The sequence below is a fragment of the Carettochelys insculpta genome, chromosome 17 (genome assembly GCF_033958435.1).
Source record: "Carettochelys insculpta isolate YL-2023 chromosome 17, ASM3395843v1, whole genome shotgun sequence".
Classification (NCBI taxonomy): Eukaryota; Metazoa; Chordata; order Testudines; family Carettochelyidae; genus Carettochelys; species Carettochelys insculpta.
This window is the reverse complement of record NC_134153.1, coordinates 4209457-4270404: the sequence shown is the minus strand read 5'-3', so window position 1 is coordinate 4270404 and position 60948 is coordinate 4209457. Positions and strand designations below refer to the sequence as shown.

Sequence of the window (60948 nt, the reverse complement as noted above, 5' to 3'; positions counted from 1 at the left end):
GCTGTTAGTTTAGGGCAAGTGTGTTATTGGTTCAGTGGCCTCAGTTGACTGTTTTCCTGTAGAAGCTACGTTCCAATCGCTGCTGCGCAGGGGAGGTGGGTGTGATACTCCCAGCCAAGTGCTGAGTTTGTCATGTCGAGAGCTGTGAGTGCCCCTGGCTGTGTGAGGCTACCTCGGGGTACCCATTGCCTGGGACTTGGACAGAGAAAGATCATTGGTCTCTTGTGCTTTCTCTCTCTCCCCTCACCCCAGGAAGCGCCCCCTGCACAGAATGGAGTGGCAGGTTCTGGTGTTGGCTCTTTGCGTAGGGTTGGCTCATTCAGCCTCTGCAGACTGTGCAGCCCAGTGCTCCATGTGTGCCGCGCAGACCCAGGGTTTGAAGAAACACATCAGTCCTCTGGTAAGTGCTGGGTCCAGGTGCAATCTGGAGCCAGCTCAGCTCTGGCACTCAGGTAAAAAGAGGTCTGGATCCAAACTGGCCCCTGTTTTAGCCAAGTTCCAGGTCTGACTAACACTTGGGGCTAGTCTACACCAGCCCCCTCCTTCAAAGGGGGCATGTAAACAAGCCCGAGCGGAGAATAGGCCGCGCAGCACCCCGTTGCTATGCGGAACCTCATTAGGCTAATTCTCGCCATGGGAACTTAGAATTTCCCACACGAGAATTAGCCTAATGAGGTGCTGCATATGCAGCATAGCACCTCATTGCTATTCTCTGCTCGGGCGCCTGTACATGCCCCCTTCGAAGCAGGTGGCTGGTGTAGACAAGCCCTCGCTATACTAGATTTTCCAGACTTGCACATCTGTGTTTGCATGCGTTAATCTTGGAATACAGTTGCCAGGGCCGGTGTGTGTGCACCCACAGTAACTGTGCACACAAATGCACTTTTGTGCATACAGTAAACCCTTGTTTTACACGGCTTCACAATGCACAAAACTCGCATTAATGAGAAGCTGCTGGGCTGTCAGCCTGCCTACCTTCCCACAGCTGCAGGCAGCTAAGCAAGCTAAGAGCCCCTTCCCCTGCCTTCCCAGAGCCGTGCTGGACACCACCCTGGGAAGGTAGGGGGAAGGCTTTTAACTCACCTGCAAACCCCCTTCCCCCTGCCCGGAGTCCTGGGGAAGCAGCAGCCGTGGGTGCCGCCTGCCCCCTTCCCAGCAACCCAACCCCTCCCCCAAGACCTCCCCGACTTATGCAGAATTCAAGGCATGTAAGGGTTGCACGGACCTGGAGGAGCTACTGTACAGTTCTAGGTGCACATGAGCATTTCTTCTTGCCTTGCAAGGGGCAGCCGCAGTACTGCTAATGCGGCTGCCCCTGCTCGATGAGGAGAGGTTGGATTGAGAGAAACTGCTTTCAGGACTGAATGCTCTAGCAGAGGCCAGAGAACACCACCATGAGATGGAGACAAGTTCTCTACTGCCCTGCACTTTGGGCAGTTATTTAGGCTAATGCAAAGAGGGTGTCAAAGCGACCAGCGTCATCTGACAGTGTATTGCGCCCACTTGGCTCTGGTGTCTGCGATGACCCAAAGTTCTGTGCAATGCAGAATGAGGGCCGTGCAGTCTGGGGCTCCTGTGAATCCACTTTCTGGATCCAGCCCTGACCCTGGATGTTAGAGGTTTGGAACCTTCTGCTTCCCACTGTGGGACCAGCTGCAGTGGGGTGGGATGCAGGCCCTTGCAAGGTAGGAAGGAATGGGAGCCAAGGAACAGAGAGAAAGTCCCTGCCAAAACAGGAAAGAGGAATCTTGGGATTTCATTCCTCTCTCTCTAGGGCTACTGGAAAGTGCCCGGAGGTTGGGAAGCGCCAGCATGTGTCATGGGTTTGCTCTCATTGGTGTGTTGCAGATTTGTTCCCTGGAATGTCAGGGCTCCTTGCTGTCCAGCGCAGAGTGGGAGAGATGCCAGAATGCTCTGGCTCTCCTCGGCCCCCTGATGGTGGCAGTGGAGAGCCAGGGCCTGTCCTCACTGGAAGCTGAGGAGAAGGTAGAGCAAGAGGGGAGCCCTATCCCCAGCAAGATCGCCGGCGGCCTGGTCAAACGCTATGGCGGCTTCCTGAGGAAACTGGACACGAACAAGGTTTTCTCCCTCCTGCGTGAGAACGCCCACAGCAAGGGCAGCGTGAGTAAGAAATACAGCAGCTCTTCCCACAAGCTAGGGGAGCGGGCGGCCTCCGAGGCGGCTGCAGAGGGCGACCCAGAGCTGGAAGCCGCGGAGACCGGCTACAACGGGGAGGAGCTCGAGGAAGGAAACTTCAAGGACGAGATGAAGCGCTATGGGGGCTTCCTCCGCAAGTACCCCAAGAGGAGCTCGGAGCTGGGCCCCGAGGGGGAGGGGCAGGAGCTGGAGGACCTGCACAAGCGCTATGGGGGCTTCATGCGCAGGATCCGCCCTAAGCTCAAATGGGACAATCAGAAGCGCTACGGAGGCTTCCTGCGGCGCCAGTTCAAGGTGACAACGCGGTCGGAGGAGGACCCCAGTGCCTACTCAGGGGAAGTCTTGGACCTATAGAACCCCACCCCCCGTCCCAGGATGGAGGGACCTCCACCGGAAATCCTTCCAGCACGGACTGCACAGCTCATCCTGACCCAGATCACCAGCCTGTGTTCAGCCAAGCGTCCCAGGCATTGTGCAGCGAACCATCCTTTGAGCTGCTAGCCAGGTGCTCATCCTGCTGCCGTTTCCCTGAAGAGCCAGGTGCTTAGGGCTAGGCAGGGTTTGCAGCCTCCAACGTTCCTCCTTCCTTTCTGTCCCGGTTCTATGACGTGGCTCTGCTGCTGTTCCCAGTAGTAAATAGACCGTCCCAGCTGTGCCAAAAGCAGGTCACTTTCATTGAGTTCAGCCGCCTGACTCTTGATCCTCCCGTGGTCCTTAGACATGAGCCCAAATCGACTCCCACCCTCGGGTTGGCATCTCCCACATTCTAGGGAAGTTCAGCTCTGGGTCCAGACGTTGTGGCTGGCACCTCTGGTCCATCATGGAGCTCCAGGTCCAAAGGCCTCCTGGCTGTGGGGGAGTTTGGCTCTCACTCCACATCGGAACCAGATAGCTGTAGTTCTTTGCTGCGGAAGCCCATCTCCGAAGGTCCCCAGCGCTGGCCGCAGGTGCTGCCAGGCGTTTCAAATTGAAATATTCTAATGGAAACAGAGGCGTCTGCCACTTGCCTTCAAGTTCGTCCATTCAGACGCCTTTGCTCAGAGCATCCCAGTTGTTTGTTAATTGCACACTGTCTCCCGGAGGGACCTGTGGTTGTCTGGGAGGGCATCTTGCCTGGAGAACAAGGTGGGCTTGCCTTGCAGAACGCTAACTTGTTTCATTAGATGCCAGCTCACGCGCAGCTGCGCCCTGCTACATTATGCATGAGAAAGGCACACGCTTAGCATGAAGCAGTGAAATAACAATTGTGTCGCACTTCTGAAGGCACCAGAGTCCAGCTCTCTCCTGTCACCTGGGGATTTATACGCACAGTCATTAAGGGAGCGGAGTCAATGGAGGTATTGTAGTGCCCGATTTGCTGGCACCGTCTGATTCTTTGTGCCTTGGAGCGATTGTGTGCACAGAGCAGCAGGTGCGAATAATCAGGAGCACAAACTGGCCTTAGCCATTCCCATTTGCTTTCTGCTCACTAGGGGTCTGTCTCCCATAGAATGATACAAATCACGGGGGAGCCATTTCTGAAGGTCTGGCTCATCATGGAGTTCTCCTTGCAACCATCAAGTGTCTCCCCCACCTCTCCCACCTGATGCTGAATCGCAACAGGCCAAGAAAACCCCCGTGAGACATCTTGGGCTTGATTCTGCGCTGATTGGTGGACTGGAGTAACTGCATTAAAGTCCATGGAAGAAGTGAGATCAGAACCGGGCCCACCTCTTCCAGGGGAGACAGGCACAATCAGATGCTCAAGCAGTCTATTTGCAGTACATCCCTAATGACTGACACTGGAAGGTCCAATGGGAGACTGGCTTTCACTCAGGCTGCTGGTAAAAAGATGGGGAAGGGGCGGGACTTGGCAGCATGGCTCCTTGTCCAACATCGACCCTGGGCACAGCTGCGAAATTGAGAGAGATGAAACCTATGAAAGGAGGTGTAGCTGAGGTTTGGCACTGCCTGAGTTGCAGTGTTTGGCTGAGCACAAGCCTTCATCAGCCATCACCTGCTCCCTTGTGCTGTTCTACATGTACTCATTGTTTTGGAGTCTGGTTACTTTCCATTATTACATTTACAAGAAGAAATAAAAGTTTGGCCTGTCTTGAGATGGGCCATGTTCATCCCCCTCCTTTTCTGTACAGTGAATAAAAAGATGTTAGTGAGTCTGTGTCTGGTGATGCATCTGTCAAAGGCATAGGGCAGTGTTCCCGCTATTCTCTCTCATCCATGTGTGGAATAAATTTTTGAGTGCCAAGCTATATGCAAATGTACACCATTAGTAGAAACAACACCTAAGCTTTGGGTGCTTGGCTAATCAGCTCAGCAGCGTTTGACTCTCTCTTGAAGGGCTACACAAGCACCCGGCTTCCAGGGAATGCTGATGTGGGGGCTGGCCAGGGTGTGAACGCCTTACAAAGCTAATGTCCACCTTTGGGGAAGGAGCAATGCAAATTGGGGATGGTCTGGGCCCTGCGTTGGGACAGGATTCTTTGACCGTACTGGGAGAGCAGCCAGCAGCTCACAAGAGGGAGCCCTACTACTGCTACATAAAACCTTGTACTCCAAGTGGAGCATAGGTCATCTACACGTACCCTCCGCTTCACTCTGTCTCCAGCCAAAACTTGTAGCTGGCTCCACGAGTACCCCAGGTGTTGTCCATCAGTCTCACTAGATCTTCTCCATATTGTGGTGGTGGATTCTCCATCCCTGGGGGTTTTTAAGTCCCAGCTTGACAAGGTCCTGGCTGTGATGACTTAGGTGGGGTTGATCCTGCTGGAAGCAGGGGGCTGGACTCGATGACCTCCTGAGGTCCCTTCCAGCCCTGTGATTCTATGATTGTCTGAGTCTTTCTCTTCTGTGTTTTCCTTGTGGGTTCCATGTGAGAGCTTGAAGGACTATGCTGGATGATGGTTTTCTGAGCTCTGCGCCCGCTTTATGACCACCAAACAAATGGGGGTGCTTTTAGCGTCACTGCTGAGGGCTTGGATTATCCAAGATGGGAGAAGGGAGCAGTAGGAGCCAGGACAAGGACCAGAAAATAAAACAAAGACTATCCTGTACCCCCTACCCAGGACTGGGCCTCAAGCATCGTCCTACAGGGATGCAAAGAAGGCATAGAGAGCCTGGGGGGTTATGAATCTCAGGATAACGGGGAAGAAGCCCCTGTCCAGAGCACTCTGCTACACCCATCTTAAAATGTGTCAGCAACGCAGTAAACAGCCTCTCACCACATGTAGGGGCATGAGAAATGTCAGTGGGTCCTTGCCCCCTTCATGGTCGGAGTAGCTATTTGTCTGGGGGATGGTGATTGTTCCTGACAGTTTAGCAAAGTCCCACCTCTGCCCAGTTGTGCCCACCAGCTATTCCACTCCTGTCAGCAGGGGGTGAGGACGTACCTCTTCCTGGTGCTTTACGTGCTTTGAAACAAGCCAGCCCCTAAACGCCAGCTGCAGCTCCCAGACTGCAGGTGAGCAGAGCTCTGCCCAGCAGGGACAGCCCCCAGCTTCCTGCCATTCTCCAAAGGACAAACTGAAGCCATTGTTGGAACAAAGCCAGCAAGGTAGTGGAGCTGTCATGTAGCCCCAGAGGCAATGAGACCATGTACTGGGGGAGTGAAGTCTCTGCTCTACAGATTTGGCTGAGAGCCAGCTGGCCTTTAGCTCAGGTGGTAAAGCACAGGGGTGTTAGCCCCTGTGGTCACAGGTTCAATGTCTTCTCCCAATAACTGGGGTCTGTTGGCATTACACATAGACAGATGGCCCATGTACTGCAGGGCAGGTGGGGTGGTGTACAGGCTAGAGCAAAGGTCTGGGAGGCAGGAGTCCTGGCTTTGATTGCTGGCTCTGCCGGTGATACTCTGAGTCTAAATTTCACCTTATGTGGTCTTCAGCCTTACGCCCCCTGATGTATGCCTCTTGGGCCTCAAGTACAGCACTGGGCTAAGGAGACTTTTCCAGATGCATTGTGCTATGGATGAAACATGCAGCATACGTGAAAAATATTCATTATGATGAGCAGGGGACTGTGAGCTGCAAAAAAATTCTGTCATTCACACTCTAGGGGCACCCACCTTTACCCATTCCTGGGGCTCAGGCATAACAGGCTCAATATAAGCACCCATCCTCACCCTCCAGTGGGCTCAGGCGTAACCTTACGCTCTGTGGGTTTGCAGGATCTGTTATCAGCGAAAAAAACCTCACACTGTAATATCCTACTTCATTCTATTAACAATGATAAAAACCAGAACACACATGCGAAGCCTGCAGCACTCACTACTCCCAGTAAGACAGATGAACTTGTCTTGAGGGCCGGTGAGGATCACGTCCACCTGGGGGACCCCAATTCCTGCATGGTGTCTTTAGCACGGGGTTGAGGTCTGGCCGCTCTGCATTTTGAGCTGTGTCCTGGATTTGGTTCCCAGGGGACTTCCTTTTGGGCCTCAGTTTCTGTAGTGAAACTTGAGTCCTGCTTAGCTCTACTGTAACCAATGATTTTACTCACCTTCCACTAAGCAGCCCTAAGCTACTGGAACACAATAACCTAACAATCAGACCCCCCCCCCAACCTTAACTGAGTCACACTAGCGATATTAATTACACAGCAGACAGAGACAATTACAACAAGACAGAGATCGTACCAACAAACAACAGGACCGTGAGGCCCATAATCAGAGCATGAGAACTGCACAACCCCAGCTCCTGCGGTGGAGTTTCCTGCCAGGCCGAATGCTGTCAGACCAAGTTTTCTTCAGCTAGCTCGAGCGCTGTTTCTTTATCTGGTGGCAGTGGAGGCCAGAGGGTCGGGGCTGGGTATGATTTTAACACAACATAGGTGGCAAGTGAGGATTTGAGTCCCTGCTTTACAGCTTAACGGCAGCAGGTGAAGGCTTTAGGCCTTAGGCCTTCCACTGTGGCTACAGGACAAGCCGTATCCTTATACCGCAAGTAAGGGTGGGCTCTTCCGACGCTGGTCAGGTGATAGGTGTCTGGTCCAGCTTTTCTCAGGGGCTTGCAGGAGGGCAGCTTGACATGACCCTGATATTTTTCACCCCAGCGTGGCCCCTGCGTGCCTCATTTACGCCAGTGAGATCAGAATCAGGTCCTTCCCTAAGAAACCACCTTCTGCTTCACCTTAAAAATGATGTATTAAAGCTAACCAACAGCTCCCATGGCAACAGCTGCCCATCAACCATCAGCAGCTGTGACTCAGCGCTGCCAAGGGCCACCATGACCTTCAGTGGAGCTGGAGCCATTGAACAGCAACTGCAGAGCAAGACAAGTTTTGGAGTGGGGCGTGGAGAGAGCGGCCAAGGACACACCGCTGAGAGGCAGCAGGTAAGAGAATGTGTGTGTGAAAATGCCCCCCACCGGGTTAGCCCAGGCAGGAGTTCAGAGCTTGCCTCAGACTGGACTAGCTACACCCTGACGCACCCACCTGGCCTGTCAGTTAGGGCAAGACCCAGAGGCGAGGAAGAGGAGGTGGGTGGAGCTGCCAGGAAATTGGAGCCTGCTAGGTAAGAAGCCATCAGCTGGTCTCATTAGTGCCTGAGATGAGCCAGACTGGCCTGGCCTGGCTAGAGAAGACCTCACTCCCCTGACCAGAGCTCAGCAGTAGGGCTGGGCATAGGCAGGGCCACCCTTAGGGCAAGGCAGATGCCGTGCCCCCCGCACCCCGCCGCCACTCCCACTGGCTGGGCCCTGCAAACTGGTTGGCTGGACTGGGTCACAGGTATTTTGGGCTGGAGCTGAGGGACCTGGGCTGGGGACTGGGGAGGTTTTGTTTGTGCCTGAGGAGGCCAGGGCAGGCTGTGCACACTCAGGGTGGCAGTGACCGGTTGTGAGGCTTGAGGAGGTACCTGGCCGGGCTGTGTATGACACTGTTATCAAGTGCCTGTAGGGCGCCCCCCCCTCCCAGCTGAACACAGAAGCAGGCTGTGGCGGGGCTGGATGCTGTGTGCTGGGCCTGAGTGGTGTGGGGGTTCCTTCCTCTCCCCTGCCCCCATAACACCTTGTACGGGGCAGCCCAGCGCCTCCCCATGCTGGTCCTGCCCATCTCTGGAGGCGTTGTGGGGCAGCTGGTGGGTTTGCGGCTCTGCTTTACAAGCGCTGGGCTCCGGCCTCCTGGGGCTATGCCGGAGTGCTAGTAACCACTGCCCTGTGGGGCGGAGGAGCGCTGCTGCCCGCCACCACAGGCTGTGGGGAGTGGTAGGGAACCCCCACTGTACGGGTTAGCCGTGAAAATGAGACCAGTGGCTGCCGGCTGGGGTGTATGTTGCACAGGGCAGAGAACGCTGCCCTCCTGGGAGAGAGCTGCTGTGAGCAGCTCAGGCTCCTGAGAAGGGCACCCGCCACAGGCCCCTCTTCTCAAGGGGGAAGCTGGATGGGGTGCCCCCGAGGTGGGGAAGGTGCCCTGCTTCTCTCCTTCCTAGGTGTGCTCTAGGCTGGAGCCGCGGTGCAAGCAGCTGCCAGGTAACTTAGCCTGTAGCCTCCCCTGGTGGCCTGGACATGAGCCTCGGTAGCTGCTTTGTGCTGGGCCAGGTAGGCTGATGTGTGTTTGGAAACCTATTACTGTGTAACAGGTGGACAACAGTGAGTGGGGCTAACTGAGCCCTCCCCACTGCCGAGCCATGGACTGTGCTCTCCAAGGGGGTGCTGCTCCTGCTGCTCCTGGCCTCTGCCTGTACAGCTGTTGCGACTGCAGCCTGATTCCCCACTGGGTGGAAGCACATGACAGGCTCCCCGCGTATGCGTCGGTGGGGGACAGCCCTGCGAGTAAAAACAGCAGCGTCTGCTGGCACCCTGTGCCCGGGGATGATGCGCTCTCCGCTAGCTGGTACGCGAGCTCCCCTTAATGGCCAGTGTGGGACGGAGAGAAATCATCCGCGGCTGCCCCACTGTCAAGAGCTGACCTGCTGGAGGGGCCTGAAGGGCGAGAGGGAAAGCCTGGCAGGAGCAGTTCAAGTCTAACAAACCTGGAATAAAGGGTGGCCTGTCAGCTCAGCGAATGGTGCTTCTTGGCAAAGCAAACAGGCAGCCTATGGTCTGGCCAGGCCCAATGGGAATGGGGGGGCATGCACAGGCGTGTGAACACCCCCCACTTCCCTGGGGGGTACCCCGCCTTCAGCAAAACCTGCCCTGCCCGTGGGACACCTCCAAACACTTCTGTTAGTCTATAAGGTGCCACAGGACCCTTCGTTGCTGCTCCAAACACTGTAACTTTACGTTGTTTTGCACGTTTTTCCTCTGCCAGCGACAATGCAGCGTGCTGGCCGGCATGGCCCTGCTGCGGCACTGCAGGGCGAGCGGCCGGGGTGGGCGTCTGTGGTCCTAAAACGAGGTTTTTAATGGGCACTAACTTCAGCCGCAGCTGGGGAAGGTGCGCTGTGCCCGTCGCTGCAGCAGTCCTACTTACTTTGTCAGGTGCCCTCGTCTCCTGCCTCTTCGTGGCCTCCTCGTGGCTCTGATGTGCGCCAGCGAGGGGCCAGCCGACTAGCACGCAGGCAGCCTGTTGAATAGCAGCGGGCCCCCTCTTCCACCCAAGCCTGTGGTGCCCCTCCGCAGCTGGCTGGCGTGGGCTCCGTGCTGCGAGGTGCTTCAGGCTCTCCTCGCCAGTTGCCGCTCGACCGGCTTAGTCTCTTTGCAAAGGCCAGGGGCTGGGGCCAGCTTGGCACACCCTGTGCTCAGCCGTGGGGAACGGGATGGGGTGGAGTGCTGTGATGGGCACCAGAAGGTGGCTTGGCTGGATTGCAGGGGGCAGGGAGCCACTTCTGCTCCAGGGACGAAATGGGAGGGGGGGTGTTGGTTGCAGGGGGGCTCAGCAGCTGCTTCACAGCTGTGGGATTGTGAACGCTGAACTGTGGGGCTCCTAGTGCCTCGCTGTCCACGGGGGCAGGGACTCGCCCTGGTCCTGTTTGGTCTGTGGGCTGAATGGTGCACCCCCAGCTGCTGGGTAAGCCCTGGCGAGGCCGTGCGTGTGCTGCCAGGAGGGAGCAGGGCTGTGGCACTGCTCAGACATGGGTTGTGATGTTAGGGACACGTGATTGCTGCCAGTAGAATGCATAGGGGCTGCCTTGCTTCCAGGCTCAGCCGGGTTTTCTGCCTGAAAGAGGCTTTGCAGGGGGTCCTGTTGGTACAGCACTGGGGATGGGTGGGGCGGAGGTCATCGGAGCAGGATCTGTCTCGTGAGCTTCTTGCTATTGACTTGTACCTCTCTCTGTATCCGACCAGGTCTGGCGGACCTCCAGCAACAAAGCTGGCATTTGATAATTCACATCTCCTGTGGCCAGACCACCCCCCCACCCAGGCCTCCCCTGCCCCACGCCCGCAGTGGGGTCCCCACAGAAAGGTGGAACAGCTGGTGGGAGGGTGAAGATGTAGCTGAAGTAAACCTGCAGCACATGGGTGAGCTGTAAGTAGGCAAGTGACGCTTTGGCAGGGTATAAATAATCTGTGACGCTTGGCAATCATCATGGATGGTCTGAAAACATCTGATGAAGTGAGTCTGTGCCCACGAAAGCTCATGCTCAAAACTCTTCTGTTTGTCTATAAGGTGCCACAGGACCCTTCGTTGCTGAAACCATCTTGGGCTTCATGGCAAGAATTATGGCTGCCTCCCTCCCACCCCCCCACCCCATCCTCACTCCCACCCCCAACACACAGCAGACACGAGTGGTTTCTTGGATCATTCTTGTGGCAGGCCTTTGTTTTTCCATTATTCCCACCAGGCTTTTTTCACTAGGACCATGGTCCCAACTCACCCAACCAGCCAACAATTACCACCTTCGACCTGTGCTCCTGAATCCCTGTGTTGGCTGCATGCAACAGCTTTCAGGAGGGGGTCTATGCAATACTCTCACCCTTGGGTTACCATATAAAAAAAAAGGCCACCCCTCAGAGGGAGTGGATCTGTATCAGTTGCTACCCATCCACAGTGTATCTGGGACACATCCTCTTTTTTGAAAGTTCAACTATGGTAATTCTAAGCACCCCTGCCCAGGCGATATGAGCCAGGATGGTCACCTACCCACTCATGGAAAGCTTCTGTCCAGTGCCTGCTTCTGGTTGTTTCTCTCCCATCTGTGGGGCAATGGGACCTGGGGCCATAGGTCACCTGCTTTTGCTGAATTGGCTTTAGCTGACTCTGGTTGAATTGCTGCACGAAGGCTGATGGGCCTAGCAGACACAGGGAAACATGCCACATCCAACTGGCCTATGTCACCAGGTTCCACCATTTCCTTCTTCTCCAGGTCAGTGCAACTTCCTGCCTAAATGCCCCCCAGAGAGGCTGTGTAGCTCCCGCACCCTCCCCACTTCATCTGCTCAGAGGCCTTGCCCAGCTTTTGATCTTCTGCTGCAAGGGATGGACCTGCTTCATCTCAAACTGGAGTGAGCTCCAGCTAAAAGTCATCCTGAGCACCTGTCATGGGGTTCAGCAATGTGTTACCCCTAGGGAGTCTTATCTTTTACAAGCAGCCTGAAAGTCCAAGCCACAGGCCGAGAGCAGTGGTTGCTGGAACTTACCTGAGATCCAGACGTGATGTAAGTTACAGAAAGCCAAACCCAGAAAGGAGGAACAAAGAGGTGGTTCACCAGGCTTGTTTTCAGCGTGGGTTTTAACAGCCTCCATTAGCATTATGGGATGCCCTGCTGTGGACTGAGCAGTCAGCAAAACCAAATGACCAGCAGGAAGCTTTTATGGGGGGCGGGGGTGGGAAGGGAATATGGACCTGGGTTTAGAGAAGTACAAGACTGACCCTGCCTTGCCAGGGCTGCTTGGTGGAGGTGTTGCTCATCAAAATCCCCCCAGCAGTTGTGCACACAAATGGGCTCATTTGTTTGAGTTGCACGGGCAGTTATGGTAACTGAGCACAACTGCTCTTGCACCTTTGAACGAAGGACTAGTTTAAAAAGTTAGTCCTCCCCTCAGAGCAGCTGGACAGGTTGCCCCTTACCTGCCTGCACAGGGGTGGAGAAGTGACCCTGACTAGCCCTTGGAGCAAAGAGGCTTCAGCTGTTCAAAGCAGCTGTGCTCAGCCCTGCAAACTCTTCTCCCAGACACCACCACATGGGCCCCCCCAGATGGGTGCTGGAAAAGGGCTGAGCACCAGACTCACTCGGCTTTGCCTCCCCCCATGTATCTAACCTGTGGCCATACCCTGCAGGGCACCTGGCCTTCCCCATGGCATGAGGCCCCTGAGCACTGGGGCCAGCACTGACACGCAGGCAAGACCTTTGAACCTTTTATTATAAAAAATAGCCTGCAAGCAAAACAGAAGGTGTTGCGCTCTGTACAAGTGGTCATCTTGCTGGTTTGGAAACATCCTGTTGAGATCTCCTGGCTTCTCCTCTGCAAGGCAGGATCAAACAGCTAGAAAACGAGCTGGTTTCCACTGTATCTTAGTGCTAGATTTTTATCTTCTGCCGCCCTTCTTCCAAGACATTGTACCAGGACTTCCCTGTAATGCTGCTGAGGAGGGCACCGAAAAGGCATTTGGCCAGCACAATAACTGGAAAAGGGGGGCATATCCAGGCCTGGTGTAATCCATGGAATGGAGTGCCAGCTGCCTGGCCCAGCTCTGTCTTTGGCCCGGGGAATCTTGAAAACCAAATCGCAGGGATAAGGTGGAACCAGAAGTTCTGCATTAGCTGCAACCTGATGCTCTGGACGGGCAGAAGACGGCCGCTTCGGAAGCGCCGCTGGTGGCTGCATTTCTGCTGTTCGTCTGGTCATCTCACTGCCTGGCAGTGGGGAAAGTGGAGCAATCAGTTTGCATCCCCCCCCCACCCCCCTGCACTGGTGGTGGTGGTGACCTGCTTACCAGAGCACCACCTGAGGGGCTGGGGATTACCCTGCAGACTCTGCCACTTGGTTCTCATCCTCGTGACAAACACAGAACTCTACCCACGAACGGCACAAGCACTGGCTTTTTACCTCTAAAGATGAACGGTGACATGGCGAACAGTCAACATGTGGTGGTGGTGGTGGTGTTCTCCTGGGGATGCCCCCCGCCCCTGCCCCATGCATCAAGGCTTCCCTCTCCCTTTGAGGGATGGAAATAGGGCACTGCCAGCCCCAGTGCTGTGGGATGCACTGGCTGCCAGGAAGTGCTGTTAGGCAGCCTTGCCCTGGGGCTAGCCTGGGCCAGCCTCTCCTCCGCCTGGCTGGCCGAAGCCACAGTTGGAAGCCCCTTTCACCCGGTCTTGGGAGGATCAGCTCTGCGGCTGGCAACAAGCAGCTGCTCTGCGTCAGGGTGAACCTGGGCACGGTGGGGCCGAGGAGCTCACGACTGGGGCAGCGTGTTGCACAAGCTGCGTTCCCCAGCCCAAGGAACACTCCCTTCGCTGAGCCGAGCACCACGTGAGGCTCCGTGTGCTTGCTCCCAGCCCTCAAGGGCACAAGTGGGCGACTGGCCTTAAGAGAGGGCCCCATGGAGGGGGTGATTGGGGTCGGGGATAGGGCATCTCAAGTGGAAAGTTATGAAATTATTTACACCACACTTAGTTTGGAAGGAAATCTGGGTTAAAATGAGCTGCCTCCTTCAGGCCAGGGTTGTGGGCGGGTGGAAGAGGGAAACACGAGAAGAAGAGGGTTGTCAGACTGCATCAGTGTCTTCTCTTTGCAGGGGGACTCCGACAGGCCAGCAAGCTATGTTGTCTTGAGATCAGGTGCCCACAGCTGGGTCCCTGTAAGCTGGGGCCAATTCAGGAGAGTGCAGTGCTTGTCCAGCTATTTAGCATGGTGCCTGCAGCTAGGTCTGGTTTCCTCTTGGTGGTGCACAGCTGCACATGCCTCAGTGCCCTTAAAAGTATTCCACACGTGGAGGGGAAAAACTGCACACGACTGGAAAAGGTAAGAGGAAACCTCGGTCCGGAACCTCCTGCCAGACAGCTGCGTTGCCTCCCGAAACAGCCTCTTCTCTGGCTGGGGGCTGATCTGAGGCAGCTCGGCTGGTTCTTCCGCACACAAATCCTAGTTAGTGGGCTGCAGAGAAACTCAGTGACTCACCACACTCTGGCAGCCCTCGGCTGGTTCGACTGAGGCGGGGATAGGCCACTGCGCCAGCAAAGTGCAGAAAAGTCCGTCCAGTTAGGACACAGGAAAGCAAACGTGGTGCATCGAGCCAGGGACCTGTCCAGGCTTGTGACAAATCACTGGGGAAGGAAGGACATAGCAGAGTAATGAGTCCAGAGATAAAGCCGTGCTGCGTGAGGGTCTCAGTTCAGCAGGGGCCTCTCGGGGCCGGCCGCGGAAGTTGGGTGTTAACGCCAGTGAAGACACAGTGCCCTGGGGCAGCCTTCGCACGCAGCGTGACGCGTACCAGATGCCAGAATGCAGCTGCCACAGTTCCAGTTGCACTTCCACTGTGGTCCTGTTGCCTCCAGTGAGGCCCAGCGGCGTGGGGGCTCGGACTGTATGTCCAGCCAGGGGCCTGTCAGACCCCCCCAACCCAGCTAGCCCCGGACGGCGTTTAGCCCCGCTCATTTCCTTTGGATTTGGACGCTGGCATACTCTGAGGTGACTTCCTCGGGCCGGGGCGCAGGTCTCTTGGGCGCCTTGCTGAGGTGGACCATGTCCAGGTCGGCATAGGTGAGATTGTCATTGGAGGCTGCCGGCTTGGCAGGCTGGATGGAGGCGTACTCGGAGGGGGGGCTCATCTCCACCAGCCGGCGCACGCTCTGCCGCTGCTGCTTGTCGAAGTTCAGGTCTGCGTAGGTCAAGTTATTGGGATCCGAATCCTGCGGGGGCAGAAGAAAACATGGAGTCAGGAGGGAGCTGGTTCACCCACAGCCGGCATCACAGGGAGATTGGGTATGGAGCCATTCACCCTGACCTGCTGACGGCGGGTGGGGGATGGGGGTCACTGCCTTGGGGCCTGGTGATTCAACAGGGCCTTTAAATTGCAGCTATAGCCCTGGGGGCGTGCTCTAGGCAGTGCTGAAGGGCTCCTAGCTTCCAGCCCCACCTCGTCCCACCCTGCCCAGGGGCCCACCAATTCTATTGCCCCCTGCAGTCATGTTTATCCATAGTTAAGAGCCTGGTCTAGTGGGTATAGAAGCAGATTGCATAAAACATGTAGATTTTTCCTCCAGCTCTGCTGCTGCCTGACCCTGGGCAAGTCACTTAATAGCCCTGTGCCTCAGTTTTCCCATCTATAAACTGGGAACACTACCACTTCATTAATGACAGCGGTGCTCTGAGGTCCTTGGATGGACTGGGCTAGTATGATGTGGTAGAATCAAACGTCCCAGCACCTGAGACCCAAGTCTGCTGATGAATGGGTTATGCTGGATCCTAAGATAGGGTCTCCATTCCAAAACTGTCCTGAAACTATTAGTGTCAAACCGCCAAGTTGGTTCGGTAGAGAGCAGAGACGGACGTGGCCCTGGACCCTGCATTCCCCACCTGGGCCAGACTAAGGGGTGCTGGTGGGACGGGTGGGGTCAATCTGGCCTGAAGCAGCGCGCGCTGTATCTGTCACTGGATAATGTGCCTCAAGAACTGTCAGTCAGGCTCCCGGGTGTACTTGCTAGCATTTCAAAGAGGCATGGAGGAGCAGGCTAGTCCACAGGGCCTGAAACTAACCAAGTTCCACGGCTGCTGCCTTCAGGCCTCTCTAGGCATCTGAAATGCACCATCGCCATCTGCTGCAAGAATCCTCCCTTAAGTCTGCTGGCAAATGAGGCTCAGAAGGAAGAACCAGCTGGCAGGACTGAGCCAGAGCCTGCAATCTATTGCACCCTGTAAATCAGGAGACTCTGCACTGGAGTCCATGGAATTACTCCAGACTTGCCGCATGGAAGCGAGATTATGGTCTGGGCTGTTATGTCCTGAATGGATGAAGTCTATGCAGTGTCAGGCCAGCTGTGCGTGTGTGTACGTGAGCCTGTGCAGGGGAACGAGTTGGGTGGGGTGCGGGGGGCAGCTCAGTTTTGATGGGTAAATTACTCATAGTTGCATCACAGAATACAAAACAACTCTAGAAATAGCTTCCCTGGCTCATTGTGCAGCTGGCGTTGGTCACAATAGAGCCAAATGCCTTCTGTGGGGCGGGAGGCAGGGGACCAGGAGAAAAGAAATTCAGTGTGATGGATGCAGCTTCCCTGGGCAGCTTAGAGAGTGTGCTTGGCCTGAACTGTCTTTCTCCCCAGCCACAGAGGCAGGCTAGCACAGCTGAGACGCTGACCACTTAAGCTGCCCTGGTTTTAGCCAGGCACTCGGTGCTTCCAAGGTATGAGCAGTTGCTCTCACTTCCCTGGTTTCCCGAAAGAAGCTAGTTAATTACACACCTGGGCTGCTGCGCTGGGACTCTTCTCGGGCTCGTGTAGCCTACGGAAAAATCAAAAGAACCAAGTCAAAGGCTGGCTACGTTTTCATGCGCTGGCACGGCCGGGTGGTGGCGTTTGGCAGAGGAGAGTCTCAGGGGAGCCAGATGAGGACTGACTCCTGCTTGATTAACAACGAGAAGTCCAGTGGCACTTCATAGACGAACATATTTTGGAGCATAAGCTTTCATGGGCAAAGACCCACTTCATCAGATGCAACAGATGCATCTCTTTTGAGAAGTAATATCGATATTGGGCCATTTCCACCTTGCTGAATAGACATTGTCAGCTCTGGCCCTCCCTCTTACTGGGACCCCACTCTTTAAATACCCCTCTGAAACAACCCTCCCACTCATGCAGGGTCTTTGCCCACGAAAGCTTATGCTCCAAAATATCTGTTAGTCTATATGGTGCCACAGGACTTCTTGTTTTTGAAGACACAGACTAACTCAGCTCCCCCCGATGATGGTTGATTGCGGGACAGAAGGGTGTATCACTGGACACCCATGTCTGATAATGGTGAATTAACCACACTATGCAGAGTTTATCCTTTCTCAAAGCCCAGACTTAAGTAGCCAGCTTGAGGCTGAAGACTTGGATTCCCCCAGGCTGCCTGTGTGTGGCATGAACAATCAAGAACCAAGTGGCTGGCCTATAATTGTGTTAAGGAAAGAGGGTGCATGCTCAGCCAGGGACCGCCGCTCAGCAAGGCTCTGGGAGAACCATCTGCAGCAGTGTTGTCCGGCTTGCTCATACCGGTGTTTGCGGAGTGAGCGACTCTACCGATCTGTGTCTAGCAGGAATTCTCATTCACAGTTGTACTGGGTCACTCATTAGCTATTCTTGACCTTACTGGGGCAGAGATGTTCGACCTCTCCATATCAGTAGAGCTAGAGACCAGCGTTTCCTCTTTTTTCTTCCACCCAGGTGTGGAATAAAGTTTTATGTGCACAGAGGCATGTGCGAATGTGCACCACCAGTAGAAACAAAACCTGGCTAGGGGCGCTCTGCTAATTAGCTGGGCGGCATTTGAATTTCACCTGGACAGCTGCCCAAGTGCGCAGCTCCCAGGGAACACTGCTAGAGACCAATCTCTCCATATCTTGGGCTCTCCTCGTCCAGCCACTAACTGAGCAACATGTCAACCACCGGGTACAGGCAAAGAGCTTTCAAAGTGCAGCACAGACTGTCCCAAACCACCTCCGCCTGCCCATCACACAGGAATTAAAGTTACAGACTTGGAACCCAGCTAACACTTGACCCCTAGTCATGGCTGGTGGAACTATGACTGTACAGCGAGTCCCCGACTTACACTGTTAATCTGTTCCGAAGGTCGCTGTTGTATGTTGAAAACTGCGTAAGTTGTGGAGGGCTTGGGGGATGGGTTGGGGCCCTGGGAAGGGGCAGGGGGGTTAAGCCAGGGGTGGGAGGTGCAGCAGAGAGCCAGGGCATGCAGGGGATTGGAACCAGGCAGTAGGGGGTTGAGCCTGTCCAGGGGGTTGGAGTCAGGGCTGCAGGAGTGGTGGGGATGGGAGTTGCAGTTGGAGCCCTGGACGCACGTGCAGGGAGCCCTGCGTGCAGGTTAAAGCCGGAGCCCAGTGTGCTGGGGAGTGTGAGCTGGGGCCGCGAGAGGGTGGGGCAGGGGTTGAACCGGGATGGAAGGGGTTAGCTGGGGTGGGTAGAGCATCATGCCCCTGCAGTGGCTAAAAGCTGGAGCCCCTGTGTGCACTGGTGGCTGACAGCCCAGTGCATGCTGGGGGGAGGGGTGAGCTGGGGATGCGGGGAAGAGCTGGGCAGAGGAGGGATTGAACAGGGGAACTGGGGCGGGGGTGGGTTGTGCTGGCAGTGGCTGACAGCCAGAGCCCCACGCGTGGGGGAGTGAGCTGGGGTTGAGCTGGGAGGCAGGGGTTGACCTGGGGGCACACTGGGGCAATGTGATTGAGTGGGGGGCGTGGAGCCCTGAGCAGTGTGCTGGGGGCTGGGAGCCGGGGCGGGGGGGTGAGCCAAGCAGGGGGGTTGTATGGGGGTGCACCAGGGTGGGGCGCTTGAGCAGCAGTGTGGTTTGGGGTTGGGTTTGGGTCTGCAGAGGCTGAGTCCAGGTGGGGGGGGTTGGAGCTGGGTCCATGGGGGTTGGAGGGGAGCCCCAGGCATGCGGCTGGAGCCCTCGCTGGGGGAGGTGAGCTGGGGCATGTGGGGGGAGAGTTGGGGGGCTGAGCCGGCAAGGGGTTCAACGGGTGAACTGGTGCAGCTGTCAAGCAGCACCACTCTGGGAAGCAGGGGGAAGGGGGTTTTGGCCCACCTGGCTGACCACAGGGGCAGGCAGCCAGGTGGGCTAAAAGCCTTTGCCCTACCTTCCTCGGGTGGTACCTAGCGCTGCTCAGGGAAGGCAGGGGAAGGGGTCTTAGCCTGCCTAGCTGCCTGCAGCGTACTCTGAATTTGTGTCTGCTGAGACCTTACTGTATCCAGGTATGTACGGCTCCACTTAACTCGGACCTGTGTCAGTTGCGGACTTACAGCATTAACTCCCATAGCTTTAAATAAATTCCCTCACCAGTTACCCAACAGTTCAAGGAAGAAGGTGGAGATCTGTCCTTACCTTGCAGAAGGGGAGCTTTTCCCTGTAAGAAAGAGACACACCACTTAGAAAAGGTTTCTGTAATAGCCCCTCCCTCCCACATGCATCATTTCATCCAAGTTGCTGTTTTTTTAGCTCATTTGCATACAATTTACTTTTGCAGAAGCTGCTAGAGTAGGTTTTCTGGAAACCCTGTAACGGCGCCTTCCTGAAACCTCTGCTGGACTCAGAGCAAAGCCTCCGTCCTTTCACTGGGGGACAGGATCTTTGGGAATGCAGCCTATGTCTTCTATGTTTTAGGAGCCTCTTGTGCAAGACGGAAAATACATCAAGTACAACTTTGTGGGCAGCTGGAGGTTTTTAGAATGGGCCCTGTTTAATTTTATAAAGACAGCGGCAGTGAAGGGGAAACAAGCCAGAAGGCTACAATGTTATCAGAGTTTGAAGAAGGCCATATTGCTTCTAATTCTAAAAAAAAACCCCCAACTTATCAGATCCGCGTGATGAGTTTCGCCCCTGGTAATTCACCTCCCTCCTGCTTATTTTTGTCATGTTCGGTTTTGGGGATGAAGCTTTCGATGCCTTTGTGACGTTACTAAGTTTTAAGATGAACGGGCAAAACATGGTTGTAACCATTCTCTTAGGTTTGCACCAAATCATACACCAAGTGAGGTGTCTAATGAAAGCCAGTAGTTTGCTGAATCTGTTTATACTGCTCATATGTCTGTATCTTTTTTTATACGTGGAGTTATAAGTATTGGCTCTGTATTTGTATTTGAAATTTTAGTTTCCGGGAGACCACAACAGAAGGCCTGGCAGATTGTTGTGAAAGTGTTCCTGGTCAAGTCAAGCAGTACTTGAGACAAGGGCCCTTATCAGACTCCAATCACCCTCTGAGGAACCCGGCTGTAAGGTATAACCCCGTAGAAAAACAATGGCAGATCACCTGTCCGAGTCCTTCTTAGGCAATCTGGCCATGTGACAGGCCCCATCTCATAGGTGCTTCTAGACAGGGAGGAACGGGATTTCCTCCACATGGGTATAAACAGGGCCATGAGAGTTCCTCCATCTTTGTCTTCAAGCCAGCTCATCACTTCAGGAGCATCTTTGCTATGAACCGAGCCCAGAAGGACTGACGACCCATCCCAACCTAGGATGTATTCCAAAGTCTTTTAAGATAGCAGTCTGCTCCACCTCTGCTGCTAGCCTGCATCAAGAACTTTGTGATGGATGTATGCGATGGGCTTGCTTTAACAATTTTACTCTCAACCTATTGTTTCTTTGTGTTAATAAACCTTTAGACTTCAGATGCTAAAGGATGGGAAACAGTGTGCTCGTTGGGTGAGATCGGAAGTATACGTTGGCCTGGGAATGTGGCTGGTCCTTGGGGACTGGAAGAACCTGTTTGGATTTGGTGAGATGGGTTTTCATTACTTCTCATCTGTGTACAGCAGGGTACTGGTTGTGGCACAAGGAAAACTGGCATGTCTGAATGAGGTCTTTAGCGAGTGCCCCACTACTGCAAGGAAAGGGTTAACGCAGGCTGGAAGGAGCCTGTACTGCTTCAACAGCCAATGAGTAAAGGGCTCCTGGGGGGAGCCAATCAGACAGTAGCTTGCTGGAGCAGCCTTGCATATAAGGAGCTACTCCAGGAGCGCTAAGGCCATTGGGTCCTGGCCAGAGAAGGGACAAGGCAAACTCCCAGAAGGAGCTGCCACCTTAGATAGGGCAGGGTAAGGGCAGCCTGGGGAAGGTTGCAGCCTGGCTCCTGCTGGACTGCGGGCCCAAATGTAAAGACCCAGAAGGTGCACAGGGCTGCAGGGGCTGGTGGCCAGAGCAGGGACTAGGCAGCTGAGGCCTGATTGGGAGTGATTAGGCTGCGGATGCCGAACGTGAATGACGAGGTTGCTGGGCCTGGCCGAGGAGGAGACCAAGCCGCGAAGGGCTACCAAGAGGGGGGAGCTGCTCGGGGTAGGACCCCGTGGGAGAAGGAGGCCACGTGGAACTGATTCCTCCCCCGCCCCCAGTACTAGGGAGGATGGGGGACCCTACGAGGGGGCCCTAAAGAAGGAAAAGAGACACCCCAGAAGCGGGCAAGGGACTAGGAGAGCAGGCCCAGATGGAGGGCAGACTCCTGGTCGGGATGCCGTGATCCAGACGCCAAGGCAGGTCCAGAGCTGATGGAGCGGTGGGGGGCAACCAGAAGGAGCAACAGGCAGGAGGCGCCGTGACGGTGAGTTCTCGCCGGGACACAGGCTGGAGACTGCGGGCAGGAGTGGTCTGTCCCACGTGAGGACTGGGCAAACTGTGCCAGCGAGGGGCAGACCCAGCACAGAGGGCCGTGTATGGACTCTGGCCACTAGGCCACGCTGCCCTGAGGAGGGGGCGTTATACTGATTGAAAGACGGGCTATTATGGGAGGGCCTGGGTGGCTCAGCTCGCCGAGGAGCAGAAGTGACGGGTCTGGCTGCTGTGGGGGTGGGCGCCCAGGCCCACCTGGCGGCCGGGCACCAAGGGTGAGAGGCTGGTGGGCACAGGGACCACTTGAAGAGGCCAGGCCCCTGCTGGGAGGGAGCATGGAGGCCCCACGCAGGAACTGGGAAGAGCGGGAGAGCACCGCTTGTGAGGGTAGCGGGGGGACCCAAAGGTGGGAGTCTGGGCATCTGAGGAGGGAGGCCCTAAGGGAACCAGCCAGGGCCCAGCTAGCCCTGAGGGGACGGCAGGCCATGGCAGGGGGAGGGCACAGGAGGTGCTTCCAGAGCCACATGTGAGGAGGTATTAACCGCCAGAGACACAATGGGGGTGTGCCAGGAACATGGGCCCAGGCGGAGACTGCCCTGGCGGGGGGGAGGGGGTGAAGCCTGAGGCGCTGGCTGAGAGAGCGCCAGGGGCAGAGAAGCCCCAGCACTTACAGGGGACCAACTTGGGAGCGGGGTGAGCCTTGGTGGGGACCCAAGCCGAGACAGAAAGCCCCACAAGAGTGGAGAGGGCCACTGGGGAGATCCAGACCCTCGTGGAGGGAGCAGGATGCCCGAAAGGCTGGTGAGCCTGACACTCTATGGGCCCAGCTGAGGAGAAACCTGGGGTGCTAGAAACAGAGCCCCCCCAGGGGAACCACTCAAGGGGGGGCTGTAGTTGGCCGAGTGCCAGGCGAAGTCTAATCCCTTCAGTTCCTCCCCTCCGGAGGTGGTGTATTCCAGCGACGGAGGGCAGCTTTTCCAAGCACCGGCCGTTGTACGGGAAGGGCGGGATCAGCACCCCGGCACGCAGTCCGTTTTTACCTTTGCGCTGTCGTATTCTCACGAGGTAGACGACAGCAATCACCAGCACAACCAGCACAGCGCAAACCACTGCAACTGCGATGTAGATCGTTCGTTCGTCGTGCGAGAGAGCCCCTGTAACGAGCGAGAAATTCGGGGATTGTACGAGGCCAGTGTCAGAACAGCCAAACAGTAAAGAAACTCCTCAAACTGAGTTAAATGGAGAACTTCTGGGCTGATAAGTAACAGCTCTGACCCCTGCTTTCACCTAAGGGAGTTACCAGCTTAGGCCATGGAAATTCAGCCTCTCTTCAGCCTCTGAGAATTTCAATCCAAGTTCAGATCCAACATTTGGTACAAATGGGAACTTTCCCCAGAGTCTGGTTGGCTACACCTCGGATTCCTGCTCCTACCAGTGGCAGACAGGAGAGCCTGTGAATTCTGCGTAGCTTGAAAGCGTGTCCGTTTCACCAACGGCAGTTGGTCCAGTAAGAGATTCCCTCCCACACCTTGTCTCTCTCTGGCCTAGTCTGTGGCGTGTAGGGGAGGATCTGGAATCTAGCTGGCTAGGGGCTCAGAGGTGGGTGGTTATAGTTACTGCACCTGGCTAAAGTTTGTCTGGCAAGCAGTAAAGTCAGAGAGTTGTGCAGTTGGGTTTTTATTCTAAAACAACTTGTGAACTCTGCAAATACTTTCAGCTGAAAAAGCCAGAAACTGGCTTGGGCATTTCCACATCAATATGGGACTTCTGGCTAGACTTCTGGCTAGGTAAGACAGAAATACCCAAAACAAAGCATTTCAATGGGGGACAAAATAAGCAGTTTTGAGTTCTTGATTTTTGTCCCTGCAGCCAAAAATCCAGTCTTGCTTCAGCTGTAATAATGTTCAGTCTCGACCCCTCTGAGTGCATAAAGCAATGCCCAGGAACTCCAAGGGAACATGTTCCCAAGACTGTTCCATAGCTAAAGGATGGCAGGGGAGCAAGGGAGAGGAGAAACCAGGGGTCTTCTGGCAGCCAACGAGTGAATGGCTCCTGGGGGCACAGCAGGCTGTGCAACTGATCACCACCACTGCCAGTGGGCTGGTGAGGAACAGGGGAGAGGCTCTTAGCCCACAGACACTGTGCAGAGGGTAAGTCTGGCCTTAGAAACTGCAGCAAGGGATCAGCTGTGCATAATGTTTGCAATGAAACCTTCCACAGGCCAAACTCAAATCTCCAGCCAAACCCACGTGGGCTGCTTCGGCCCCAGCCTGAACTCTGATGAACTCTGCTAATTGACTAAACCCTGCTGTGGTGGCCCAGCTGTGGCTGGCAGAAGTTTGCAGAAGGTACTAGCTGGTTATAGGGAACCTTGTCCTCAGCTCTGCAGAATGACCAGGTTTGAGCCCCTCCCACAGGACTGCAGGGGACTAACTGACCTGGCCACAGAGACATTTCCTGCCTGTCTTCCCCGACCCCTGCCATGGACCCCAGCAGAACAGAGCAATAAGTGTTTGATAAGAGTCACCCTTACACTGAAGAGTGCCACTAGCGGAGCTGGACTGAAATGGTCCTTGGGCTGTGCAGAGAGACCCAGCATTTCCGAGCAGGGGAGAGTTCAACTCCACATTTACCTGGTCCATTGGAATCTTTACCGGACTCTGCATTCGGCTGGGAGACACGCAGGCTCTTGCTGATGTTGATGGGAGGCTGGGAATCGTGGACAACCTGACAGATGAAGTTTGACTGATCCATCTGTTCAGTTGCGTTGACCTCCAGGGAGCTCTGGAGCGTGTACCTCCCATCTGCATTCTCAGCCAGGTGGGAGGATTTCCCCAGGCGCGTCTCATTTCCATTCTGTAGCCAGCTGAGACTCACATTACTCGGGTAAAACCCCTCCGCATGGCAGGTGAATGTCACCAACGTGTTCACTGGGATGGGCCCGTCTGGCTTAGGGTCCACTCGCAGCTGGGGGGGGACTGAGAACACACAAATATTCTGTGGTCAGCATCTGAAGAAATTCTCCTTTTCTCGCTGGGTTCCAGGGAAATTCAGGGGCTGGACAGACAGAGCTGCCCCTGTGAGCCTGGGTCACCCCTGACCCCCAGGGCCCTCCCTGGAGCATAGCCAGCGGTAACTGGCTCTCAAAGCACCTCCTCAGTGTGCATCAACTAACCCTCCCCATCGCCCGGCAGGTGGGCGAGCAGGAGCCAGGTGGGCCTCGCCCCTCTTCAGCAGGCTGGATGGTAGATCTGAACAGTGAGGAGTCGACTGACTCTCCCCCATGGACACAGAGATCCCCCTCTGTGGCCATCTGGTGGGAGCCGGGTATTGAGTTCCCTGCCTGCAGTCCCCACTCACAGACTTATGGGTGGGGATGGGCATTTGGCGTGTGATACTTTTTTCTCCAAGGGTTAAGAACTGGGTCTGTCTAAGTTGCCTTCATACAAGTCACTTGCCTTGGCCCCTTGCAGGAATGAACAGAGGGGAAGGAGAACGTTTGTTTGTTTGTTTTTAAATGGGCAGAATGTAAAACCCCAAATTTACTCGGTCCCCAGTGTCCCGTCCCTTCCCTTCCCACGGACAACCCGAAAGACCAGTTTGGTACATATAAATGGAGAGCGGTGTCAGAGCAGAGTTCAAACAAAGTCAGACCTGTTCTCATGCAGGTGAAGGGTCTCAGTGTCCTGAAGGCCTAAGAATGGGAGCAGGGCAGAGTCTAGACTGAATCTGGATTTCAAGGACTCCCCCTCTAATCCCCACCCTAAAACCTAGGGCCAAAGGCCTGTCTCAGCTTCCCACAAATGGTCAGCCTCAGCTGGGCTCCTACCTCGCAGGGTGCGGTTGAGGCTGTACGTCCCACGCAGGGGAGCCGGTAAGGCGCTGTGCTCTAGCTGACAGGTGAGCTGGGAGCGGGCGTCTCCTGCGCTCAGGCTCAGCCCCACGGTGCTGGACACGCTGTAGGAGACGTTCTCGTGTTCAGGGAGAACCTGGGGCTGGGGGGCTTCTAGTTTATCTCCATTTTTGAACCAGGTCACAGTGATGTCTCTGGGGGAGAATCCTTCCGACGTGCAGTTGAAACTCACCGGGGCTCCTGGCTCTGCCCTGCTGGGGGGGCCGGACACAGACGGGGCTGACGGCCTGGCTGCGGGGAGAAGCATTAATCAGTCAGATCGCTCTGCTATTAAGAGCCTGTTCCTTCTCCTCCAGCTCCCCCACCACATGGGATCAGGGACTGCCTGAGATCAGGGGAGCCACAGCCCCTGCCTCAGAGCTCAGGGGAGGCTAGAGTCATGGGTGGAAAATAACAGCCCCAATAGAAAAAAAACAACTGGCTAGCTCAGCACCTCAGAGTGCTGTGCACAAGAGCCCCAGGCTTGGCAGGAGCTACCTAAGCTAGGTCCTGGAGAAGCAGCAGATGGGGTGTGAGTTAAGACCCAGCCCTCTCCTAGCACGCCAGGCCTGCAGGGAGGCACCCAGCTCTCCCCGCAGACGGGAGCCCACCATCAAGGGAGGCAGTGTAGGTCTCCCAGGTGGTCTGGTGGGAATGAGCTAGGCAGGCGCTTAACTCCACAATAGACAGCCAGGGGAGGTGATGGTCCCTCCTTAGCCTGGGGCTGGAGCACTCAGCTGGGGTGGGGAGAGCAGGTTCTGCTCCCCTGTGCCTGAGGGGGAGAGGTGGCGAACAGGGATCTCTGGGTGAAGCTGTTCCCCTCTTGATGATGGGTGACAGGGCCAGAGCCTGCTGGTTTGGGCACCCTGTGGAAGACCCAGGGGCCGGTCCCCTCTGCAGTGAGTCACTGTGTGTGGAGTGGAACAGCTTCAATGGAGGGAGGGAGGCAGGGAAGGCCTGAGAACCCTCCTGGTTTTGCCAGGGGTCTCCTGGCATTGGGCTCTAGCTCCGGCAGGGAGCTGCAGCCAGTCTGGGAGGCTTTTGGCCACTAAACGGCCGGTGGTGCAGCACCACCCTGGCCCCGCACCACCCCAGAAGTAGCAGCCACCTCCTGGTGGCCCCAAGGTGAGGGAGCCCATGGGCTCCATATTCTGCCTCCACAGCTCCCATTGGCTGGGAGTGGGGAGCTGCAGCCAATGGGAGCTGTGCCTGCAGGGAGGTGAAGTGCACGGAGTCACTTGTGCACCTCCCACCTGCAAGGCTGCAGGGATACGCTGGCCCCATTGGTGGGTGGCTCAGAGCCCGGGCAGGCAGGGAGACCGGCTCAGCCCATCGCACCACTCACCAGCAGCTGCCTGAGACAAGGGCCGGGCGGCTGCACCCTCGCCCCCGGCGTACCCCGCCAGCACCCCTCACCCCGACCCACCGCCCAGCCCAGGGCCCCTTCCGGAGCCCACACCCCAACCCCCCACTCAGCCCCAAGCCCCTCCAGCAGCCAATACCCCATGCTCCGACCCCCCACCCAGCCCTGAAACCCCTGTCAGAAACCACACCACACACCCCGACCCCCCACCCAGCCCCGAGCCTCTCCCATAGCCCATAACCCCCACCCCGACCACCCACCAGCCCCAAGTCCCTCCCACACCCGGAACCCCCACCCAGCCCTGAAACCCCTGTCAGAAACCATACCACACACCCCGACCCCCCACTCTCCCAGAGCCACTTTCGCAGCCTGCGCCCCACACCCCAACCCCCCCACTCTGCCCAGAGCTCCTTTCACAGCCTGCGCCCCACACCCCAACCCCCCCACTCTGCCCTGAGCCCCTCCAGCAGCCAATACCCCATGCTCCAACCCCCCACCCAGCCCCAAGCCTCTCCCATAGCCCATAACCCCCACCAAGCCCCGAGCCCCCTCCCAGAACCCATACCACATACCCCCACCCCCTACTCAACCCAGGGCCCCCTCTCAGAACCCATACCCCACACCCCAACCCCCCACCCAGACCTGAGCCCCATCCTGGAGCCTGCACCACACACCCTGACCCCCCACCCAACCAAGCCCCTCACACAGCCTGTACCCCAAACCCCGACCCTCACCCCCGTCAGCCCAGGGCCCCCTCCTGCAGCCCGTATCCCACGCGCTGACCCCCCCACTCAGCCCAGGGCCCCCTCCAGGAGCCTGTACCCCATGCCCCAAGGCCCCTCCTGGAGCACGGAACCTGTACCCCACTCCCCAACTTCTCACCCAGCCCCGAGCTCCCTCCGAGAGCCCTAATCCCACCCCCTGACTTCCCACCCAGCCCCAAGCCCCCACCTGCAGCCTCACACCCTGACCCCCTACCCAGCCCCGAGCCCCCTCCAGGAGCCCATACCCGGAGCCCGTAACCCACACCCCATCTTCCCACTGAGCCCCCTCCTGCAGAGACTGTCTGAGCTGCGGCAAAACCCACCAGGGAGCTAATTAAAGAGTGGCAGGGACTCGGGCTGCAATAGGACAGGACCAGTAAGAAACTTTCAGTTACTTCCACCCCTGGACAAGGTTGAAACAAACATGGAGATTTTGCCTGGGGCCTAGACGTCCAGGCCCATGAGTTGTGGGGCAATATCCTGCTCCCCCACAGCCTGCTTCTGCCAGAGCGTTGGTGGATCTATGGGAAGCCCAGTTCCCCCAGGGGTGCCCGGGCTGAACTGGGTTTGTTCCCCACCCTGCTCCCAGCCCCGGGGAGGGGCGTGTGGCTGGGCTGGGAGCTCCCACTCACCGCTCACGGACACGACTGTGCCAGGGCCGGAGCTGAGCTCCTCTTCGCCTCCCGCCACCTTCCGAAACTTCACACAGCGATAGGTGCCGGCGTCCTCGGGGCGGGTGTCGCTGATGTGGATGGTGAAGTCTGTGTTGGAATCAGGCAGAGCCTTCGACGCCCGGGGGAATGACCCCGTCTCTGCATAAACGAGCTGGCGGCTGGGGCCCGAGCCCTTGAACCACTTCATGGGTCCCACAGGAACGGCCGCAGTCGCAGAGCAGGTCAGGGTGAGCGTCCCTCCCGCTGACACCGACACGGCGCCCTGGGGCTGCAGCACCTGGAACTCCTGGGCCCCGGCACCTGGAACAAAAGTGAATTTTGTAATCCAGCCCCGTCTGCTCTTCTACACCCCTAAGGCCCTGCCGCCTCCAGCGAGCGCACTCGGGCTCCTTCCTCCCCCAGCTGCTTTGAACGGCTCGGAGCTGCGGGTTATAGGTGTTGGGGCTGGGGAGCTACTGCTCGGTGGGGGATTTGTTTTGGTTTTGAGTCTCCCCCTCTACTGCTGGTTTGCTGAACTGACTCAGCCCGTGCGCGCACAGAGAGGATGATGGTGCTGCTGGGTCCCACCCGCAGTCCGTGAGGCAATTACCAGGGGTGACCTGTAGAGCGACATGCAGCAGGATGTGCCTGTGTCCAAGGGTGGAACCCGTCACTTCCCCTTTAGGACGGTGGTTTTCAAGTGGGGGGGGGGGTCCCTGGCCCCAGCACCCACCAAACCTGGGATCTGTGGGGCTAAAGCCCAGAGCCACAGTTGCTGGTGCCTCCCACAGGGCAGGGTTAACCAGATGCCCTGGAGCTGAGGCCAAAACCTGAGGCCCCTGAGGGCTCAAACCCCCAGCCCCGGTGCCCCCAGCAGGGCTAAAGTGGGGAGCCCATATGTGGAGCTGAGCGGGGCAGGGTTGCACAGCTGCTTGAAATCCAGTCGGCTGCAGCCTCCTCTCCTGTCCCACCAGCCACGGCACCCTCAGCTCCCCTATTCCATGGTGCACAAGGACTGGGCCTCCAGCACAGAGCAGCGCCAGCCCCATGTCCAGTGGGCGAGCTGCTGATCTCACAGAAAGCTCTGTATGGAGCCAGGTCGGCTCTGCTGGAGGGGGTGACCCAGCGTGTACCTCAGCCACGGTCTGGCCCTGCTCCCCGGCAGCATGCGGGCTAGGAGCAGGTGAGCGCCTAGGGCCCATGTGCCATCTCGCAGGGGTGATGCAGCTGGGAGCCATGCAGAGCGAGGGGGCCAGGCAGGGCCATTCCTACCTCACTGCAACATATGCAGCTGCATAGGGCACCCCAAAATTTGGGGCACCAGACTGGGAAACAAGAGCTTCGCTAAGGTCTCCGGAGTTCTGAGAGGAAGCCATCCAGCTCAGCAGGGCAGAGAAGAGCTCCTGGAAGGCAAAGCCCAAAGGGCCAAAACGTCACCCTTAAATGTGGCAGATGTGGGGGAGTTGTCCGTTTCTCTTGTGTGGGTCTCTGCAGCCATGTTTGCAGCGGCCATGAAACCTGCTGAGTAAATGATTTCTCTCTCAGGGCCACATACTCATGGGCTCTTGAAACTGAAGGAGGCCTACTACTACGGTCAGCAGTGAGCTTTTTCTTTCTGCAGCGCGTGGGAATTGTAACATTCGCCAAGTTGGAAGGGACATTTAATAAAACACCGTCACACTCAAGAACATACGTACGGGCCAACCAATTGTTCATCTAACCCAGTATCCTGTCCTCCAACCGTGGCCAACGCCAGGTGCTTCAGAGAGAATGAACAGACCACAGCAGGGATCCACACCCGTCAGCCAGTCTCATCTTCTGGCAGTCGGAGGTTAGGGACACCCCAAGCATGGGGTGGTGTGTCTAACTATATTGGCTCATAGGCATTGACATGGGAGCTGACAACTGACTCCCAGCAGGAGTGGGGCTGAGGGCAGCTGGCCTCCAGTGCTGCCCGGAACACAGTGCCCTCCCTCCAGCGCTGCCTGGAACACAGTGCCCTCCCTCCAGCGCTGCCCGGAACACAGTGCCCTCCCTCCAGCGCTGCCCGGAACACAGTGCCCTCCCTCCAGTGCTGCCCGGAACACAGTGCCCTCCCTCCAGCGCTGCTTGGAACAGGTTGCATGGTGCCCCCACCTGCTCAGGCAGCCCTAAATGCCAAGTGGAGCACAGTGGTGACAATTTAAAGGGCTCCGGGATCCATGTGCTCCCAAGGCCTTTTAAAAAACTGTGGTCCAGGGCATCTGCCCCTCCCCACCATCACTCTGCCTGTTCTCCTTGAACTTCTCATTCTTTTTTGAACCCAGTTACACTTTTGGCCTTCAAAAAAGCCCCTGGCAATGACTTCCAGGGGCTGGCTGGACGTTGTGTGAAGCACTTCCTCATGTTTTAGACTGGCTGCCTATTAAGGTCACTGCTTCTTGTGTTCTGTGAAAGGGTAACTAACACTTCCCTATTCACACCATTCTTAGGTTTTAGAGACCTGTATCACCTCCCCTCCGGCCTCTTTGCTAAGCTGACCAGTCCCAGGCTTTTGACTTTCTCCTCAGGTGGAAGTTGTTCCACACTCTTGATCACTTTCATTCCCGCCTCTGCATCTTTTCCCGTTATAAAGCAAAAACTGCTCTTATGTGCTGCATTTAAATCTTTGTTTACTTGGCTTCTGTATGTATATGTAGGTAGCCTGTCATGTCCAATGATGCCGAGAGCTTGCACAGGCTCATTGGTTGTGGACTCGCATGTGGCCGAGGAGTCCAAGCTTTGACCGGCCTGGGCGTTCACAGTGGGGGCAAGGGAATTGTCCTGGCTCTGTTGGTGCGGCTGCTGCTGTTGCTTTCTTCTCTTATGTGCTGCACTGAAATCTTTGTTTACTTGGCTTCTACTGAATTCAACACTAGACCCGAGAACAGCAAACCCAGGTAGCACCCGTTGGCACTACGCAGCTGTGATATTTATGCCAATTCCTCCCAACTGACTGGTAGTTACTATCTTTCACTGACAATAGGCCAAGTCCATTCCCTGGGAGACATCCCAATAAAGCAGCTTCCCAGTTAAACAGGCCACGCTGCATTAGTTAGTGCAAGCGGGAGAACTTTTGCACACAATTCTCCACCTTGTGAGCCCGACTGCTCATTTGCACTTGCATCCCAAAGCCGTGTGTGTGTCCATGTCCACAGGCATGTGCAGAAGCAACTATTTGCACTGGTCAGCTAAGGGGGAAACTTTTTCTGAGAGCTCAGTAAACGTCCTGAACGTTCCAATTTACCTGCACAAAAGGTACCAAAACAACAAAATAGTCTCCGATGAACCTCCATTGTTACTCCATTGCACTCAGCTGTACGGAAATGCTGCAGGGTTATTTAAAGTAAATTAAGCGTTGCAATACCCAGGCACAATAGAGCAGATAAGGTCAGAGCTCAAGACCACCAGAAAATAACGAAAAATGCTATGGTCAAGAAGCAGCAGGAGCAGCAATGTAAGTAGAGATGCTCTGTCGCCTACGCAGATATTTGATGTATTAACTTTGGCAACACTTGTGACCCTTGTTGTGCCAATATAGTTACTGAAACTGAATGGAACAAGATTTCCATACGCGCCATTGCTTAGGGTTATGTTTTTAAACGCTGCAGGGAGGGAAGTGTAATATCATTGCACAGCTTCTGTGGATGTTAATGGCACTCACAGCTAGAGTAAATCACTGCCTACCCTATTATTATTGGGAGTCAACAGATGGCACTGTAACAAATGGTGTTAAGTTCTGTTTAACCAAATCTGCAGGCCGTTAGCTCTTGATGAAATGCTTAGTGTTAGCTGTGATGCGCTTTTTACAAATGCTGAGCATTTCACCAGTAAGGTCAGTTCCCCCTGCCTGAATGGAAAATGGTCTTCAGTGCCGCAGCAGCACAGAGATTATAGCCGCACCAGAAAAGTAAAAACTTGGACTCAGTATTGCCCGGGGAAGAATTCCCTTTGCATTTCTCCAGCGGTGTAAAGGGGACTTACAGTTGCTGTAAGGACCGGATGCTTTCCTCAGCACAGGGAACTCCACAGCTAGGGTAAAACAAACTTAATGCCGATCACTTTCCTACAGTGACGTGCAATGATGGCCAATATCAAAATGCTTCAGAGGATGGTACAAGACACCCCATACTTGGCACTTATGGAAGGACTTGCCTCAAGGGAAGTTTCTGTCTAGCTCCTGTCACTTAGTGGCTGGTTGATTCCTTGCCATGTGAGACTTTTTAATCACTTAAATAATTTCTTATCCCCTCTCTTATAACCCAGTAACATTTTCTATATCCATGCAAACTCTCAGTCCTTCGACTCCTGAAAAATTCTTGGCATCCACTATTTCTTGTGACTGCGAGTTCCAAGGGTTAATGGTTGAAAATATCAGTTTTAAGTGGGTTGCTTTCAGCTTACTGTTCCCTTCACGGATAATTCCAGGGTTTTGATGAGACTCAGAACACCCAGCCAAGGAAATTCCCCCAAAATAGAGTGGGGCGGGTGCAGCATCAGCACTTGGCTATTGAGACCCAGCTGCCTTCCAAAGGACAGCCTTTTAAAGTTGGAAACCCCATTTCAGCAGAAGCTCACTGGGAATTACGACTGTGCAAGCTCCGCATCGTATGTGTTTCATCTCTCTGAGTGGGTCACTCCAGTAACACTGCATTACTTTGTCCCGGAGAACAAGAAGTCCTGTGGCACCTTATAGACTAACAGATATTTTGGAGCATAAGCTCATGCATCTGACGAAGCAGGTCTTTGCCCACGAAAGCTTATGGTCCAAAGTATCTGTTAGTCTATAAGGTGCCACAGGGCTTCTTGCTGTTCTCGAAGATACAGACTAACTCAGCTACCTCTCTGATACTTGTCTTGGAGGTTCTCAGATCCCCACTTCTCAGTGTTCTCCTCTAGAGCGTGTTCATAGTATGTGCAAGAGAAGTTCTCTAACGGGCAGGGAATTGCTCAGTGGAGACTGGGGCAGGTAGGAGCGCTGAGAAGAGAACTGCTGTACATGAGTGAGGCAAGGTATTGTGCTCAGCTTTCACACTGAGACATGCCTCCAGTGGAAGAGCGAACAACTGCACCAAAGCAGCCCACCACTCACAGCCATGTGAAAATGGAGGTTCACGGAAAGCTGGCGTGACCGAGCCACCCTTGCATGAATGGACAGAGGGCCAGTTTTATGCTGTGTGTTTGCATATTCTCTGCACTGTTCGGCTCAGCATGGAGTGAATGTTTCTCAAGCCCCAGAATCAGGAACAAAGTCTGTGAAGAGTTGACATAACGGAGCTATTTGTACTGGCACTTTATCTCTGAATGTAAGAGATACAGATAGAGCATTCCTGTAAGACAGCCCACTGAGCAACCCAGATAAGGATCTAACCACACTGGGCATAGCCAAGGCTACACACAAACACAGTTACTTGCTTGCACAAAAGAAGGGACAGTTAAACTTCTGCTCTGCACCTAGTCGGTACTAATATTTCTAATTTAAATTTAACTTATAGACTGATTTTTCTAGGTGCCTGATGCAAGACCTCTGCAACCCAGGAAGTAAGAGATCATCATCTAAGAGCTTTCTCCTGTATCAGCTCTCACCCCCTAACCTGCTGCTGCTTCCTGCAATGCAGAGCTCCACCAGCTTCTCCTAACCCCCCTACGGTCTCCCAGGAAATAGAATCAACAGTGTGTAACTTGCAATCCTCTGACCAAATGCAACAGCTTGAAGTTTGCTGCAAGGATTCTAGAGAGTACAACAAGGTGAAATTCAAAAAACAGCCACAGCCGAGGGCATCACGATCCTCTCTGCCAGCATGAGGAGGCCAAGCTTGTCAAGGCTATTATTTGCCATGAAATATTTACTCAGATCTGTTGCATATGCAAGTCTGGTTAGCTCCTGACTGAATTCCTGTAAATTACCGCAACCAACTAGTAGCCTTGAAACACAGGGGACAGATGGTAACGGGGAAAAAAACCACCCACCTCTCTGCCAGCTAACTAACAGCTGTGTTCTTCATTGGGTCTTCATTTTACCTTTGTCAAATAAGACTTCCTTTCCCTATGCATCTCCATAAAGGGTGACGGCAGCTGAATTTCCCCTGCTGACAGTCACTAGAGCTATATGTCACCTCTTGGCGAGCATACGTTACAAATCCCCCTGTGTGCCCTGTCCACAGAGGATATGAATCTCTAGCAAGCACTGGCTTTTAGCTTCGCTGAACTCTGGTTCAGTTCCCTCTTTGCGGATCAAACTGGTGGCCATAACATAAGCTCATGCAATATGGGTACTCAGTGCGGGTCCCCTTCCTTGAAACTGGTATCAGAATCATTGCATTGGCCGGGAAGGAATCATACCACGCTTGTCCACTTGACTGTTCATTTGCTGGACTCTAGGCTCAATTCTGGATGTGTTTTTTTTTTCCCCCACCTGGCAGCTGGGATGGAGAACGGGGTGGTGGGGTGGGAATGGCTAGTACTGCTGCCTAACGCATGCAAGGCCGGCTAACAGATTTAGATATGTGCACTGTTCCCAGAAGCCATGGCAACGAGTGTGCAGTTATTACAATAGACGTAATATTTGGGCCTTGGCACGTTGCAGACTAACTGCTTTGAAAATGGACCTAATTGGCTAGCACAGCTGTTCTCGTCCATGATTACTTGGAGATAACAGGAAAGCTGCTTCCGCTGTAAAAATAAGGGCTTCCATCGTAGTGCCAATATCTCGGCTTCCTCTTTGGGATTGGATCTGCTTCTTGAAAGACTTCTAGGACATTATTGTCCATCTCACTGTTGCAATCTTCACTAGAGCCACAGGTCAGACTGTTCAGGTTTTCGGCAGCTGCTTGTCTTGGAGATCTTTCAATCTTATCTAGGTTCCAGTGCTGACATGTAGCATTTTGCACCATCTGACCTGAGGCTTGGGCCCTGAGGAGGACCTGATGGAGTGGAACACAATGCTCACTGCTGCCTGTGTTCTGAACCAAGGTTGCCCCCAAGGAAAGTTCACAAAGGAGATACTTTCCTTCTGCATCCTGTGTGTGCCATTAGCCATCTGAAACCACCTTGCTCTCGTCTTATCAGCCAGCAAAACAAAATTCTGCTGGCTCCAGAGGAAGTTCCTCGAAGAAGTTTCCCAGCAGGAACGAACCTGTCGCTATCAGTAGTCCAAGGCGGAAGGAGTGTGTAGGCTAGCAGAACATACAGCGTGTAATGGATGGGAGAGTGTGCTCTTCTTCCTCCCTCTCACCATCTGTCGAGCTCGCTGAAAGGCATGCACTGTACCCGGAGATGGGGGAAGTGTCTGTGCTAGAATCCTGGGGGGGTCCGAGGAACCTTGGGAACAGACATCTATTGGTCTGGATGTGATTCAGCCAAGTTGTGTGGGGTTCGTCTGTTTCCATGACACAGGCAGGCTTTCTGAGGCACGGAACCTGATCTCTGGTACACCGGTGTAAAGCTGGAGTAAACCCATGGGCCTGGGGATTATAGTCAATGAGAAACTGGATTACCGTCAACAGTGTGGCCTTGTAGCCAAGACAGTTACCGGCCTAATGGGGTGCATTAGGAGGAGAATTTCCGGCAGATCTAGAGAAGTTATTACTCCCTTCTATTCGGCACTGGTGAGGCCACATTTGGAGTATTGTGTCCAGTTCTAGGCCCACCCCCCCAGTATAAAAAGGATGTGGATGCAATGGACAGGGTCCAGCACAGGGCAACGAAAATGATTAGGGGGCTGGAGCACATGACCTCCAAGGAGAGGCTGAGGGATTTGGGCTTATTTAGTTTGCAGAAGAGAAGAGTGAGGGGGGATTTGATAACAGCCTTCAACTTCAGAACCCCTCTTTGGGAAGAGGGTGGAGAGAGGCTGTTCTCAGTAGTGATCAATCACAGAACAAGGAACAGTCGGTCTAACTTACACTGGGGAGGTGTAGGTTGGCTATTTGGAAAAACTATTTCACCAGGCCCATGGTGAAGCACTGGAACGCGTTACCTAGGGAGGTGGTGGAACCTCCATCCCTAGAGGTTTTTAATCCCAGTTTGACAATGTCCGGGCTGGGATGATTTAGTGGGGGTTGGTCCTGCTTTGGGCAGGGGGCTGGACTCGATGACCTCCTGAGGTCCCTTCCTGCCTTAAGATTCTATGATTCCTGGATGTTAATGGAATTACACCAGTATGATTAGGAGAGGAATTTGGGCCAGGTCACTGCCTGCTGAAACCCAGGATACATAATCTACAGTTAGGATGGCACTTTGCTGCCCGGCCTCCCACATCTTCAAGCTACTCAGCGTGTACAGGAAGTGGCGAAAGACTTTCTTCATGTTTCTGGAGCTCAAACCATCTGTGTTTCGAAGTCAGGCTGTGGAGCCAGTCGGTCCGTATCAGGCACTGGCTCATCCCGTCCTGTTCTGGCAATATGTGTGCAGCTGAGTGGCTGTCAGCTTCCCCCCAAAGACAAGTTTGTAGTTCATGAGTTGCTTTATTGTTGGGAGTCCAACTGGTGACATGCGTTCTGCCACAGGATGGCCAGCTCTGTTGTTGCAGCTGGCGAGGTCAAGGCACTCGATGTGGCTGTTTGTTTCAGAGGGAGCTAGCAGTCTGAGAATAACCACAGTGTAACTGTGAGACAAACAGCTTCACACCATCTCCGCTGCAGGCGTTCATCTGGCTGCTTCGGTTTCCTAGTAGTCTCTGTCAACATGGCACAGCTGTACGCTCTTTGGGAACATACCTCCAACCTTGCTTGTGTCAGGCCTTCTCCATCACCTACGGTGACCTGTCTGAGCTATGGGTCCGACTCAAGCGCCTGATGGTGTTCACGTTTACTGTCCTCGTTTAGCAGCATTTGCAGGGTATGCCGCGCATGCAGGCATCTGATGTGACCTGCCGTGTTAGCATTTCCTAGCTTGCGCTAGGCGTATTTACATCACACATCTCGTAAGTGCCCAACTGTCACTGGAGTCCCTGTACAAAACAGGCCTCCCTCCCAGCCTGTCTATTGATTTAGTGGGCTAATTAATTCCTGGCACAATTCTTGAGGTGTCAGCGGAGTAATTCAGGGGCTGCATTGGGCCCGGTATTAAGCCTTAGACTTCAAGCTGTTTCTGAACTACCAGCATGGCAAGTTCCTTCCTCCTCGTCACTATGAGAAAAGAGGAAGCGGAGCTGAAAACCCCTGAATGTGCAGGCACACTACAGCTTACCAACAAGAAAATGCAAAGTGGAGGCTGAAAGGCCAGTCTCTGCCACCCCTCAGTGACCAGATCATTTTCTCTTTATTTTCCCCAGCATTAAATCCCACCTCCCCGTAACCACTCCCCCAAGCAAAACAAACTAATTTCCAGGTGAGCTTCTGAAGCCAGCAGTGTTTAAATAGGTTTGAAATCGGGCTAAAAATTCACCTGTCCCCTTCCACAAAGGCTCCTACTCCCACTCGGTGCCTTCACACTGTGGAAGGTGTTCGGAAAGTTTCTTCTACCCAGCTACTGAGTCAGTCACCGATCGTGTGACACGCAGACTGTGCAGTGACCACGATCATGAATTCCTTCTGCTGAATCACACACATGGGAAAGAGACCACGTGCTCAGCCAATTTCCACAACTGAAAGACAAGCTATCCTTCCCAGGTGAGCACTCAGCCACAAACCGGTTCCCAGCTAGCTGCATAGAAAACTGGCACCTCTTCTTTGAGGACCCTATCCTGCCAGGTGCTGAACACCCATAATATTTTAAAAAATTAGAGTTAAGGATAGGCTAAGGAGAGTTGAGCATGTGCTGCTCCTCTCAGGATTGGGGCCTGAAAGCTCACCTGCTGCATTCTACTTTACCATGATGGTAAATGTCAGGGTTAGCAAAGTGTTGTTTATAAAAGCACTAGATCACATCATCTAACTCAGTAGCCTTGGAAATCCTCTGATCAGCTGCCCAGAACTTGTACAGTATAAAATGGTGAGGAAGCTGTGAAGGTTAGAGTGAATTATTGTATTCTTAGCCCAGCAAGGAGACACCAGCGTGTCTCACAGCCAGCGTTCCCTCTACCTGTTTCCATCTACTGGCAGAATAAATTTTGTTACATGCACCAAAGTATGCGCAATGTGCACCACCAATTGAACCCCACGCTGCCGGCTCGGGGTGCTCTGCTAATCAGCTCATCGGCACCTGCATCTCTCCTGGGTGGCTGCCCAAGTGCTCAGCTTACAGGGAACACTCTTCAAAGCGTGGCCTTGGCATCATACATCTTCACCATGATTTTTGTTTGGCTTAGGAGAGCTGTAAATTTTTTGTTACTTGTGGTTTGAAATTTCCTGTTTTATGATTCATTGATTTTCAACATCTCCCTATTTTAAAGTAAATGATTCTAAACTGGGTTGGGATGGGTTAAGCTTTAACTGCCGGAGCGCTGCAGCCATTATCTAAATTTTTGTCCATAAAAATAGCTTTTCTTCAAAAAGCAATTTAAAGTAACATAGGAAGGGGCACTGTGGGTGTTGCTAAGAGAAAGGACCTCACATTAGTAAAGAAATACGCTGCTGGTTAGAGTATTTGCAGTCAGTGTCACTGTCACTTGCTGGAAAGAGATAATTTCAACTGGAGAAGGAGCCCAAAAATAATTCTCTGCTACAATGCTTAAAATTCCCTTTCCAACGAGGATACCCAGCTAAGAAAATTAGCAGGTGTTTGCTATAAATGAGCCTGGCATTTGCAGCTCAGAAGAAGTAAAAGAAAGCCAGAGATATATTTACACAGAGCTAAATGGGGCCCCAGACAGTGTCTGGTGGGTTACAGGAAGGGTGACAAGAGCAGGAAGTGCGTGTTGTTCCCAAGGGTAATGTCCTTAACTTCAAAAACAAGAAGTCCTGTGGCACCTGATAGACGAACAGATTTTTTAGAGCATAAGCTTTCGTGCAGGCATCTGATGAAGCCGTCTTTGCCCACAAGAGCTTATGCTCCAAAAATGTGTTGGTCTAACAGGTGCCACAGGACTTCTCATTGTTATTGCGGATACAGACTAACACAACACTCGGATACTTGTCCTTGACTTTGAAAACTCTCACTCTTGATTCCCCCCGCCCCTACTTCTCCCCCAAAACTGGCAGAACCAAGAGAGTTCATCAGAATCTCCTACAGGGGAGGGAACTCAGGCCAGATCTACACTAGACCGAAAAGTCGATCTAAGATACACAATGCCGGCTATGACAAAGGCATAGCTGGAACTGATGTGCCCTAGGTCGATTTTTTTCTTTTTCCTGGCCACCCACAGAGGGAGGTCGATGGGAGAAACTCCCATTGACCTCCCTTACTCCTCAACAATGAGGAGTACCAGGGCTGACTGTAGAGCCCTGCTGGTTCGATTCAGTGAGTCCCCACTAGATTGACCCTGAAGGAGTCCCTTTTTATGGAAAGGGTAGACATACCCATAGGTAAATGGGATGCAGAGCTGAACTTGGCCAGCTCTCCAGGACAATCCTTGTTGAGGAGGTGAAGGGTAGTCAGGGCTTTGATTTGGCAAATCTCTAGTTCGAAGGCAGCTTTCCCAGCAATCAGCTGGTGTCACTTGCAGGAAAGCAGCATTCTGGGTTGTGTCTTCCCCAACCTGTTCACAGATCCCTTGTGGCAGCAGTCCTGGAACCTGTCGACTTTAGGCTGAGTGGTAGTTAAGTGTATGAAAATGAACACAGTCAACATGGGAGGAACTCCCTTCCCACCATTTTCACCAGCAAATATTGCCAATTGCTGTTACACAGAACCGCTCTTGCTAACAGACAGAGGAGACAGTTCCCCCCACCCTTTTTCTTTCAGTCAAGGTCAAAATGGTATTTTTTGGCTCCTGGGCTGGTATTAGAAGTGGTCAGATATTAGCATGAGCTTGCTACTCCAACATCTTTCCCATGAGGGCTTCCCCTGAAATCCAGGCCTCGACTTTGGTTGCACCTGGGTCTTACATGAATTTAGAGAAGACACATGCATCTGACAAAGTGGGACTACACCCACGAAAGCTTATGCCCCAATAAATCTGTTAGTCTACAAGGTGCCACAGGACTTCTTGTTGTTTTAGAGAAGATAGATTAACTAACTGCCGAATGCTGAGCTTTCAGGGAGTTGATAAGTGAGCTGCAACTCTCAAAAGCTAATGCCACAATAAATGGGGAGCCTTTAAGGTACCAGCAGAGTCCTTGTTGTTTTCAATGCTGAGAGATACAGATAAAATTAGACAGCACTTCTGCTGCAAGCGAAGAGCTGCTGAATGTAACAGCAACTGCAGGGTTTTTTTCCCTGGCAGAGGAGGGAGGGGGAAGTTGGTTTTTACTGACACTGATGGAGAGAAGGGAGTGAAAAGAGGGAAGTGCAGAAGGCAGAAAGAATAAACAAATATTTACATGAACCATGACAGCAACTTCCATCACGGAGCTTAGAGCCTTTCGTAGGCATTAAACAAATCGTCTGACTGAGCCAGGAACGTGAGCCAGGAACCCTGACTGGCGCTCAGATTCCGGGGGAGAAGGGGCACAGTGTAAATGCCAAGATCAGGCTTTGTCTACACTAGTAGAGCCTGCAAAGTTTGTACCCACATCCGCAAAAATGAGCCACAGCTATCCACACCCATGGGTGCAGGTACACAGGGATACAAAGCGGGCATCCGCATATTGGCAGGGTCCTACATACAAAATGTGCATTTGCAGCTGTTTCTGCAAAAATGAGCCAGGAGATCCACATCCGCATCCAGAGAGGCCCCTGGCTATAAAGCAGATAGCCACGGCTTTGCAGGGCTCTGTACACAAGCACTTATGTCCTGGCAATTTTTTTCACCCGGGTTGTGAAAAAACACTCCAACCGACATAAGTTTTGCTGACAAAAGCATCAGAGTGGCCAGTGTGACAGTGGGAGAGCTACCACCCTGGAGTGGGGTTGCTTTAATTGTGGCGGCAGGAGAGCTCTCTCCTACCAGCATAGAGCAGCTACACAGGAAGCCTTGGAGCGGTACAGCTGTGCTGCAATCGGGTAGGTAGCTCAAACTCATCTCTGAGTCAGTGCATGTAGCTCCCCTTGTGATGAAAACAAGGAAGACTCCTATGGCAATGTACAGACTAACAGATTTTGGGAATGCACCATGAGGTTCAAAAAGGAGGTTAAGGCACAAGAAAAGCAACGCGCAGGAGCGTGTAAGAAATCAGACAATTGCACCAGTGTCCCTTTTACCGACGCCTAAAAATCAATCCGGAATACAGTCGGGTGTGAATCTAAAGCTATTCCTGAATAATTCCCTGGGCCTCATTCCAGCCTAAGAATGCCACCCATGGAGCGAAGCAGGAACACCTCCCGGCGCAGCCGTGCCCTTAGGCGTTGCTCTGCTACGCCCACGGCTGGTGTGTAAATACACCCATCCCACATGGTGCCAGAGGGGCAGATGAGCGCAATTTTAACAAATGCCCCCCACCCCCCGCATGCCCATCTGCTGACCAGGGCACAGCAGCCATAGGCGTCAGGGACTCCCGGTCGCCCATGAGCCGCGCACCAGCCCCTGTGCCCCTGCCAACGCTTGAATGGCTGGGGGGGGGGCTTCTGCCCCTTCCCTGGCACCTGTGGCTTATGACCCGCCAGTCCAGCCGCTGCCGGATCAGCGCTGGTGCCCTCGGATCACCAGCCCAGGGAAGGGTGTTCACCTCGCCGCCCAATCGCCGGATCACAGAACAATCCAGCAAACCGCAACCCCCAGGCCGGCTGCGCAGCGGCGCCCCGCGGGGCTCCCCCACCCCCTAGGGACGAGGGGATGCCCAGGGCCGGGCTGCTCCCGCGGCGGCCCCCGACAACCCCCTGCCCCTTTAATTCACCTCTTCCCCCCCCCCCGCCGCCCGCGCCCCGGCTATAGCGCTTCCGCAGCCCCCCCCCGAGCCCCGCGCTGACCCCAGCCCGCCCGCGCGACTCACCGGTCCAGCCGAGCAGCCAGAGGAGCAGCAGGCAGGCCAGCCCCCGGGGCGGGCAGCGGGCGGCGGGCTCCATGGGGGCGCCGGGCGGGGAGAACGAGGGGCCGGGCAGCGGCGGAGGAAAGCGCCCCGCCGCGCACCCACCTGGCGGGCCGGGGCGCAGCGGAGCCCTCCCGCTGCCCGGGAGCCGCAGCGCGCCCGCCCGTGCAGCCCGGCTCCTGCGCCTGGTCTGAGCCGCCGCAGCTCTGTCTCCCCCGCCGGCTCCCCGGCGCAAGGCACAGCCCCCCCCGCTGCCTGGCGTGCGGAGGGGCCGGCTGCAGCCCGGCCGGTCCAGAGACGCGCCCCCCGCCGTTGCCAGGGCGTTTCCCGGGGTGGGGGCAACGCGCCGGCCCCCTGCGCCAACTCGGTTTGCCAGGGTCAGCCTGGAGCAGCCCCACGGCGCGGCCTTAAGGTGGGCCGGGCGAGTTCCCGCCCCAGCGCTGGGCGGCCGGGCCGGGCAGGGCGGGGGAAGTCCGGCGGGTCCCGGGCTGGGGGCCCTAGTCACGCTCCGGCTTTGCCAGGGGCTTTCGCTTCCCCTCCCCGAGCCGGGGGCTGCATCCGGCGCTGGCAGATGTTCCCCTTGCAGCTGTGGCGTGGGGAAGGCAGGGGGCTGAGCTGGCCAGGGCTTGGGAGCCTGTGACTTGGAAGGGGAGAGTGCGAGTCCCTCTTCCACCACAGCCTCCCTGCGAGCCTCCGGGCAAGTGCCCGTGTGCCTCGATTTCCCCATCGGTGCAGTGGGGTGACAGCTCTGCCCGCAGAGGGGCGGCGAGGCCGAAGTACCCTGCCGACCGAGGGGCTCAGAGATGTCTGTAAGGGGGCTGGGCAGCGTGGAAGCCCTGTGGGGCGGGGGCTGTCTTGATCTGTGTTTGTACAGCTCCGAGCGCAGTAACATCCTGGCCCAGACCGGGGCTTGCAATAATACTCAGTAACGGGCTGTTGGTTAGTGGTCATACTTTGGAGAGATGGGTATGGGGGAGGAATTGAGTTATGGGGAGGAGGGGCTTTCTCCGCAAATCACTGGAGAGGGCCCCTATCAGCCTCAGGGGTGAGGAGGGAAGAGGTGGCATCCCTGCCCCCAAGAGCACTAACCAGCCTTCCCTCTGTGTTTTTCCACCCGTGGGTGGAATAAATTTTGTTATGTGCACCAAGGCATGTGCGGATGTGCACCACCCGTAGAAACACAGGCTGCTGGCTGTGGGCGTGCTGCCAATCAGCTGTGAGGCACCTGAGTCTCTCCTGGGCGGCCGTTTACAAGGAATGCTGGCACTAGCCACCATGCTCATACTCAACCATTTGTGCCACACAAAACCTGGATGCCCCACCCTGACCCCCAATGCCTGGTCTCCATCTCCCCTCAAACACACCCCAGTCCTGCTGCCTGCTGCTGGCCCTCTGACTCCTCAGGAAGGAGGAGGACCCTTTCCAGCCAGTGCATTAATAGGAGTCAGGTTGCCAAGTGGTACCAACTCCCTCCCTGGGATGGCGATGAGGGGAGCTTTGTTTGAGAGGGAAACCAATGAATGCATTCTCCAGCCGAGCGCCCCGGACGCGCTGTTTGTCACAGGCTGGCCAGAGATGTTTTCCATCAATGGAACAAAAGCCCTGGATGGCGCCAGAGTGAAGGGGGGAAACGTGAGGAGATGGGAGGGTGGAAACGGCAAAAGAACAGGGCAGAGGAGGAGAGGGGAGGGAGCAGGCAGCGTCTGGTTTGCCTTTCTCATGCTGCAACGTGTTCAGGTACATCCCAGCACCCAAGTCAGCTGGTCCAAGCTCGCCGGTATTGGGCTATGGGACTAAACATGGCAGTGCGGACGGTTGGGCTGGCGCCTGGCGCTGAGACCGCTTGCTTCAGGGTGTCAGAACCCGGGCTCCATCCTGAGCCTGAATGTCTACGCTAGGATTTCATGGCTGCGCCACCCAAGCCCGGAGATCCCAAGTCAGCTGACCTGGGCCAATGGCTGCCATGCCTTGGGGCTTTTATTACAGCGTTGCCAATACCCTGAGTGACGTGTCCCTGCAAGACACCAAAGCCACCACACCAGGGGCTGCAAGTGAGGCATTGCTATGCTGCTGTGCTCCTCTCCCGCCAGATAAATCCTCTACAGGGGACAGAGACAAGTGCAGTCTCCATTGCCTGTTCAGCTCTCAGTTTTGTCTTGGCACCTGGGTAGGTGTGGGTGGGCAGGTCTACCTGGAAATGAACAATGATCCGCCACTCATTTAACAATAGTCAGCTGCTAACAGTTTTCATTTGCTGCTGATTGGGTCAGACCAGATGGAGTGACCTTGTGATGTAAGGCTGCGGCTGCCCATCTGGGCCTGAAAGATTTCACTGCTTGACCTGAGCCTACGTTGCAAGCCATATGAATGCACAGTATAGCAGTCATAAGGAATCAAGGTGGCCTTTACAGGGGGAGAGAGAGAGCTGGGGAGAGGCAAATATTTGTGGGAATCTTTGTTGCTGTCTTAGCTTCTTGTCAGAAAAAGAAATCTTTGATTAGGACCAGAGAAATCAGTTGCGACGCTCACCTTGCACAAGGCAATTACCCGTATGCGGAAACACAAAGAGCAAAAATACCAGCTAACTACTGTCCCGTGCTAGACTTCAGCCAGAGTGCGGCTGCAGCTCTTGCCCCCTAACCGCGGATTAAAACAAGAATAAACGCCAATGTTCTAGAAAACTTTGCTGTAATTCTTCAGAGAGCCTGGCTTGCTGCCTCCCTCCGCCCCCGTTAACATAACATTCTCCCCTGGGGAGGATGAGAGAGTGATAGTTACTCTCTTGATTTATATCCTGCTGTAAACAAAAAACAAGGCTGTCTCAAGTGGTTTAGAAGCCCCCAGCTGTGTGCATTGTCAGCCCATGTAACTTCATGTTCTTACCTCTGCAACCCCTCTCCTCCGGCCTGTTGTTTCCTACACCTACAGGTTGCACCTGGTCTTAATTTGTATGCAATTGGAAAGAGGGAACATGTTTTCCTGTGTGCCTCTGCCTGGCCTTGCTCAGTGAAGTCTCAAACCCGATTAAGGATTTCTAAGTGCTCTTTTAATACAAACATAATCTTTGTGGTCAGTTTTGTGCCAATAGCTTCCTAGATAAAAATAAATGTACCACCCCCATTTTTGTCTCCCCTGTCCGTCTGGCGAGCCTGTAAGTGAGGGTTTGTGAGCACGTTGGAACCATTTCATCCCAAATTCCTGCTCCATCTGGGGCCTTTAGAAAGGCTAGAAGAGCATGGTCTGTGCCTAAAACAACTCCTTGCTCAGTAATAGGCAACAGAAAGCTGCTTTTGCTTGGGATGGATTGCTCAGTGGTTTGGGCACCGGCCTACTAAGCTCAGGATTGTGAGCCCAGTCCTTGAGGGGGCCATTTAGGGATCTGTGGCAAACAGATTAAAAAACAAAATCTGTTGAGGATGGTGTTATGTCCTGCTGGGGACTGGACGTGATGACCTCTCAAGGTCTCTTCCAGCTCTATGAGATAGGGATAGATAGATAGGCAGAAGGTTATTGAATACATATAGCTGGTCCTCTTATAGAAACATGAGCCATCCCCTCCCTAGATTTTGATTCATGGACACCCCCCGAAATGAATTCTGGAGCAGCTGGTTTGCTGGGCAGACCAAAAGGAAGGGGGAAGATGTAAAAGTGTGATGCATACAGCTGTCTGCAGCATTTCTCCGCCCTAATGGTTATTTTTAAATGGAGCCAGAATTCTTGGAGGCCTATTTGCCTTCAGCACGTCTGGGCTGTTCTGCACCGTGCTGAAGGTTCAGACAACCTGTTTGGAGGCAATTATAAAGCAGAGACAGCCTGCGTGCAAGCAACCGCTGCAGAGCAGTTAGGAAGGAAAGTTATCGAGCTAAAAAAAATAAAATAACAAGGGGGAATGTGCTGAAGCAAAGCAGATGGCTGTGGCGTGAGTCTCGTGGAACTAAACTAGCGTTGCTCCCCCATGAAACGCATAGGGGCCCTGGCTCAGCAGGCTGTCCCTCCTGCCCAAGGCTGTTTGGTTTGGTTGTACAAGCTCTTGGTCAAAGCCGGTGGTGTTTTCTGGGGCCCACCCACTCAGGAGGCCTTTGTACTGTAGCAGGGCTGCAGCTTAACAATCTGCGTGTGGTGAGAGTGCCATTTCCCATGGCTGCTGAGTGCTGGTGATGGAGCATGAGAGCTCAGAGCCTTTCAGGATACATAATACCGTAATTGGTAGTTTCCTTTGGAATCAAACACCCACCGCTAGCAGGCAGCTTGCTGCGCTATTCACTGGGGTGGGGTAATGCTGCCAGACATTAAATACTATTATTGGGCAGCCAGGCTCCGCTCAGCAAGTTTAACTTCTGCTTCTTAATTTAATCTGAAACTAACTTGAGTTTGGGTGGAGGCCTTGGAGTTTAAGGTCACTTTTGACTGAGTTAGCCCTGCTGGCCACTCCTAGCTGCTTCGTCAGCCATGTAACTAAGGGGCTTGGTCATTCCTTGGAGTAACAAACCGAAAAAGTAGCCTTGTAGTCCTGTAAAGACCAGCGAAATGAGTTATTAGGTGATGAGCTTTGGTGGGACAGAATTTCCAGAGCTGAAGAAGTGGGTCTGCCCCACCAAAGCTCATCACCTAATAAATCATTTTGTTAGTCTTTCAAGTGCTACAGGACTGCTGGTTTTGTTTTGTGACGATACAGACTAACACAGCTCCCTCTCTGGGACTATTCGCCTGGGTGTGAAGTTGCTGTAAGCAATCCCGACCAGGTGCCGGGAGAGTTCTGTGTGTTCTGAGCTGTTCTGATCATAGCTAACCCCCTGCTGGAAGGTTTGCTTGGCCTGTAGAACTGAAGAAGAGGAAGCAAGGGGGTTTCAGTCCTCAAGGAGAGCTTTTCAGGAACAGATTCGCTTTCACAGCTTTAAGGGCATGACGTGACAGGTCTCCGTGTGTACAGTACCTTGCTTGGGAAAGGACTACAATGACAGAGAGGACAATGCACTGTGTATATTGAGCCCTCCAAGTCTATGGCTGGGTCAGTCATTATGTGGGCTTTAGGCCTTAGACTTGTTCTATTTTGTCAGTAGCCCCTGACAAACTTGAAGAGGTCAGCTGAGGCTTCAGTTTGGCCCTGGCGACACAGGAGCATGGATGAGACCTGGTAAATATCTCAGATTATTTCTGGATTTGGATGATCTCCCTATTTCATATTATGCTGCAATCTTCTGAAACTGCAATCACAATATGAGGCTTTGCTCATGTGTAACACTCCCATCCAAGCATACAGGAGTGTTTATTCCTGATTCACAAGCCAGTGGTGCCCGTTAGGAGGGGCATCCGAAATTAGTGTTCTGTCAAAATCAAATGCTTTTCATTCATGCTGATTTTGTCGACATTTCATTTCGAGGGATGGGAATTCTGGCCATGCAAAACATCCCTGTTTGACATTTTTGAAATGAACAGTTCATTAGGTATAACGTAGTTGAGATTGAAACTAAGCTTCATTTTTGTCAAACAAAATGTTTCAGTGCAAAGTTGCCTTTGGAGAATTTTGAAGCTTTGGGATTTTGTTCCAATACAAAATGAAGTCAATTTTCAAAACCTTAAAATCCTTCACAATCATTCCCGCAGCCACCTCTTGTCTGTCCACTATGACAGGGAATGACAGAAATGTGTACAATGTCCCTTCTACTGCTAGTGAGGGCCGGAGATTTCCCTTGAACTTATGCAACAAAGGCTTGTGTTTTTCTACTTCTTCTTGGCGGTCTTGATAACGAGTAGAACGTCTTCATGTCACCCTCCTCTTTGCTGCTGGAAACAAACTTTCTGGGACCACGGGAAACTTGGCTCCATCCTTGAGAAGTGGATATCCAGCTAACTGTAATCATGCTGGATTATGGATGTTGCCAGGCGAGAGAGTTCCGGATTAGAGAGGTTCAACCTGTACTGTAAATGCAGACTGTAACTGAAGACAAACAAGAATTTGAGGCCAGAGCTGCCGGCCATGTGACCAGGCCCCATAATTTGTGAGCCAAGCCAGTCACAGGACTGGGCGGGTGATCGGCACTGCTATATACATTATTGGCTGTGCCTGTACGCCACTGCAGCCCACCTGGATTCCTCATGTACGGCGAGGGAGAGGGGAAGGGGCCCCAGCTTGGATTCCTAGTATAGGCGGCCTCTCATTTATCACCAGCTTTGCTGCCCTAGTTTCCTGGTGTCAGAATGGAATGTTGAATGTCTATTGCCTGACGGAGAAACACCCATGTGATCAGAAAGGGACAGAATTTCATCTGGTTGGATTCAGATTTTAAAATCTCTAAAGGTTGACCCCCGTTGGGTTTCCTCAGCCCCTTTTTATCATTCTCCCTGCGCTGGTTGGCTTCAAACCGCCAGGAGAAAGCTGGCAGCTGCTCATTCGACACCGAGAGGGTGATTTAAAATTACACACAGATGCAGAGAGGTTTTCAATTCTTGTGCAGTGGGACCACACACTGACATGCCTGACAAGTTCTAGTTCTGTCACACTTGCGCAGGTCTATCACTCACGGAAATCTGCCATTCATTCGCTTGCTCCAGCTTTTTCCTTCGGAAAGGAATATTTTACAATCCTGTTAGGATAAAGCTGTTTATGTTATGGTGTAATAAGGACCTGCCTTAGAGGTTAATAGCAGTCAGTCTTCATTCCGCCTTACGCCCAACCACCACTGAAAGGTCTGGCTGTACAAAGCCACACCACCCAGCCAATTGGGTCTTACAGCTTCATTAAGTCTCAAAATCCAGGGTCTTTTGAAATAATAAACATAGAAAAGAGGAAAGGTACCGCAGGCTAAGGTGTAGGGACAGGAATTGGTGGGGAGTTCTTTAAAATCAGTGCCACAAGAAGAGGTCAGGATAGGATCTGGCCTGATGCCAGATGAAGTCAAATCGAAGATGCTCATTGATTTCAGCGGATTTCGGATCAGACCCTTAGTGTGTTCCTGGGCCCCCAAAACCCAGCAACCAGCACGCACAGGAATTCCTCCATGCTTTAACAGTGATCTTAAGCAATTTTAAAGCTAATTTTTAGACATCAGGATCTTTAATTTCCCCCGACAACCCAAATTCTCTTTCTCAGGAAGGAGGTTCGCTTTTCAATGACATTGTACAATTGCTGAGCTTGCAGAGCCCTTACATCCAACTCCAGGGCAGCTCTCCGTCCGTATGAAACAAGAGAATTTTTAATCCTGCGTACCTGCACTGGGATGTTCTACCCATCTTGGGTCAGAACCCTCTTGAGCTTTGAGAAATCTGGAAAGCCAGAAATAGGAGACTGGAGGAGCCAGGAGCCTCTGCTAGCTCTTTAGCAAGGTGACACCCCCAAATCCCAGCACTTCTGCCAATGGTTGTAGACATCCAAGAACTGATTGATGGTCCTTGTTGATTCCTTCCTGCACGACAAGCAGGGCAGCTGACAGGAGAGAGACTCACCAGGCCTCAGGACAAAGCAGGAGCTGGGGGCTAGCTCTGTGCCCCCAGAAAAGGCAGGGCCTCGGGCAGAAGGCGCAGGGGCTGAGGCTAGCAGGCTCCAGGCAGCTCCCAGCACCACTCAGCACTCTGGCAGTGATTTAAACGGCCCAGTGCTTTGGCTGTTGCTGCTGCTGCAACAGCAGCAAACAGGAGCCCTGTGTCCCTTTGAATCGTGGGCCCCGGGGCAGCTGCCCCCACTTCAGCTGGCCTGATGACAACACCTGTGATTAACAATTCCATTGCAAGCTGTCCCTTCACCCGCCTTGTCTCTCTGACATCCTGGGACCAACCCAGTTCTGACCACTCTGCAAATACCCTCTCCATCCTTCCCCTTCTGAATGAGTCCTTTTGCCAGCTAGGGGACGGGAGAAAAGGGAAGGGGAGGGGTTCTCTTAGACTACCGAAATGAGGGGAGAATGGGGGACTATTCTCAGAGCAATAAGGCCAAAGAGGCCCTAGCAGAGAGCAGACAAGGGAGGGGAATTGCTGGGAGGCCTGGAAGGGTTGGGGGCTGGCAGGGTGGTATACAGGGTTCTTGTGCATGGAATGGGGGGGGCTGTAAGGAGCCCCAGTGTGCGGCGTGTCCTTGGCCTCCATAAACTACCTTCTAATAGCCATCGTTTTCAGCACCGGGCACTGCCCGGCCCACCAGAGCTCTACATCAGGCCTCAAATTAAATTCCTATTGTGTTTTCCCACAACATTCAGGCTGTGAGCTTAGAATAGAGCCTCCGCCTCACACTGCTCAGAGTCCCACCCTAACCCCAGACGCCCTCCGTGACTCAGAGGCAGGAGCCTTGGGGCAGGTTCCGTTAGAAGCTCTTGAAAAACTAGATATTGCTCTTGCACCGCAGATACTTAGCACCTCCAGGGAGCCAACTGTAGCTTCAGCCTGGCTGGGTAGCCTGCCAAATTAATCCAAGACACCCCGTACAGACGAAGCTTAAATTAGTTTTATCTGATGTTAGCGGGCGCTAAACAATATGTTAGCTTGACGATGGAAAAATACCCTTGTGCCAGTTTATGAAGCGTGATGCACAAGCCTGCTGAGCCTCGGATGAGGGAGAATGGGATTTAGGAAGGAGGGAAGGAGCAGGAGCTTGTATCTGCGTGAGGGTCAGATTCCTGGATTTCCTAAAGAGCCAGTCACCCTTTTCAACTGCTGCAGATCACACCCTTCTGGCCTTCTCAGCCCACTCTCACTGAGCCGAGCTGGCTTGTGTTATGCTACTGCCAGTGATCCCTCCGTTCTAATGGGCATCTCAGAGCCAAGACTACGATTCTTCTCTAGCCGAAGGAAAAAAGGGGTTAATAAGGATTGCTTGGAGTTGGCTTTTTTCTGGAGGGCTTCTTCTTGGTTGTCAGATGTGTCTTTGGTCTCTATTTAAAGATTAATGTCAAAGGCAAGAAACGTGTGTACTTTGCTCTTTACTGGGCCTTTCGGCAGCCTCGCAGGAATTACCTTTATTATTTCTTTAGCCAGGGATTTTGCCCTTCGATTTGCTTTACATAATCTCAGGTCCTGTCAGCAGGAGGACTCTCGCAGTTGTAGGAAGCTGTGGATGGTGATTACAGCTGCAGACTGAAATCTAAGCTGCATACCCATCCCAAAGTGAAGTGGGGGACCAGGGTTCCCTGTAAGCTGAGCACTTGGGTGGCCACCCAGGAGAGATTCAGGTGCCACCCAGCTAATTAGCAGAGCGCCCCCCCAGAGCCCTCCAGCCACTTGTTTCTATCAGTGGTGCGCAGCCGCACATACCTTGGTGAACATAAAATTTATTCCGCACACAAATGGAAAAAAATTAGAGCGAACCCTGGTCAGGATCCAAACTACTGTCTGTCTGCATGTGTCCAAAGGAACAGTAAAAATGGGACACAACACAGCTTGTTTAGCAGCTCACTGCGAAGCACCACCCGTTACTGCAGACTAATTGGGCAGCAATATTTCTAATCACAATCAACTTAATTTTAGTAACACTCCCGCTCTGCTGGGAGCGTTCGCTGTTATGCCCTTGGTCAATGACTTCTGCAGAGCTCCTGCTCTCTGACTGTTTCGTGTTAGACTCTGTCTCTCAGTGCACGGGGAGAAAATAAATCCACCCCACCTGTCTCCTGTCCCACCAAATGCAGCCAAATTCCACCTTGCGGCAGTCTGTGTCCATAACAATTCAAGGCCGCTGTTGCCTCCATTAAAATGTCATTGGTTGTTTGTACTGGGGGAGGGCCCAGAGACCCCCATCAGGCTCTGGGCCCATGGCACTTGGTGTTGCATGCGAGCAGTAGGATCCTCCCTGGCAGTGCTACTTGGACCTTAGCTGCTTCGGTGTCTCTGCAGGAGCTAGGGAGTGACTCCAGCTGCTTTCAGACACTGGCTTTTGCTGGAGTCTGGCACCTGCCGCTGGAAAGTAAATCCTCCAGGCTTCCTTAACATATTCAGGCCAGTTTCCTAGTGGGAAATTCCTGTTGGCCTGTGTCACAGCAGGAAAGGTGGTTATATCCTGCAGGAGACCCTGGAAGCCTGTCCTCTCTCCTGTAGGGCCTGGAAGAGGAACCAGCAATATACGCAGTGTAAAGCCCGAGGTACCTTGGGGCTGGGGCTGGGGGAGCTGCTTTTGCCCTGGTCTGAAAATACTGCTCCGGAATGTGCGGGGTCAGAAGGGATGAGCAGATGGAGCATCTGTGGCGTTACCGTGGGAGTTCAAGGTCTCTGACTGGCCTCACCTCCCAGGGAATGCTCCAGCAGCCTCCCCTGCAGTCGCCTCCCTCCCATGTGCTGTGCACAGTGTGTGGGGCGGTCATTCCAACCTGGCAGCGGGGAGGGAGCAGACCCCAGGCCTCGGACTCCCACCCTGGAGTCCTACTGCATAAGGCTTCCAGGGCGTTAGAAGGCTGTAGCTGGCAAAGGCCGAGGCTCAGGGCAGCCCACATCTGCTCCTAGCATCGGTCTGCGACTGTAGCCGGACCAGTGCCCCAGTGGCTCTGGAGCTGCCAGATGGGAAGGGTGCGGAGGGATGCTTCCGTGTTGCGTGGGGTGGCAGCTCTGAGTTCTCAAGGGCTGGGTGCCCAGGGAAGTCTCTGTGTTCTTGTGGGCACGGCAATGGTACGGTCCTAAAGGAACACCCTGATTTTGTGACTTGGGCTCCAGTTTAGGGGATGAGTGTACAGCTAAAGGAGCATCCCTGGCTTCTGTGGAGACAAGGTCGGGTTTTGTGGATGCAAACGAACCAGATTCTGATCTCAGTTGAGCAGGTGTCACAGTGAGGGGCTCTGGGATGATGCTGGGGTAACTGTGATCAGAATGTGTGTTCCCTGTAAGTTGAGTGCTTGGGTGGCTGTCCAGGAGAGGGTGAGGTGCCGCACAGCTGATTAGCAGAGCACCTCCAGTCAGCAGCCTGCGTTTCTATGGGTGGTGCACATCCGCACATGCCTCGGTGCACTTCACAAAATTTATTCTGCCCATGGATGGAAAAAATTAGAGGGAACCATGATCAGAACTCAGCCCAGTATCATCAGGGAGCTGGCATGCTCGGGCCTGGTTCCATTAGCAGCTGCTTTCTTGTTCTGTGACCTTACTTCTGCCTCAGGCTGCTGAGACTGGCTTGGGTCCCGAGTCCTGATGTTTCCATCTGAATGCCGGCTCCTGAGGGGATTTTACTCCCCAGCTTCCACAGTAAAGCCCTCTGGTTCCCTGCTAGAAGGAACCACTTCTGAGAGAGGCTGCAGAGTTCTCTGGCTTCTTTTACTGGAGGTCTGACCCCTTGTCTGTTATTGCCTCATCTGATTGTGCCACTCGTATGTGAAGTCCTCCCAGCGATCTCTGCAGGGCATAACCAAGAACACGGGTTGCAAAACAGTGGGGCTTGCCAGCTCCCCTTCCTGTTGCTTGTAAGCAGAGATGAGGAACAGAGAATCTGCCCACAGCTCGGACACCAGCTCAGGAGAGCTGAGAAGTGGCAAGTACCAGTGGAGGGGAGCGCCACAGATGTGTGAGCTGCCAAACATTCAACCAGGGGCTCCAAAGAGCATGGAAAACTACTTAGCAGTCTCTCGTTCCCACCCTCCCTCCTACGCATCAGAGCCCAGGTAGTGTTCTTGGCAAGCAGGAGGAAGTGCAGCCTGCCAGGATCAGCTGCAACACGCTCTGTGCAGGAACAGGCTGAGTCAAATACACTTGCCAGGGGTGTAAAGTCCTTCACTCTTCACAGGTCTTGTTTCCCACCCATAGTGCTTAATTGGTCCTGATGCCTGGCTGGGCTCACGGGGCTGGGAGGAATGCACCCTGCTGCTGGCTGTCACAGGGAAGCAGGAGGAATAGCCGAGTCGGATCCTGTGCTTGCTCTGGTTAGGGCTGAGGGTTAGTTACTTCCATGATCATTGTTAAATAAACGGTGACTGGCAGGAAGGCTGCTGCGGGACTCGGGATGGGTTCGGGAGTGCTCCTGTCTGCTGGCGGGGGACTGCAAGCCGGCCCGGTATGTTCTGTCGCTCCCAGCTCCTTGCGGAACAAGCACGCCTGCTGCGCCACGGGCTAGGGGGACAGAAATAGCTGGGGGTCTTCAGCTGAGCTGGCATGGTCCTAATGCCAAGACGAAAGAATGAGGCCGTCAGCTGGATGCAAACAGACCTGCTCCAGGGCCTCTAGGCGCCAGCAGCCCAGAGCTGCATGTGCCTGCTGAAAGTAGTCCTGTTGCCTTTGAGCCGGTGAGGAGGAGTAACCAGCACTGTGGGAGCCTTTGATCTTGGTGAACAGAGGCCTTTTAACTTTCCCTGGCTGCCTGCCTCGTCTCTGCTGCCAGCACAATTTTATCCTGGGGTCTAGCTTACTTTCCCAGCACCGTCACTGGGCTGCTTTCTGCACCTGTCCAGACCTCAGAGCCGTCTCTGGGGACGTTCCCAGGCCCCGAGCTTGTCTCTAACGAGGCGCTCTCTTTAGGGCAAAGCCAGAACCTCAGCCAACCTCTGCGTTTTACAAGGAGTTGGATCTACACGTCTGGATCCAACCTTCCCCTGGGAGTTTGACTCCAGGGCAAGCCTGAGACCGGATGGGGGCCTGATTTCAGGTTGCAGTTGAGAGGCAGCTGCAGTCTTTCAGGAAGAGACACCGAATAGGATTCCTTCCATCCAGGGCCAGATCTCCAGCATTCCTGCTCTGCAAGAATTCTCCCAGGCTGGGCCTGTCTCTCCCCAGAGGAAACGTGATGGGGGTTATCCCTTTCCACCCTTATGTCCCAGCCTCACCCTGATCTGCAGCTTCCTGGGCCCATCACTTACATTACAGGGGTGTAGAGGTGTGTGTGAGCATTCACCCCTCTGGGGTGGGGGAGGGCCACAACGCCTTGGTACAATCAGTAGCGAGGCCAGCCCTGGGTCAGGGCGGGCATCAAACATTATAGAGCTCAGCTCTTCCCAGCAGGGCTGAGCAACAGTCAGCACTGAGCCTGCCCTGGCTTGGAGAGGGGGCGCACTCAGTGTGGGGCTCAGCTCTTTAGCAGGGCTGAGCGAAGAGTCCAGTGTAGGTCTGGAGAGGGGAAAGCTGCTACCCAGTGAGGAAAGGGGACTGGGGGGGCGCAAGCCCACCCATTGCACTGCGCCCCAGCCCAGGGTCCTAATAGATGCTGTCACCAACTCCCGGTCAGTGGAGATCCAGGCTGCAGCAAACTGGCATCATCTCCGATTGGCCTGGCCCTGGGCTACATCCTACCTCCTCCACTGGTACCTGGGTCCATTCAGGGTCGTTGGGGGGTCGGACAGGCCTATGGCCTCCAGCTAGCAATCGAGCGGCAGGTCCAGAGACTCAGGCAGTTGTGTGTCCTCCAGGTATGGAGCCCATGGCATGTCAGGAGGCTCTGGCAGTTCTGGACCCTCCTGCTAGTGGGCAAGCAGCAGGTCCAGGGCCCGTCACTTCTAGGTTGTCTGGCTAGTGGGCCAGTGGCAGCTTGGAACGCTCTTCCAGGGTCAGGTCAGAGCAGCCGGCCAACAAGTCTGGCCAGCCTGCAGCTCCGGCTCGGTCTGTTTGGCTCCTGCTCTCCGGAGCCAGGCCTGGACCACCTCTTCTGCTCTGAGGCCGCCTTTTTAACGTGTTCCGCCTCTGTCGATCTCTGGGGGGCGGGACAACAGGGTTCTGGCTCCACCCACCGAGGCTTCCCAGAGGACTCCTGTGCTACCTAGGCAGGGGCTGGCCACACCACCACATTACAAGGGGCTAATAAAGGAATTGGGGTCATGTTGATGCCTCACACCTTTTATTTTGCCCTTTCCAGCGGCTGCCGCTGAGCCCGTCTCCAGTTTGTGCCACGTGTGCCAGCACGACAGCCAGGCGGAAGAGACAGCTGCTGTTCCACAGAAGTCAAACACCTGAGTGGTGGTGGTTCTTACGCAGCAATCCCCCACTGCCGGGTGCTGATAGTGTAGCCTCTGGGTGGGCTGACATGGGATGTGCCCTGGAACGGCCCATTTGGTTGTCACCTAGTGAATGGAAAACCCACGGAGGACCAGGGGAGGCTTAACTCCCCGCTAGCCAGACTGCTGCTGAGGGAACTCCTGGTGTGACCCACAATCAGTGAGAGAACCAGACATGTGCCACAGGGATTTTTCTTCTGACTAACTGAAACTTGCCTGATTTTGTCCCCTACCCTAAGAATGAGACAGCTGTGATGGCTGAATGAGTAAGGTGTTGGATTAGAAATCCAATAGGGTTTCCCTGTGCGGGTCCAAATCCTGCTCGCAGCGAGAGCTGTGCTTTTGTGGACGGATTACGGATTGGAGAGGGTCCCGCAGAGGGCAAGCAAAATGATGAGTGGGCTGGAGCACATAACCTATGAGGAGAAGCTGAAGGATTTGGGTTTATTTAGTTTACAGAAGAGAAGACTGAAAGACGATTTGATAGCAGCCTTCACCTCCCTGAAGGGGAGCTCTAAAAAGGATGGAGAGAAACTGTTCTCAGTGGTGATGAAAGGCAGAACAAGGAGCAATGGTGTCAAGTTACAGATATAGGTTAGATATTAGGAAGATCTATTTCCCCAGGTAGGTGGTGAAGCACTGGAATGTGTTACCTCGAGAGGTGGTGGAATCTCCATCCCTAGAGAGTTTTTAAGTCCCACCTTGACAAGGTCCTGGCTGGGATAATTTAGTTGGGGTTGGTCCTGCTTTGGGCAGGGGGCTGGGCTACATGATCTCCTGAGGTCCCTTCCAGCCCTGGGATTTTGTGATTCTGTAAGAATCACCCTTTCCCTTTCCACATCCCAAACTCCCTCAGCAAGTTTGCAGATGACACTAAGCTAGGGGGAGAGGTGGATACGTTGGAGGGTAGAGATGGGATCCAGAGTGACCTGGATAAATTGGAGGATTGGGTCAAAAGAAATCTGATGCGATTCAACAAGGAGAAGTGCAGAGTCCTGCACTTGGGACGGAAGAATCCCAAGCATCGTTATAGGCTGGGGACTGACTGGCTGAGCAGCAGTGCAGTGGGAAGGGACCTAAGGGTTATGGTGGATGAAAGGCTGGATATGAGTAAGCAGTGTGCCCTTGCAGCCAAGAAGGCTAACGATATATTAGGGTGCATTAGGAGGAGCATTTTGAGCAGATCTAGAGAAGTGGTTGTTCCCCTTTACTTGGCGCTGGTGAAGCCACATCCACAATATTGTGTCCAGTTTTGGGCCCCCCCAGTGTAAAAAGGATGTGGATGTGCTGGAGCAGGTTCAGCAGAGGGCAATAAAAATGATGAAGGGGCTGGAGCACATGACCTATGAGGACAGGCTGAGGGATTTGGGCCTATTTAGTTTGCAGAAGAGAAGACGGGGGGTGATTTAATAGCAGGTCATACAAAGTGATTTTCAAGCTTTCAGCTGTTGGCTGTAGGGGAGGCAGCTGCTGGCCCTCTGCAGGGGAAACCCTGCAACCTGGCACAGCCTAAGGGGTACGTCCCAGCCGACAGGCGGGAATGAACACGCTGCTCGCTTTGCGAGCTCCCTGCACCAGAAAGCTCCTGTCCCTTCTGGATCTCATCTTCCTGCTGCCATGAGGATAACTAGGCAGAGGGTCTGTGCTCAAGGGGGTGGGGGATTACTGGTTTCAGGGCTGGGCTCAGGGATTCATGCGGCCTATGTGCTGTGGGATCTGCGAAAGACTGACCGAGACTGGCCATTGACTGTTGTGACCCAAGTCGTTTTCCAGGGCAAACTTACTTGTGCATGAGCCAGTGTTAGTGCCCATACATGGAGGCTGATTTGTTTACATTCAAGAGAGGGGCCATTCAGTGTGTCTGGCAGCTGCAAGAAGGCTCCTGATCTGGCAACGTGCTCTTACATCCGCCCCAACTGCAGGGTTCGGGCTTTGACCACGGGCGGGAGTATTCCGAGCACACTTCCCTTTGTCCCCGGTCAGACCCTCGAGCCCCAGAGACATCTGCAGGGCAGCGGCGCCTCTGAAATTGTCGCCATGGCCCCACCTGCGTGTGGAGATGCGGAGACAGAGATCTAGTTATGGAGGAAAAATGCTTCTGTGGTACCGGTACTTGCCAGTACTGAGTACCAGCACCTCAGCAGCCCCCACCGTGGAATTGGCTGGAGGTGGTAGAGAGCTGGGTGAGTACTGGCTCCTGTTTTCTTTTTTACAAGAAAAGCGCTGTGGCAGAGGGGTGCCTCCCAACCATGCTGTCAGCAGCGTTCCCGCTAATTTTTCCCATGCGTCGGTGGAATAAATTTTGTTATGTGCACTGAGGTATGTGCAGATGTACACCACGAATAGAAACATGCTACCGGATGTGGGTGCTCTGCGCGTCATCTGTGCGGCTCCTGGGTCTCTGCTGGGTGGATGCCCAAGTTCTCCACTTACAGGGAACACTGGCTGCAAGGGGGGGGGCTGTTTATCTGCACCCACTTTGTTTTAATGGGGAATGAGCCTTTCTTTCACCAGACCTGAATGACTGACACTCCCTTCCCGCCTGTGTGTAACAATGCCTCACCTGTTGCCCACTGTGTCCGATGTCCTCTCTGGCTATACACACTGGCATATGTTGGTACTCCTGAAAAATGACGGAAGGGCTGAATGAATGCAGGCCTCTCTAATGGAAGTTCTGCACATTCTCGTCTCTTCAGCCACCGACGTTCTCCCCCCTCTGCAGTTCTGTGACTAATCCCAGTTTGGGGGAGCCTGCACTGCGGCTGTTTGTGTATCGCTGAGGTCAGATTTGTGGAAGAAAATGCAGACTCTTCTAGGGGCTATTAAGGGGTGGGCTGAGCCATCTATATATATGGAGATACACCTATCTTGTAGGGCTGGAAGGGACCTTGAGAGGTGTGATGGGGTTTAGGGGTTCCCGTGCACTGCACCCTGGCCGCAGGCAGGAGTGACTTTTAATCAGCAGGTAGAATAGGAAGTTTATTAGGCAACAGAGGCCCAGTTTTTTACCATAGCATTAGTGCAGCAATCAGAGAAAATTCTTCCAACCTGTCCTGAGAGGTGCCCCTCTGGGGTGTAGCTTCCCCCTCACCCAGCTGGCTGCCTTCCAGCTCCCTCTCCCCTCCAGCTTCTAACTGCCCCCTCCCATTCAAACCCAGGGTCCTCCCTCCTCTTTGTTCAGGGCAGAGGTGTTACCTGCCAGCCTAGGTTATAGCCCCAGGGTCAACCTTAGTCGCTGGGAGCTGCTCTGCTTGTCTTACACACATCCAGCCTGAGTCTCACACATGCACTCCCCCGACTCCATCACAAGAGGTCATTGAGTCCCACCCCCTGCACTCTCAGCAGGACCTGTCACCATCCCTGATGGATTTTTTTTTAATTCTATTTGCCCCAGATCACAAAAGGACCCCTGGAAGGATTGAGCTCACACTCCTGGGCTTACCCAGCTAACACACAAACCACCAAGCTATCTCTCCACTTGATGTAGAGCTGTGAGGTGGATTTTAGACAAAGACTCACTTTTCCTTTCCTGAGCTTGAGGGGCCCTTGCACAAAAGAACCCATGTTGCAAAATGTGAGGAGCCGCAGAACTCCTGTGGCTGCGCCCTCCCAAAAGATAAGAAAGCTGCAGCCCCAGGGGCAAAGCGGAATCTCGGCTGTGTGAGAAGAAAAGAAATTCAGTCCTGTCAATAGACTGCTACAGCCTCTAACCATGTGCATAAATGATATCTGCCCGATTAGCCACATGTGAACTCTCCACGGCCTCGAGGATTAACAAATGAAATCATCGTCCTCTTAATGTGTGCTACCATCACAAAGCATAAGCAGTTAACTCCATTAATTAGTCACTGGCTGAATTCTCACCCAGACGCCAGACCTTTCGCAACACACAGGCGTTGGGGAACTGTCTTACCCTCCACTAATGGGGAAATGAATTAACACGTGTCCAGGCCATAGGGGAAATGATTTAACACGTGTCCAGGCCATGTCCCAAATCACAACACAAGAGGCACAACCAACCGACTGGGCTGGACATCCTGAAAGCACCGTCTTCCGCTGGGGATGATTGGGAATGGATAAACCTCTGAACGCTGGCAATTTCCATTCTAAGTGTGCTAACCAGTTATTATCTAATAAAAGCAAAACCATTCTCTTCCAGCCCTACCAGTCCAAAGCTTTTCTCCTTCGTTATCCAGCTTTCGTTCACACCTCTCAGGAGCCATCTGCTCTCCTCTGTTAAGAAGTGAGAGTGTAATTTTTAAAAGTCTTGAATTAGTTGGTGGAACTCTCTGCCACAGTATATTATGGATATGCAGAACTTGGTGGCCTTCCAAACAGGTTAACCGTTTCTGAGTAATAAAAATCTCTGCTGTTGTATTAGGCATGATCAGAATGAAAAAACCCACATAAGTCAAGCACTAATTGTACCCCCCATGGGCAGGCGATGGCATAAATGACACTGCCTAGCTGATGACAACGATGAGGATAATTACCCCAGCGCCTAGGAGTCACCGGCACAGAGCAGGACCCCACTGCATCAGGTACTGTAGAAACATCTTATCTTGCATTTTATCGCTCATTCTGAAGCAGCTGCTACAGGCCATCATCAGAAACAGGCTAAGACACTAGGAAAACCATGGCTCTGGTCTAGCCTGGCAGTTACTTGTCCTGGTTTGTGCCCTGCAGGCAATGAACTAATAAGGCATTCATGAAATCTACTTTACATATTAGCTTCTTCTTGGGCCTGTGTGCACATTCAGAGCTATTCTGATCAGAAGGAAATGCTTCATTGTATCTATGTGGAGGATTTCCCCTTTTGACTGATGGGATGAGAAAATGCCTCATCAGCTTCTTTTTCATCTGCCCTGACGTTTGACCCTGGGACACAGAGATGATGGTGCTTTGCTCACGAGACCCAAGAAGCTGGAATTAAATCCTTATGCTGAAATCTTCACTTGTGGAGGAGCTCTCCATGGCTTTCCTCCGGAAGAGTTTCTCACTGCAGATCTCCTGGGCTCGAGATGGAATTTCCTCCTGGAACAGGCTGTCCTCCATGTTCCTTTAGGTACCTGCCTGCGCTTCTCATCTCATCCTAGTTCTCTGCAAATATCCGCTCCATGCACAGCAGCAGTCAAAAAGCAAACGGA

General features: G+C 53.9%; 2 protein-coding genes across 4 annotated transcripts; one reads left to right on the top strand and one right to left on the bottom strand.

Annotated features, from left to right (window-relative positions):
• Nucleotides 1–271: 271 nt before the first annotated feature.
• Nucleotides 272–2881, top strand: PDYN (prodynorphin). The gene is made up of 2 exons (XM_075012037.1): nt 272–400; nt 1849–2881. The coding sequence occupies exons 1-2, from the start codon at nt 272–274 to the stop codon at nt 2509–2511; spliced, it is 792 nt and encodes a 263-aa protein (XP_074868138.1). The 3' UTR covers nt 2512–2881.
• A 9491-nt stretch (nt 2882–12372) lies between these two features.
• On the bottom strand, nt 12373–42293 carry LOC142022053 (tyrosine-protein phosphatase non-receptor type substrate 1-like). Of its 3 annotated transcripts, XM_075011504.1 has the most exons (9): nt 41886–42291; nt 29230–29360; nt 27937–28278; nt 25115–25429; nt 23919–24263; nt 22326–22439; nt 19066–19087; nt 16434–16473; nt 12373–14882 (listed from the first exon to the last, which is right to left on the bottom strand). In XM_075011504.1, the coding sequence occupies exons 3-9, from the start codon at nt 28163–28165 to the stop codon at nt 14625–14627; spliced, it is 1323 nt and encodes a 440-aa protein (XP_074867605.1). In that variant the 5' UTR covers nt 28166–28278; nt 29230–29360; nt 41886–42291; the 3' UTR covers nt 12373–14624. The 3 variants fall into 3 exon arrangements, with proteins under 3 accessions (XP_074867605.1, XP_074867604.1, XP_074867606.1); XM_075011503.1 differs by lacking the exon at nt 29230–29360 and having other exon boundaries at nt 41886–42293; XM_075011505.1 differs by lacking the exon at nt 41886–42291 and having other exon boundaries at nt 29230–29480.
• Nucleotides 42294–60948: the final 18655 nt, after the last annotated feature.

Bases quoted from the DNA above. Each gene is read 5' to 3' on its own strand.
- PDYN (XM_075012037.1), top strand. From the start codon at position 272: ATGGAGTGGCAGGTTCTGGTGTTGGCTCTTTGCGTAGGGTTGGCTCAT. The intron at 401-1,848 runs GTAAGTGCTGGG...GGTGTGTTGCAG, and splicing joins AGAAACACATCAGTCCTCTG to ATTTGTTCCCTGGAATGTCA.
- LOC142022053 (XM_075011503.1), bottom strand. From the start codon at position 41,958: ATGGAGCCCGCCGCCCGCTGCCCGCCCCGGGGGCTGGCCTGCCTGCTG. The intron at 28,279-41,885 runs GTGAGTCGCGCG...CTTTTGTTCCAG, and splicing joins CTGGCTGCTCGGCTGGACCG to GTGCCGGGGCCCAGGAGTTC. The intron at 16,474-19,065 runs GTAAGGACAGAT...ATTTTTCCGTAG, and splicing joins AAAAGCTCCCCTTCTGCAAG to GCTACACGAGCCCGAGAAGA.